At 46.4% G+C, this 55774-nt stretch overlaps 1 protein-coding gene and 1 long non-coding RNA gene across 5 annotated transcripts; both read right to left on the reverse strand.

The window, feature by feature from the left end:
* Positions 1-19767: 19767 nt before the first annotated feature.
* On the reverse strand, positions 19768-34887 carry LOC118222639 (sodium-dependent phosphate transport protein 2A-like). 3 transcript variants are annotated; one of them, XM_035408369.1, is made up of 14 exons: positions 34837-34887; positions 34029-34198; positions 33758-33838; positions 33176-33331; positions 32227-32370; positions 31460-31603; positions 29522-29633; positions 28535-28730; positions 28039-28134; positions 27629-27728; positions 25568-25735; positions 23804-23920; positions 22507-22631; positions 19768-21653 (listed from the first exon to the last, which is right to left on the reverse strand). In XM_035408369.1, the coding sequence occupies exons 3-14, from the start codon at positions 33816-33818 to the stop codon at positions 21075-21077; spliced, it is 1998 nt and encodes a 665-aa protein (XP_035264260.1). In that variant the 5' UTR covers positions 33819-33838; positions 34029-34198; positions 34837-34887; the 3' UTR covers positions 19768-21074. The 3 variants fall into 3 exon arrangements, with proteins under 3 accessions (XP_035264260.1, XP_035264261.1, XP_035264262.1); XM_035408370.1 differs by having other exon boundaries at positions 34029-34193; positions 34837-34877; XM_035408371.1 differs by lacking the exon at positions 34029-34198 and having other exon boundaries at positions 34837-34877.
* Positions 34888-41095: 6208 nt separating this feature from the next.
* Positions 41096-54333, reverse strand: LOC118222726. 2 transcript variants are annotated; one of them, XR_004764314.1, is made up of 5 exons: positions 54218-54333; positions 44130-44231; positions 43468-43548; positions 42020-42076; positions 41096-41638 (listed from the first exon to the last, which is right to left on the reverse strand). It is a non-coding gene; the product is annotated as an uncharacterized LOC118222726 (long non-coding RNA). The 2 variants fall into 2 exon arrangements; XR_004764313.1 differs by having other exon boundaries at positions 44139-44231; positions 54218-54332.
* Positions 54334-55774: the final 1441 nt, after the last annotated feature.

The raw sequence follows: 55774 nt of genomic DNA on the forward strand, positions 1-55774 counted from the left end.
GGATCCTGTTCAGCTGAGCTCTTCCTGTCGTTTTGCTTGTTACGCAACAGCAAAAAAAAAAAAAAAAAAAAAAAATTTAAATTTCCCAGAATTCTTTTCGCAATTCCTGGAAGCCAAAGAAAATTCCAGGACATTCCCGGCCAATCAGGAAGAGTATCCCCACCGCCATTCTCAGGGATACTAAGATACAAATAATATGTATTTTCGGCAGTCATGATGTCAACTTACTTACAGGAAGAAACACATAAGCACTCCACCAATCACAGTGGACATCGGTAATAACAAACAGAACCATGTCAAAGGTTATTGGTGGATAATATCTGGCTACTTCCTGGCATTTCCCATATAAATCTCTCATCCGAAAGTATGCACCAACAGCTGTTTGCCCGTAGTTGTTGAATTCAGTTCGCTCCTATAACTGCACTGGTTTGAATTAGGAGCTATAGAAACACAACTCCTTTATCACTCCGTAACCTGTAGAAGCGTAGGTTTGTTGTATTTTTTTTTTCCCTCAAATATTTTTCTTGAACATTGCTTTCAATTAGCAGTAGTGAGTGTTACAGCATTAGAACATTCACTTAAGAATATTATAATCACATAAATGTGTGATATTAGGGTAAAAAAAGACATGAGCTAGCATTCCTGATTCTGTTTTCTGTCAAAGGTCCAGGTTTTATGATAGAGAACTTCCAAGTTTTTGTCAGTGCATCCTTGTAATGAGAACTGATTGTGTATCATCACAGTGCAATTAGGTCTGCTTTTTCCTCCAGAATCACAAAACCTTGTCACTTCTGGAACAAAGCCACTTGTAGGAAAGGCGGTGGCTTACAGGGGTCGAAGGTCATTCAAGAATACCATTCATACTAAAATCAGAACACTTGGAGTAAAACATAAAAAAACAGCATCATTTTCTTTCCGCTATTATTATTATTAATCGCTAATTTTAGAGTTAAGCAGTAACTGTTACACTGTATTTTCGAAAGTGTGCTTATTTTTTTCCAAAGAATGCATCTTTTCAAACTCAGACATATTACATCAAGAAAGAATATGTCTGGAATGAAAAAGAACAGCGAAAAGTTGAAAAAAAAGAAAACACATTCTACTCCAGTTCAATATGAGTAATCTTGTTTTGACAGAATCATATTCAGGACGGTTTGATAATAATTCAACAGACAGGATGTGCTGATGTATTTAAATGTGCTTTTCCATCTAAACAAATCGCCTTTTCAGGGCATTGTTGCTCCGGTGTTTCCACACATTCTGCCACAGCGTTCATTCTGAAAACACACCGCCATCCGCAAGCCTCCATCTTAAGCAGGTCCTTGCGTGGACTTGCTGTTGTTGCCTTGGAAATGGCTTCCCCGTTTGAGCTGATAAGGAAAGAATTGGACCAACAACCTTTAGTAAAGGAGGTTTTATGGAAGGTTTTCCATAAATCATAACTGCCAACCAGCCAATCGCAACTGGTTTCTGGGCCGGTCGTAACTGGTTTCGGCCGGTCACAGTGGTTTCCCGCCGGTCGTAACTGGTTTCAGCCGGTCTCAGCGGGTTTAAGCCAGTCACACGGTAAAGATGTGGGCTTGAGGGGACCGCTGCTCATGAGAAAACATTTTCAGACATATTTCTGGTGCCAGTTTAAATGCACTTAAATTTGGGTCTGAAAGCTCAGGACGCGTTGCACTGTGGTTCAGCCGAATTTAGCTGAATGACTCCTCACAAGTGGTCCGAGACCAGGCCTCGGCTTGGACATTACTCCAGCACATTTCATCTGAATTGTGGACCCCAAGATAAATGCTTTCTCATTTCACGCAGCGTAGCGTACAGGTTCCCTCCGCACCCGTCCATGCACTTCACTGGAGCGCGAAGAAACCCAAAGAAACCTCTGTTTCGTGAATAAACCCTCTTCAGATGAACCGAGGCCTTCCCTTTGATGGCGTTTCTCCTCTGATTGTTTTTCGAGATTTTCGCCGTTCCTGCGCTGAGAGCTGAGAGGTGAGAGCTGAGAGCTAAGAGCTGAGAGCTGAGAGACTGAGAGCTGAGAGATGAGAGATGAGAGATGAGAGATGAGAGATGAGAGATGAGAGATGAGAGATGAGAGCTGAGAGATGAGAGATGAGAGATGAGAGATGAGAGATGAGAGATGAGAGATGAGAGATGAGAGATGAGAGATGAGAGATGAGAGATGAGAGATGAGAGATGAGAGATGAGAGATGAGAGATAAGAGATAAGAGATAAGAGATAAGAGATAAGAGATAAGAGATGAGAGATGAGAGATGAGAGATGAGAGATGAGAGATGAGAGATGAGAGATGAGAGATGAGAGATGAGAGTTGAGAGTTGAGAGTTGAGAGTTGAGAGTTGAGAGCTGAGAGCTGAGAGCTGAGGGCTGAGAGCTGAGCGCTGAGCGCTGAGAGATGATGACGCCAATCCACAGGAGCGGCGGAATCCTTCCTCTTTTTGAAATCAATGACGCAAAAATTGTCCTGTCGACGCGGCCGACTGCCTTGGCCCCCCCTCTACCCGCCCCCTTCCCCCCCGCCACACCCCCGCCCCCCACCCCCCTCGGAGCAGCCGAGAGGAGAGTTTATTGAGGTTGATAATTCAATCGCGTCTCTTGGCCGCGGGAATCCGTTACTATTCCGTCCCGCCGCGCCCCCCCCGGCCCGAGTCGCCGCCGTGACCCGCTTTGTCACGTCGCCACGCCGACCGAAGCCTGACAACGAACGTCGCCACGCCGACCGAAGCCTGACAACGAACGTTTCAGGAGCAGAGCGAGGCAGCTCGATCTCTCGATCTCTCGCCACCAGTTCATTTTTCTTCCGCTGCTTTTTTCATACATTCATGAATATAAAAAAAAAAGCCTTTTCTTAGAAACATCAAACATTTATACGAGAGGGCACATTATTGAAACCTATGAAAAGTAAACTCAAAAGAGCAATATGAAGCCAGACATACAGGGCAAGGAAGACTATCTGAATGAACATAATAAAGTCATGTTCAAAATGGCAATTATCAATGAAAAAAAGAGGCTCGCTTTGGTCTAGATGTTCCCATAATGCTGTTGGGTGACCTAAGAGCTCATACCCAAACAATAGCCATTGCTATGCTCCTGGCAAAAGTCATGTAAAAAAAAAAAATCTGTGGACTCTTCAGAACCAAGAGATTTAATATGCTTCTTAACTGTCATTGTCAAATGTCCAGAGATAATTCAACTCTCACAGTGGGGACCAAATGTTATCTGTGAGAGCTGAACTAACACTGTTAGTGTTGAATTAACACTGGACATTTTACTGTGTATAAACTGACAGAAGGCCAGCGTTAAACACATTACGACTTAAAGGAAACGCACAAATAGAACGAAAGTATTTAAAATCTTTAAACTGAAAGAAAAACAAATTTGTCCTCTAAAAAGAAGAGGTGAGGGTGGGAATTTAAAAAAACTAAAGATAAACTGAAATAAAGATAAATATTTAATAGCATGAACATAAATCAGTTGTAGAGACAGGTTTTTGGGGGCGGGACACAGGTACTCCTTTCTGGAATCTACACACAAACGGGGGGGGGGGGGGGGGGGGGGCTGAATTCGCCCGTTTCACAGAAGCGAAGCACGCAGCCTTCCATCACTCCTCATTCCAAGTAAAGGGTTTAAGCGAGCTTCGTTGTTTTGTTTTTCCCTTTTAATGCGTCGCACATTACGTCACATTCCCCCTTATCCAGAGAAACTGACACAAGCGGGAAGAAATGAGTGTCAGGAATACAACAGCAAGATCATCCAGATGGCACCGAAGGCCCATTTATAATAAATCAGGCAACTCCATTCAGAATAAATATCTGCCGACTGTAGCACCTGACAAACTCATATTTTTCATGTGAAAAGCTGTAAACAGTACCAACCTGATAATCATTGCGACTGAAATGAATGTACGCTTTCAGTCAACTAAAGAGTTTGCTTTCAGAAACTGTGTCCGGAATTTTCTTCTGTTGTTTTGCTGAAGTAGTACCTGATAACCAGCTGAGATAGCTGATAAGAACGTGACATTTCACCGCGATTTATTGTCTTTTTTCCCCCACACATTTCTAAAGCAAAGTGCAGTTAGCGTTCCATGAGAAAAAAAAGCAGCAGTGTGCTTCAAATAAAGGCAGCTGCTGCACCAGCGTCGCAAAGTGACTGACATCGACTCTAACGCACGGTAAAAAAAAAAAAAAATAAATTTTAAAAAAACTCAGATCGAACGTGGTACTCAAACTGTAATTGGAAAGATACCGAAGCGCTCTTTAGCAGAGCGATATAAGGATTCGCGTCTGGTTACTGCGACCTCACACACAGCGATCGTTTCGTTCTGCGGCGGGCGAAATTGGTACGTCGGCTCCCCGAGTTTTTTTATTTATTTATTTATTTATTTTTTATTTATTTTTCCGTGTTCCCGTCTCGGCGGTGCAATAGCGGCTTCACTTTCAAACCCAATTACTGGACGGAACGCCATGAGGAGCCCCTCGGGACCGTCGCCGCGCCGAAAACGTTTTCCGCCTTTCGGTAAGAGCGCACGCACGGCGAAAAAAATTCGAACTTCGCCCCTCGAAGGAGACGCGCTCCCGTTCAGCCATTTAAATTGGCACGAAGCGGGACCGTGACTCACCGCTCCAGCCAGCGAGACGAACGCTGCGAAGACGATGACACACGCAAACAAAAGCCGCTCACAGCCGAAAAAGCCAGATTCAATCTAACCTCAATGAGGCAAATTCTTGACACTTTTGAATTGCGAGTTAAGCTGTATCTCCTACACTGGACGACTTCACAGCTGACCAGTAAAATACTGGCATCTATAGTAAATACTACTACTACTGCTACTGCTACTACTACTACTACTGCTGATACTATTACTACTATGATTACTACTACTATTAATAATAATACTCCTTCTTCTTATTATTATTATCATTATTATATAATAGCCAGCTTGACATGTAGGCACCTTTCATATAAGGAAACAAAAAGATGAAAGCACTGCACATTGACACTTCAGTAAAATACAGAGATGAATAAAATACAGATTTATAAGAATGCATAGATGGCAGGGTGGGGGGGGGGGTTGGCGGTAAGGCGGATTTCTGCTGGCAGGCCTCCTGAGAGATCTGCAGAGCCACCGCCTTCCCGCCAGAATGTGAAGAAGGACAGACCTCCTGGTGTGTGTGTGTGTGCGCAGGTGGGTGAGTGTGTGTGCCTGTGTGTGTGAGTGTGTGTGCGTGTGTGTGTGTGTCTGTGGGTGTGTGGGTGTGTGTGCATGCTTGTGGGTGTGTGTGTGTGTCTGTGGGTGTGTGAGTGTGTGTGTGTGCGCGTGTATGTGGGTGTGTGAGTGAGTGTGTGCACGTATGTGTGCATGTTTGTGGGTGTGTGTATGACTGTGTGTGTGCGTATGTGTGCATGTTTGTGGGTGTGTGTGTGGGTGTGTGTTTGTGTGCATGTGTGTGCATGTTTGTGGGTGTGTGTTTGTGTGTGTGTGTGACACAAGGTTAATAAAAATGGCTGCTCACGCCGTGGGTCATTTGGGGGTGGCTCAGACATCCGGTAAGCCTCCCCCCCCCCCGGGGACCCCCCGGTGGAGAGGGACGTCTGGGCCGCTCTGCGTGCCCCGCCGCTGCCGCCGCCCTCACTTGGACCGAGTGGCACGAGGAAACAGATGGATGGAGAGATGGATGGATGGCTCTCGCAGCGAGAGAGGGAAACAGCATGCGGCTCGGAGCGGGAGATTTCTGAAAAAGGACCGATACAGGGTGGGCTAGCAGGAGCTCTCCAGACAAACGGAAGTCCGAGAAACCACCAGCAAACCAGAAACATTTATTCAACAGCACAGCAGCACAGTGAGATATATATGCATGCATATACGGTATGTATATATGTATGTATGTACGTATGAATGTATGTATGTATGTATGTATGCATGCATATACGGTATGTATATATGTATGAATGAACGTATGTATGCATATACGGTATGTATGTATGTATGTATGTATGCATATACGGTATGTATATATGTATGTATGTATGAATGCATGCATGTATGTATGCATGCATATACGGTATGTATGTATGGATGTATGCATGTACGTATGTATGCGTATACAGTATGTATGTATGGATGTATGTACAGATTATATCCATGGTGGCACATCTCTCATATGTAAAAACATTATGTGCGGTATCTAGAGTGCTCTCTGATTTCAGTAATGCCGGCTGTGTTGGGCTGTTTCAACGCAAAAAAAAAGAAAAAGAGACAGAACATTTTGCGCATAAAGGATAAGCTATCTGTGCAGAGATAGTAGGTCTGTGGCTTTGGGGAGAGGAGATGCATGCTAAAAACCAGGCCTGACCAACCTCAGCATTCTTAAGGGAGGGGGGGGGGGGCTTCTGTGGGGTGTCATGGTAACCAATGGAGACATGAAGAGGAGAGGGGGGGGGGCAGGTGATATGGTTTCTGATTTATTTTATTTTTTTCAAATAAAGCAGTTTGAACTGAAGTATTAACCACCTGTGGAAATCTGCCTTCCAGAAGCTTCTTTACATCTGATGCCTGTTAAGTTTTCGTTTTTACAGATATCAACCTTCGTTGTTGTCGTCATCGTCATACCCCCTAAGTTTGACTTAGCAGAACATTCTGACTTAGTCTGCCAACCCCCCAAAGCAACGGGACGTTGGCGGGTAAAGGCTCAATGGTGGCTCAGATCTGCACGCAGAGCCGAAATCCTCAGATGACGATGAAAGGAAACATTTGCTATCTCCGCCACTTCTTACCGCCTTGTGGAGCCGCTTCAAGGAACAAAAAATAAATAAATAAATAAAAGAAATAAATCGCTGCTGTCTGCAGATGGGCCCTTTCTCCACTGATGCCAGTTCCTCAGACAAAAAATCACACAGTAAAAAATGTTAGATCGGCTTTGTACCTCCTCGCGGATCCTTCAGCGAATCTGGGCTGAACCGAAAAATCCGGCGCCATCGACAAGAGAGAACAGCACTCTGCGCATTTCAAACAGAATAACGCGAGCCTCATTCAGACTGTACCTGAGGCCTTTGCTGCGTTGTAATAAAGTTCAGTTTCGTAAATGTATGGGTCCGGTGCCTGAAGTGGGCCGGAACTGACAGGTAAGTACATTTCGGTGTACCTGCACTTTTTCCAGAGTTCCGTTACACCTGTGTAGCGTTCTGCAGCTACTCATTCTCCAGGTTTGCCTGGTACACGATCTCAATATCCCTCCCCCTGGCCCCCCCCCCCCCCCACCAGTCCACAATCACTACCCCACCCCCTCTTCTCCTCTGTTAATCCTAGTCGCTGCACTTTTTCTAGAGTTCCGTTACACCTTTCTAGCATTCCACTGCTTCTCATTCTCCAGGTTTGCCTGGTACACGATGTCAATCCCCCCCCCCCCCCCCCCCCAAAAAAAAGCCCACGATCACTACTACCCACCCCCACCCCCCCTTCCTGTGTTCTTCCTAGTTCCTGCACATTTTCCCCACTCTTGGAGAACTGGTATGGTCATATTGTGCAATATTAAACACACTGACTCATATGAGAGGACAGCACGATTGGAGTCGGTAAAGAATTATGTCGCCTCACATGAGTTGTTTGCGCTATACGATGTATGTGTGACACTGCGCAGAGTTCAACACTCGTAAAGAGGAGCGGCTGCTGCTGTCAGTGGGACTACAGTTCCCAGGCTAATCTGCACGCAAAGGAGAGCTGCTTCGGTCGTACAAGTCACAGGGATCGCAAGAGCTGGCCTCGGTGAAGCAAAGAACAAAAGAACTTTACCAAAGGACTTTAAATAGACAAAGAACCAGATCTGCGGGGCATTCCATCTATCTATCCAACCAGCCAACCATCCATCCATCTATTTTCTACAATGAATTTTTTCGGTTCAGGGTCATGGAGCCTATCCCAGTATGCACTGGGCGAGATGCAAGAATACACCCTAGGCAGGTCATCAATCCATCGCAGGGCTCACACACCATCCACTCACACGCTCATACCCAATGGGCAATTTAGAATCTCCAATTAGCCTCCCTGTCTTTGGACTGTGGGAGAAACCTGGAGGGCAAAGAGGAAACCCACAAGGACATGGGGAGAACATGCAAACTGCACACAGGAAGGCACTCCGCTGGCACTCCACCCTGGCCAGGATCAGCAGGAAATGGATGGATGGACGGACGCAGTGGTCTGTGTGCATGCGTATGTGGCATGTGTGGTCCGTGAGCGGTCGTGCTTCCACAGCTGAACCGGTGGTAGCACGCATGTTTTGGAGTCATCTGGAGAGCTTCCGTGTTGCTAGGCAGGAATGCACGTCGTTAAGTGAGTCGGGCAGGAGAGAACATTGTGCAGAGCCCTCCGGAGCCTTGCTTCCCATCCTAAGTGTGAGCTGTTACAGCTGCTACTGTGCACCCGAGCCACTTAAAGGGGCTGAGAAATGTTCCAAAACCAGAGGCACCAGGCACCAGTGCTGCCGAACTGAGACAAACAAGAATGAATCATCTGGGATCCGTACGCGCTGCATCGAATCTGCGATTACCCTACACTTAACATGGTCACTGTGGTGGAGGTTAATGATGTTAATCCCCCCCCCCCACCTAGCCACACACACACACACCTATCGCCCACACGCACACACCTCCCACACGCACCAAAACACACGCAGCATACACACACGCATGCAAATAGTTTTCTGTGCTCCGTTGATCTTGCCTGGTGTGATTGAGCCTGCCAATATGTCCAGAAGGCAGGGTTTGCACTTTTTGAGAGTATTTCATTGGTTCCAAATACGCCAGACAAGATCAGTAAAGCGTAGAGAAGTATTCAAATCCAAAACGAATACATATTTGACCCAGGCCTGTCCTGGACAGGTATTCCTCGACATCTTAAACCATCCAAGTTCTCTCTGAGAAGCTGAAATTCACCCAGCTGTTCAAGACCAGGACAGTTTTCCCTCTGTGTTGAAACGAACCATCAGCAGACTTTCTTTAGAATGGAGGTGACCGTTCTTAAAAAGGCATCAGTGGTGGTTTGTGAGGCGTAAGAAAATAAAACCCAGGCAAAGTGTTTAATTAGAAGCACCGAGAATTTGCCGAGCATTCTCTGACCGACCGGTTTTTCTCCACACGTCCAAGCATAGACCTCAGGGCTCATTTCCAGAATGGCATTTCTCAGGTAATGATAAACGTAGAATTAGCTATTGATTACTTTTTGTGGTACAGAGCTTGGTTCCCTTTAGGCATTGTTTTAAAATCAATAAAGCTCTTACTGGGCTTGTAGTTCTTAGGCAAAATGGGGCTTTTTTTTTTAAATATGGAGATGAAATGTCTTCACTCGGGGGGGAAAAAAAAACAACCCAGAAACACAGTTAATTAAAATCGTGTTTGTGATAACGGAAGCCACGTAACAGTCATTTCTAATTGAAAAAAGGAAACTCTTGTACTTACTCATTTGAATAGAATTCTAATCTTTTGCATTAATAATAATCATTCTCCTGTTCTGATGACGTCTCTTTTTTTTGTTGCAGTGTTTTCTTAGATGTGGAAATGCACTGTGGTTTGGTGGGGGGGTGGGCGGGGGGGGGGGGGGATTTATGGGTGCTGATCATTAATCACAGCTGTTCCCCCTACGGTGGCAGATGTGCATACAGAAATGAAGGAAACGCCTTGTGGGGCCTCCGTTGTCCTCCTCCTCGCATCGTGGGGTTCGGAGGAGACGGCCGTAAATTAATCACGGGGGTGCGCAAAGCACAGCAGCCGCAAAGCACGAATCATTCCAACCCCCCCCCCCTTTTTCTGAAGGGGGGGGGGGGGGGGGGGGAATCCGTGAGCCCCCCCAAAAGATACGAGCTCTTCCAAAACTACAGCCCTCAGCAATGCTGCGGAAAAAATTGTGTTTCAGGTGCACAAATGTACGTTCTGGCTCATTACTGAGCAGGTATCCAGTACCTGTGGGTATGCGTACGTTAGCTGTTCCGTCCACAAGGGAAATATAAGCACCTGCTGGAAAAAAAATAAATAAAGAAAATGGAAGTGAATGCTTAAGAACAAAAAAGACAGGCATGAATGAAGACTGATTGCGTTTTTTTTCCGTACTGTGCAACGGTCAATATAAGCATACCGTAGACCGGAAACAGGTAAACATGAATTGCTTATGAACAAAAAAAGAGACAGAAATGAAGGTTGATCGCGTTGAGGACACCCAGATGTTGCCGTCCTGTCTTCGAGGCGTCTGGCTTGGGGGTGTCTGTAGTTCTTGGGGGTGTCTGTAGTTTTTGGGGGTGTAGTGGGAGACGGTGTAACGCAATGGCGAAAAGACTGAGCTTGTAAGGTTTTAGGTATGATTTGTCAGATGTCAATGCCCTTGAATCCTTGTATGCTTGTAAGGATCCTTGTATCCTTGTGAACATCCACTTGTACGAATGGACTGTAAAGAATGTACTGTAAGAGTACTGTACCTCATCTAAGCCGTGTTTTGCAGTTGTACCAGTGACCTTTTGAACATCGCTTTGGATAAAAGCATCTGCTGAACAGACGTAACGAAACGTAATGAATGTAATTTGTGCAATTCGCTCTGGACAGACTATTATATATAATCTGCCTATGCTAAATGCCTCAGATGTAAGGTGTCCTTAGCCAGCTCACCCCATCAGGACTCGCAGTGCGTCCATACGTTGCCGTGCGCCATGGTAACGGACAGGTGCGCTCACGAGCGACGCGGCGTGACCGTGCGGAAGGTGTAGCGGGTGACGCAGGTAAGAGAAGCGTGAGGACGACCTCCCGCTGGTCGAGCGGAGTCCGTACGCACGCGGCAGCTGCCTGTGCTGCGTGTGTGATGAGGTCTCCCCCCCCCTCCCCAGCGGTATCGCGGCCGGTTCAGAGACAGAACGCATGCGTGCAGCGCTTAACAAATGCGGCGAGCCCACAGCTGCGGCCGCCATCTTGGAGCCCCGCACGGTTAAAGTCACCCCCGCCGGGGGCCAGGTGACGAATCAGGCGCAGAGACTTAATCAGGAAGTCCGTCAGAAAGAGCGAAGGAAGGAAGGAAGGAAGACGTGCGGACAGAAAATTGCGCGCTCCCCTCCCTCGCCGCCTTTGTTTCCCGCGACGCACCGATTGGCTCGTTTCATTTTCCGAGGCGCCCTCAATTACCGCGGAGCGATTTGCGGCGGCCGAGGGTCTGCGTTCCGCAGGGGAGGATTCTGGGATAGCCAAACAATCATTCCTTCCAGTGGCGTAATTAGATTTTTGTTTGAGGTTAGGGTGGAGCGAGGGGGTGGTTGAAATTCTGAAGGAAACTCACAGACTTCACAAACACATAAACAGAGGAGTGTAGACAAATTTTTTTTTGGGGGGGGGGGGTGCTTAGGAATCAGCGTCTAACCCACACGGACACGGGGAGAACATGCAAATTCCACACAGGAAGGCCAAGGACCTTCTTGCTGTGAGGCGACAGTGCTACCCACTGCACCACCATGCCCCTGAGGTAACACATGCATGTGTAAAAAATAAAAAATGTCACGTGGGTACTGGACAGCTGAACACCCAGCATGTGTACTCTCCACATGTCGGCGAATTCAAATGTGGCTTTTGATCACGTGATACTTTTCACAAGGGTACGCAGTAACACTTTTTTTTTTTTCCCGTGGAAGTGAGGATAGAGTGAACACACAGAGCATCAGCCTGTTAGCCACCGATGTCAGTCTGAGCGAGCGAGAGTATTACCATGTGACTGCGTTCGAGACAGCACCGCAGGCGGCGAGAAACAAATACATCGGTTTACACCGCACCGCGAGGCACTGCGCTCTTCAAAACGGACACCGCAATTGTGTTTTTCTGTTGTTTCAAGAGGTCTAGACCTTTAAACTCCACGTTCTGTCACAGACAGATAACATTCTGTCTTTATATGAGCCTCTTCAGCCGGCCTTGAGTTTCGCACGCTGAATCAGAATCACATATTGTTTCTGTTTTGGTGGTAAGTTTCGCTGCAGTCCTGGCTCAGTTTTTGTACAGAAGAAATTCAATCAGAGACTGACCAGCCCCCACAACTCTTGTGAGTGATTTATCCTCCAAAGACCCAGCTATTCATTTTTGTCCCCAGCAGTCTCTGGTCTTAATATCAAGAACCAAATGTTCTGCTATGCTGAAACCCACGCTGCAATGGACATTCAATAAAAATAAAATTAATTATATTTCAGAAAACATTTTCAGTACAACTTGTTTTTTCATCATCAAAGACATTTGTATTACGTATTAAAAAATTTCAATGCTTACATTTTTTCTACAGTGAGGATATCACCCTACAGTTGGCAGCGTGGGTTTGAGCAGACAGGAATCTGACTGACAGGCAGACGCTCCAGGTGAAGCTCAACAGGTTGACCTGCGGGCACACATCTTTAACCCTTCTGAGGCGTGGGATCACAAACAATGCGATCGGAATGGTCTTAACGGAACACTCCGACGCCGATGATGTCACAATCGCTGCTGGTGACCGCTGACAGCGGTGGAGTTCTAGAACACTGGCTTTGAATTCTGAACAATGAAACGTTCTAAAAAACCTGCCCCTTCAAAGGGTTAACCAGGTAAACTGTGCACCATCGCACCGGAAGGCTGAGAAGCTGCGTGCGGTGGCACAGGGTGGTCATTCTTGGCGGGGATTAGCCAGGGCCATGCGGCGAGGGTTTCTTTTTGCAATTGAGATTCCACCTGAGATCACTCATTGGCTGAACCGGCGCCCGTGACACGGGCTTCCCACACAGATGAACCATCATGAGGACGGTCGGCTGGCATTTGTGACTTAATGGAGCAACAGCAGTGATTTTTGCACATGGATGAGAACCCAAAGGTCCACTAATACACACGCGCACACACACACACACACACACACACACACACACATTTACAAGCACACACACAGAATGGATGTAATCCTGATTAATGAAACACAAACTCACAAATTCAAACACATACTTAAACACGTGTACACACACACTTGCACACACACGAGTACACATGCACACACACTCACACTTATGAGCACACACATACACACACGAAGACACACACGCGAGCACACACACGCACACACATACAGTAACACACACACAGCTTGGCTTTTTGTAAAGACTTCTGTATGACCAGCCACTTAAGGTATGGCTCATCTAATGTGGAGCGTGTGCAGCTTAGTGCTTCTGCTTTTCAGAAGATATTAAAGTGGTGTTTTTGGACCGGAGAACTCCCACACCGGGGTTTTTCATAAAACCCATCATCATGACTCATGTGACATAACAACTGGCATGTGTCACCCAAGGGCCCCAAAATGGAATTAATGGGCTTGAAAGAGCCAACAGGAAGACCTTTTACAATGCATTCCACAATCCGTTCCATCCCTTTCACATTAACTCTTACCCAGAGCGACTTACAGTACAATGTAAGAGAAAAGGAGTTCACCCACACGTTATACGAGCAACAGATCCGGACCAGTGAGTGTAAATGTAACGGCACTAAGGCATTAAGAGAAAGTTCTCAGACCACAAACGACTCTGGGTCAGGTCTGGGCCGGGTCTGGGCCGGGTCCGGCCCGGCAGTGCGGACTTCGCTCCAGAATCAGAGCCCAGGTCGGGCCCGGGGGCGCTTGCAATCAGGGATATGCAAACCAAGAACCAAAATACACCTTATGAATACACAGAGACAACATTACATACAGTAACATAACAAAACACAACATAAACACAACGACAAGAACAGACCGTTCAGCTCAACAATGCTCTACATATCCTACCACTTATGGGGCAACATAGCTCAGGAGGTAAGAGCGGTTGTCTGGCAGTCGGAGGGTTGCCGGTTCAATCCCCGCCCTGGGCGTGTCGAAGTGTCCCTGAGCAAGACACCTAACCCCTAACTGCTCTGGCGAATGAGAGGCATCAATTGTAAAGCGCTTTGGATAAAAGCGCTATATAAATGCAGTCCATTTACCATTTACCACTGAAGGGTTCCTAGTGCTCACTGCTCACCTTCAAGCTAGATAGCATCCAGCGCCGTACCAAGCTTGGTCTAGAAAACCCCCAGAGTTCCTGCCTCTACTGCATGCCCTGGCGAGCTTTTCCACACAGCAACTGCAGCGACATCCATAAGAAGCCATTCGAAACGGGATAACCTGAAAAATGTAATTATTAGAATAATCTAAACATTACAAATATAATAACCTGAATTAATTACATCAGGTATGAGTGCTTGAAGAGGTGTGTTCGAGTAAGTTGTTCACATCATATCAGAATATGTCATGTCAGGAGGATTGCTTTTAACATTTAAACCTTCAGGCTTTTTTTTTTTGACAGAAGGCTATTATGCCCTAATCGGATTTGTTTTTCAAATCTGATTGTTTGGGGGGAACTACATTGTTTCTGTTATGAAATTATGATGTAATTCAATGCCGTGTTGTGTGGGAAGTGACGAATGACAAAAGCACGTGAGAGGGCACAAATCTGATTTGACTGTTCGGAAAAAATAAATCATATGGCCAGGTATCAGGTATGTATCCAATTTAGAACCGCATAAGAATGTGGTCCAAATCGGAATAGAAAATGTTTGATTCCATGCGATTGTTCGCTGTTTAGACAGTAAAATAATGATCACATATGTACTGGATATGTATAAAAAACAAAAAAAAAAATCCAAACTGGGTCACTTCAAACTGCCTGTCTCAAGAAAATTCCCAGATTTGGGAATGATGGGAAAGATGGTTAGGGGAGGGGGTTTGTGATTCCCAGGTTGTGGGATTGATCCCAGCTGGTATACAACTGTTTTATCTTTGAGTAAACTGCTTCAGAAGCTATTTATCCAGCTGCATAAAAGGGATATCATGTGAGGAATGTAACCTGTGTAATTCACTCTGGATAAAAGCATCTGCTGAATGTGTCAAATGGAAAATATCTTTTTCTGAATTGTGCATAAGATAAGTCTACTAACAACACTTGGTTTCATATGAATTCCATTCATTCATATCCACATTCACACTACTCACAAGCTGGAGCTGGAGCCTGGTAAATCTGACTGAGCTTGTTCAGCTCAGAACTGAACGCATTTAACCAGGATTCCAGCTAAACGTACCGCCTAAACAGAAATGTTACGCAAGTGATTCACCAAAATGTACAACTCATTCACCGAGTGAAATTCAAGGCAACTTAATACGTTTATATAAAGACAGATTTTTTTCTTTTACATCGTCGAGTTAAAGATCTACACCCTATAAAACAACAGCCAAATACACTTGTGGAGTCGGTGTTAAAGATCAGTATCGAGCAGTGCGGTATAAGGAGATGCATTTCTCACCGTCTGCGCGGTCATCCTCTCGCACGCTCAAACCGACGCAGGTGGAAAACGGGCAGGAGCCGTGTGCGCGCACGGCCAATCATCGCTTCCACGGAAAATAAGGATTACCGAGTACCACAGTCAACTCCAGAAAAGACAGAGAGGGAGTGACGTTATTGGAGTGTTTGGGAGAAATGAGCACATTATTCCTGCCATTTTAAGCAGCCCGTATTTTTTCTCAGTGGCGAAGCAGTGTTCAGCTCATGGAAACATTCTCGCTTCGGGCAGTCTCATTAGCGCAGCTAAGACACGCTAATGCTTTCCCCCACCATGAAACAAGCGAACGAGCACGAAGTGAACTGTCAGTGATGTGGCAGCAGAGGTTTGCAATACGCCCAGAAAAAAATCCTACTTTTTAATGTTTAGTTGGCCTATAAACTATAAGCCATAATATGTTCTGCTAATAGCCTTTGCTTAATCAAGAAGGAATTTTGCTTGTATGTTTTATAAACTTATGAATTTGACATAAGTTTTCAGTTTCTCAAAATATATCGAGAACAGGCAGGTGCACAGACAGACACCGAGATATGCTGAAGCATGTGACCCCAGCACCGAGAGAGATAAACGCAGACATCAGCGATTGATTTCAAATCGCAGGTGCCCATTGTGATTGCAATCAACAGCCCCCGCCCCCCTCCCAACAATCACCATCTCCCCCCCGCACCCCGATCTGAAATTGCAAATAGGTAGAGGTCGCAATTGGAGGCACGGGTTACAGAGCAATTTTCTAAGCACGCGCATAGCAGCGAGCGACCGTGAAACCGTTTTTCGCTGCGGTTCTACTTCAATATAGTGACGGCATCCAAATTAAATATCATTACTGCTATTCAAGGCTGTTCGAAGCCAGCAATACTAGACTAGCATGTAGCTGGTGTAGTGATGACACCCAAAGTAGCCTTTCATAACCATTTGGAGGATGATCATCGCCTCAATGCGAAAATGAAAATGCATTTAACGGCTGAAATCATCCCTGTCTGCATGATTAGCATATTTTTTTTAAAAAGCTGCCTTTTAAAAAATATGCTAACGGCTGAAATCAAGGTACTTTGGCACGGCATTTAAATATTTAAAAAAAACAGCTTGGACACGGAGCATATCAGTGCATGATGCATTAGACTGTTTTACCACCGTTGTTGGTGCACAGCGCTGTGATTGGAGCCCAGGTGTTTTGGCAGGGGGGTTGGGGGGGGGGGGGGGGGGTTTGATGTGCATTAAGGTGAACCCCAACTCAGAGTTCCGCCCGCTAAAAGCACCCGCACCCGGCGCGGATGTGGGCGCCACACCCACGGAGAGATTCGACAGTTCTCCACCCCCCCCCACCCCCCCCCCCCCCGTGGGTCATCATTTCGGTTGCGTGCGTCGTTCCTCGTGCGGGCAGGCCAAGGGGAGCGTGCCTGTCTCCCATCCGCACGTCCGGGCCGAGCTCGCTCACGCGCTGGGACGGTCTCCCTCCGAGCGTACTTGCAGCACGCCGCGTGACACACGCGTCCCACGTCCGTCTCCGAGGCGACCCTACTCAGGCACGGCCTTCTGACGCGGGAACATTCCGTCCGAAGGACACTCTGAACGCTCTGTTCCAGAACGTCCCCGTAGAACCTTCCCAGTTCCAGAGCAGAGCAGGCATCTTATCAGTGGGTAGTAGCTCTCCACTCGATGGGCTCATCCCCCAGAAAGTCCCAAAGAATTATGTTGGTGATCCGGGGCAAATTATTATCACCCGCTTACATGACTGGATCAGTGACCAGAGAAGCCAGTTTGGACATGAACTCCCCCCCCCCCCCCCATTGCCTTGTTTTTGATAGGCAGAGGTGCACAGAGATCACACTATTGATTTTCTGTGTCAGTTAAGTCTAGCAGGTTCATTACAGCGAAAGCCTCGTTAATTAGGTCCTGTGGGAGTTAGCGGGTGCTCAGAGCCTTAGACTCCAAATCCGCGATGGATCAAATAGACTACTTGTGTGTCACCTCCATGGCCCATGGAACAAAAATAAATAAATCCATGCGTCAGTTCTTCTGTTTTTCTCTCCGGCTACGTTTTCACGCTGTTCTACTTCAAGATGTCTGACCCCCAAAAACAAGTGATGAGACCCTCAAAATCACACGACCAAACAAACGTTTTCTGAATTATTTGACGAGCAGATTACGGCAGGGGAATGCGATTTCCAATTTGGATCGCTCGTCTTTCTTTAGTGACTATTTAAAAAAAGGAATCAGTCGCATTTTTACGTACGCTATGCATTTTACTGTTGACCAGGCCTTCATGAAAGATGAAGAGCTGTCAGGAATGACAGTCTGGCTGGTGCTGTTGAACGCGTGTTACCTGGACAGTGTTACCTTGACAGGATTGACAGTTTGCCACCGAATTTGATATGACAGGTATGTGTGTGTGTGTGTGTGTGACAGACATCCCAGGGAGACAGAATGTCCAACCAAACCTACCGCTGGTGCCTCGCAGCTACCCCTGTCAGTCTGAGCTCCAGCCCCACGTCACCTCACGATTTTCAGTTTAACGCTCTGCTGACAGCTTTAGTTTACAGCGCCATTGTGCTTCTGTGCGTAAATATATGGCACGGTTTTAAACCTCGTTCATTTATCCGGGTATTTGCTGAATGCGTGCCACTTAAGAACCTCTATCTGCTGACACCGAGGTGGTGTTTAACCAGCGAATATAGGATTCTTTAATCATTCTACTAACACGTCTGCTGCACAATTTATGCCCAGCGATGGCCTTCTGCAGGCTGAATTATTGTGTGCTTGCGTGCCATTACTCTACAGATGTACGGTATTTATGGAAATAACTTATGGAATTAGTACATTTATCTGTGACACAGCATTAGTGCTGTAAGTGGCAAATCTGTTGCTTTAACCACGGTGACACAGTTCTGTTACACCTGCCCAGAGACAACAGCTGTACACCTGTGCTGGCGCGCACACACACACACACGTACGCGCACTCATACGAACATATAGACACACACATGCACACACACAGATACACAGACTCACACACACAGGCACACACACGCAAAATGTCTTAATTCTTTTATGTCTCAGTGGATTTTCTTCTCCCTAGAACTCTCCTAATTTACCTGAGGAAACCAACGCTGCGACTAACAGCTTCTAATTATTCCCGAAATTAAACCACTGACTCACTCCAATCAATAAATAATTGAAGAGAGAATTACAGGCAATAGCGGTGTCATGTTGCGGTTAATGATGATTGGATCATTGCCAATGCGGTGGTGGTATTCTGGCATCTTTTTGATTGGTAGTTCACAGTTAATGAGAGGAAATGCAGTCTGTTCAATATTAGAGAACGCGATCTTATTGCTGATTTGGTCTGTGATCTATTAATTAGACTTGTTAGCATTTCTCATAATCTCTTGATGAGAATGTTTAAGTGCTTTAAATACAACATTGACAGCAGGCTTCACACAGCCAAACTTAGCACCTCCTTCATTCAACGTGCTGATGACCTTACAGCATGTACTGTATCTCAAAAGTTCTTTCCATACTTGAATGAACACTTGCATAATAGACCCCCTTGGGAATCTGGTTAAATATGCAGCTTGCCAGGGTGAGAGAGAGAGAGAGAGAGAGAAACCAAACTGGCGGGGGTCTAAATGCTAATGACCTCCTGGCTTCATCTTGGCCCATGTTACACAAAACTTCCTTTTTTTTTTCTTTGCTCAAACTTGAAGTTCACTCTCTTCACCCCCCGAGGGGATTCATATTTCATGAGCTATCCCAGATAGCGGACGATTCCAGGTCAAATATGGCAAGAGTTTAGGGCGCTGAAGGGCCGCAGTTATACTAACGGGAATTGTACCGCGAGCCAGACGCGAACCAAACACAACCCAACCCACATATCGGGCTTGTGTGGCGTCTCAATTTTGGGCCGAAAGCGGTCCAGCTGTAACCGGCCACATTTACCACGCCACGCCAAATGGCGGTTTATCACAGCTTCTGGCCTTCACGCCAGAGACAGGGGCTCATTGAGGTTGAGTTCTGGCTGTGTTCTGGCAGCCAGGCTTGGACGGGTTCATTGCCCTCGTCCCATGGCGGCGTGGGGGCCAAATGAGGCGGCGTGGGGGCCAAATGAGGCGGTAAGTGTGGGCCAGCACGGGACTCTTCTTCACGTTTAAAGAAAAGATAAAATATAAAAAGAAAAAATAATTTTTTCCTTGGACTGCCGCCTCCACCTTCTTATCTTTGGATCAGGTAAAGCTGTTTACTGTGGCAGTTCAGGTAAAGGTGTTTGGTACGGCAGTTCAGGTAAAGGTATTTACTACAGTATTTCAGGTAAAGGTATTTACCACAGTATTTCAGGTAAAGGTATTTACTACAGTATTTCAGGTGAAGGTATTTACTACAGAATTTCAGGTGAAGGTGTTTAATATAGTAATTCAGGTAAATGTTTTTACTGTGGTATTTCAGGTAAATGTGTTTCCTGCAGCTGTTCAGGTAAAGGTGTTTACTACCGTAATTCAGGTGAAGGATGTGATCCGAGGTTCAGGAGTTTGGTCCTGCTATTTGTATAATATGACTGTACATACATTTTACTCAAAAGGGCCTTTGAGTGGTGGATCTGAACTCGAGTTGGCTGTGTGGAAATAGCAGACCTTGAGTAGCACTGATTGGCTCATACTGGAGCAGCATTTAATAATATTATATTTGGTGTGAGCATTTTTTCTTCTTGATTTGTGCGCTTTAAAAGCGCATCATGACCGTGGATAATGCAGGGCTTTGTAACTGTACGTACCGCAGGGTCAACAGGATTATTATCCACATGACAGGCGCTCATGATATACATTTTCTTTGAATTTAAATGTTCTCTGTGCTAGCCGCACACTGCTGTGAATTCAGAAGCCCGAGGTCACACGAGGCCACCACGGTTTGTGAGGCCATCGCTGGAATATTACCGTGACCTTGTCAGAAAAGGTCAAGCGAGAGTGCTTGTTAACATAACAGCATGCAAAAAAAAAATTTTTTTAATAAAGTGTACAAATGAAAATAAAATGAAAAAAATCATCAGGCCAGGAGAAAATAAAGCACTCATGTACTGATGGGTCCACTCTAGCCAACAAATGCACCACACAAGCTCCTCAAACTGTGTCATGTGACTCGTGTACCTACGTAACCGCGGTAACCACGGAAAAGCGGTTACCACAACTCAAGCCCCCAGATCTCCATTCTCACCTGTGGCCAGGTGACTGACCTCAGCCGGAACAGTGAGTGTCACCAAAACAGGACGCCGTTCATAGTCTTCACTGTGTGGGCTGTGTTCTGATGTTTGTTTATAAAAAAGACATGAAATGAAATTATGAGAGGGCATCTTCAGGCATTGTCCCTCTGCCGAATTTGCCCAACACGCCTCTTCAGGAAGAACATTTACACACGGCGATCCTGTTTCTCCTCTCCCAGGGATTATGAACATTTCATAACACCAGTTTTGTGAGCAAAAATTAAAAAATGGGTGATTCAAAGGCATCCTAAGGTAAAGTATCCCACCTCTGCGTAAAACACTGATAATATTCTTTTACATATTACATTTCAAAGGGTAAACCTGTTCTTCTCCTTTATCAATAACCATTTTAAAAATATATTTTAAAAATACATGTACAAAACGCTTCTCCCCATCCCTATAGTGTCCCCCCCCCCCCTCCTCCCTTACTGTTCTGTTATTAAAGGGGGGTGCTGTGACACCTCTCCAGCCCCCGCAGTTTGAAGACGGGCACGTGCGGGGGGGGGCTCTCGTCCACGTAGGTGAGGGCGGGGTTGTCGTGCGCCATCTGGGCCTTCCTCTCGGCCTCGGCGAACTTGGCGGCGGCGAAAGGGGGCGGGGCCGGCGGCGGGGGGGCGGAGGCAGAGGCGGGGCCGCAGCACAGCGTCGCCTTGGTGACCAGCCGGTCCATGGGCTTGAGGGAGTGCATCCAGGCGGGCAGGAAGTCCCAGGAGCGCAGCAGGCGGGGCAGGAGCCCGGGGCTGCGGGCCTGCAGCGCGTTGACGAAGACGATGAAGACCATGATGCCCGCGAAGGGCGCGCCCACGCCCACCATCACCCGCCATCCCGCCATGGACAGGCCGAAGACCAGCGAGGGCAGCAGCAGGAAGCACACCACCAGGTACAGCACGGCGAACCAGCGGTACTTGGCGGTGCACTCGCCAAGCTTTTCCGCCATTCGGATGGGCAGCCGGGTGGCGGGCACGGGGTACCACAGCAGGATCCCCAAAATGTTGAAGAAGAAGTGGCACAGGGCAATCTAGGGGAAGGGGGAGTGGGGGGTAAAAAATGTATTTAAAAAAACAAAACAAAAAAAACACACGTATATATGCAATGGGCCTGACTACTGTTAGTAGTAGAGTTGTTATTATACATCAGGGGTCCTCAATCTTATCTATAAACGGCTGGAGTGGGTGCAGGCTTTTGTTCCAACCAAGCAGTAACACACATGATTCTACTCATCAAGGTGCTTAGCAAAGACTCTGGTGGTTGATTAGTAGAACCAGGGGTGTTACTGCTTGTTTGGAATGAGAACCTGTACCCACGCCAGTGCTTTCTGAATAACAGTGTGGACCTATGTTATACACGGAAGAAGCAAAGGCCTCTTTGAGTCATGCCAACAAGGGGGCTTCTCATCCAATCAGCAGGCTGTAATCCGCACATGTGACCAGGAGGCTGCATCATCCATTCAGTCAGTTGGACTGTGGATTTAGTGAGGTCTGAACTGGCTCCATCGGGCAGTTTTATGTTTGTGACATGGCTGCTTACCAACGCAATTATGATTTAGCCTGACAGCCCTGCCAGGGTTGCAATTACACCAGCATATGTTTCCCAGCATGCACTGCAAACTGCATGCATACATCCAATTAGCGCTTTATGACTAATGTCGCACCCCAGGGAGAGGGAGAAAAAGAAAGAGAGAGAGCGAAAGAGAGAGGCAGGGAGCAAGAGAGGGATAGGGAGAGAGAGAAGGAGAAAGAAAGAGGGAAAGAAAAGGAGGGAGGAAAATACGTATAAATAAGTATGAAGAAAAAAATCGAAAAAGGAAGGAAAGAGGGAAAGAGAGAGGGAGAAAGAGACAGAGGGAGAGATCGCCGCGGGGCTGTGCGCACCTGGAAGGCCGCGGCCAGCCTGTCTCCAGGACTGGCCAGGGCAGCGAGGATGGCGGTGGTGGTTGTGCCGATGTTCGAGCCCAGGGTCAGAGGGTAGGCCCGCTGGAGGCTGATCATGCCTAACCCTGCAAGCACAGCGGGATGGGCGAGGGTCAGCGAGGGGCTTTTTGGCTCTTAGGGGGCACCGTAGAATCACTTAAGGTTAAAAATGAGGGGTAAAATCCCTAGTTCTGTGCAGACCCAACTGTATGAATACTTCTGGCTGCGCTGCTGAGCCACATTTTGGGCACGATACCGGGCTGCACCAGCTGAGCGGAACCAGCATCCAGGTGCCCGGGTGAATAAACTCGGCTCAATTAACCGGTTAATGAGCGATTAACGATGCAGATGCCCGGGGGAACGGACAGGTCGCCTTAATTTATTAATAAAATTTTTTAAAAAGACTCCACAAAGGGGGGCGGGGGGGACGGGAATACGAGCCATGATGGCGAATGCGATGGCGGGAATTAAGGCTCTGCTGCGGAGGAATGAGCTCTCCATTCCCGCCACCCCCCCCCCACCCCCCCACCCCCCCACCCACCCTGGTTTTGACACAATTACGGGACTGGAGCGGAGGCCCCACCACCACCACCTCTGTCCGCTAATTATCCCACCAGGCTCCGGGGGGGGCTCATTAGCGAGGCCCGTGGGCCAGGGGGTTCTGCTGATTCGGCCCCGTCTGTGAGGGGGGGGGGGGGGGGGGGGGAGCGTTATGAGAGGAGGGGAGCCCCACCCCGTCTCCTCGGTCTCCATTCCCCCCCCCCCCCACCCCCTCACCGTACTGCGACCCCAAAAACAGCGGCCCTCCCGCCTCCGTGCCAGAGAGGGGAGGAGGGAGAGCCGTGACAGAAAAAGAAAAGCCCGGTAAACTCTTCTTCTTCTGTTAACTCGTCAGTTTCGTACAAAAAAAAAATGCCGAAACCGTTTTGAGGATGAAATGAAATGCGCACTGGTTCTATCAGCAGCGTAACAAATCACTTCACAGTGAAAAATCAGCTCGTCTGACTTTTTAAAAATAAACTATTTTTACACTGTTCACTCATCGGTGAGCATGGCTTCCGTCCGCGGTTCCCCTCCCAGTGAAACGCGCACAGTCCCGCCCCAGAAGCTCGGACCTCGATGGGAAGGTCAAACATCGCTCCACTTTCTCTGGAAATGGTTGACAAAAAAAGGGCAGGTGGTTGTTTGATGTTGCTGAACTCTGGGGTGGGTGGGGGGTGGGGGTGGGAGGGGGGGGTAGGGGGTGGGGGGAACTCACCAATCAGTGGCGTGATGGCGGAGGTGAAAACGGAACTGCTCTGAACCACGAAGGTCATCGCCGCGCCAACGAACATGGCCAGGTAACCCGCCAGCCAGCCAAAAGGGTAAGGGAAATCTGAGAGAGAGAGAGAGAGAGAGAGAGAGAGAGAGAGAGACATGGGGGGGGGGGGGAGAAAGAGAGGGGGTAAGACAGAGAGGGAGAGAGAGAGGGGGGAGGGAGAACAAGAGGGGGTAAGACAGAGAGGGAGAGAGAGAGAGAGAGAGAAACTGTGTGAGTCTGCACTTTTCTAGACCTTTCTGGTGAGCAGAGATGGAAAGTCCAGGGGTCAGAAAGTAGCACCACCTTTGGGATCAATTGGAAAGCCGACTGCGAGCCAGGCCTAATCACCCAGTCAGCGCCCGACCTCACTAACGCTCTTCTGGCTGAATGGAAGCAAATCCCTGCAGCAATGCTCCAATAACTCGTATAAAGCCAGAAGAGAGGTTGTTATAGCAGCAAAGGGCGGACCAGCTCCATATTAATGCCCATCATTATGGATGAGATGTTGGATGTTCAGTGTCCACAAATTTTTGGACATGTAAAGTACGTTGCTAGGGGGGCAGAAATAATTTAGGGAAACCTTCCTAAAGATTATTTTCAGTAACCAAGCAACCCTACTGTCTTATCTGTCCATAAATTAATCAAGCATATGTAACCTTTCAAAAGGATTAATTTGCCGTTGCAGAAACAAACACATTTTCTGTCAGAGGACCGACCGATGGTTGGAGAGCACTTACACAAATATTGAATATTCATTCTTAATGGCAAGCGTGTCCTGTGGCTACATCTGATTGATTAATGGGGGACAAGTCATTGTAAATGTCTAATTCAGTCTCAAAATGACAATGGCATTTGCATGTGTTTAAGAGAAAAACTATTGCATAAACAATTTAACACAGAAATACGCACATGAATAAATCTTGAGCAATCAAAACAAAGCATACTCTGATGAAGGACCCTGTGTCTGAAACATGTCAATCTCTATTTTTCCCTTGATTTAATAAATAATAAATATAAGAAGAGAGCTGTCCTCTAGTTTATTCAGCAGCTTTATGTTCACTTCCATTGACTAGGCACCTTCTTTCTATGTTATAATAGTTGTAAAGTCCTGGAAGAAGTATGGACCACCTTTTTGGGCTTTTACAAATATTTATATCAAAGCACATTCCCAGAATGACTGACGTGAAATAATTGTGTCAAAGGCCATGTCTATATTGAGGGTGATCGCACACATTTCTAGCCAAAATCTCTGATTGAAAGCTGCCAAACGTAAAAGTAAAAGTACTCTAACAGCAAGTGCAAGTACATAGCCAATTAGGATAGGGAAACACAGCTGAGAATGGAGTAGAAGCCAGGTGCATTCTGGGATGTGATTTTCGATATCCCGACCGTTTATGCTGCATTTACATGAGAAATTCCGGTCAAGCACCGTGCTGTATGATGGTGGTGAGCCACCTGAGAATCAAACCAGCAACCCCCTCCAGTTGCAGGTCCTTTTCTCTAACCATTACACCACTGGTCCTTAAACCTTTCAATATCGGGACCCAAATTAGAAATTCATAACCTTTCAGGGACCTGTTAAGTAAACATACAAGCACGGCCTAGTGGACTTGTTCCAGAACCTACCTCACACACTCCCATGACACGTTTGGTGTCCTGGCCCACAGCTTAAGAAACTCTGCGGTACACGGCAGTGACGGAAAGGCCACAGGTGGTGCCCACCTGTGTTGATGACCTTCTGGATGGCTTTGGCCACCTGGCCCTTGAGCAGAGAGTTGAGGATCTTGACCAGGAGCACCAGGCAGGAGCAGAGGACGACCAGGGAGCAGGCCAGCAGGAGGAGACCCACGGCCAGGTCTGACATGGAGGTGTCCACGAACAGGTGCCTACCTGGGGGGGGGGGGGGGGGGGGGGGGGACACGGGACAGTCAGTCTCAGCCCTACCTGCTTACTCTCACACACAACCACTCTGGATACAATATTCATCTACCTGTTCACCAACAACCACCCTGACTACAGTATTCATCTACCTGCACACAAACACCCACCCTGACTACAGTATTCATCTACCTGCACACAAACACCCACCCTGACTACAGTATTCATCTACCTGCACATACACACACAAACAGCCACCCTGGATAAAGTATTCCAAAACCACATTTGAACACCCAACGTCTGAACAGTACACATGTATAAACTATAAAAATTATCCCACTCGTAAGATGAGAGCAGGAGAAGGAAACTTATGCCATTTCAAGTTATAATGTTTTGTTTTCAAACTGTGCCAACTGTGAGTGACATGTGAAAATGTGAAGACACAAATGGACAATGTGACCTATTTTTTTTTTTTTCACACATGAAAAAAATCCAATCACAGGTGAAAATGTTAAACTCACATGCGATTCGTAAGGATGGCCTTTCTGTGACCAGTATTTTACTGCTCAATATCAAGCAGGATAACAAGAAGATATGAACGGATTCACTGTTTTTTTAAATAAATAGAGCAACCTTAATTATCTTTAGGACCAAATACATCAGGAACATCACACTACACTTCATAGCTTGCATTTTCAAAAGTTACCAAAAAATGGGTGAAAAAAATGTTTGGGTGCCAACTTGGAAATAATATTACTGGAATAGCTGTGTCAATAGAGGTTAACTGTGTAGTGGTATTTACTTGTGATTTTTACTTTTGTTTACAATATTACTTGTTGATTTGTTCAGCATAGCTTTATGCTTACTGATTATATATGAGTCTCCTGTACCTTCTTGGCAAATAACACGCTCCTGTATTCCAGAGACTAACACCATTGTTCTCCACTTCTGTAAGTCCCTCTGGATAAAGTGATTATAACGTAATGTAATACATACATGGGAGACACAGATTAAGAGCTTATATATATATTCACTGAACACAGACAGATGTGGAGCCAGCACAGCTTCAGTAAAACACTAATAAAACGCCAATTATATCAGTAAAAAAAGGAAAGGAAAACCACCGCGATTAAAAATGTAATGTTTTTAACGGCCGTCCTTCATTAAACTAATAGCATGATAGATCATAAAATGATTGCAGCAGAGCTGAATTCGTACATCCAACTGTAGCCATAAACGCTGCTCCAAAAATTGTTTTGGAGTTTTGTCATGGCCTCTGTTTTTAAGAGGCCTAATCATTTTTTTTCCCATACTGGCTATATTTCATTTACTTGTCATACCCTCCCTTCCTCTCTCATCACCTCTTGCGTTTTAAATCCTCGCGTTTGTCTCTGTCTCCGGTTTTATTGTATTGCCGCTCTGGCCTCTCGGCCAGGCTGTTATTGCAAATGAGAACTCGTTCTCAATTAGCTCGCCTGGTTTGATAATTGCCAGATAAATACAATTAAATCGGGAAGGCGAAGTATCAAAACTGATTTTGAGCACTACCCCTGGGCCCCGTGGCTGCATTTCGAGGTTCTCCTGAAGGAAAGGAGAAAACAAAGAATGATTTCATTGGCTCAATAACTCTCTCTCTCCCTCGCTCCACCTAGGCGCTAACGTGTAACGAGCATTCTGGTGTAAAAATGGGCGCCGTACATCATCCAGGTAGCGGTTACAAATATGAAGTGTGTTTCCCCCGTTCGCTGTAAAGCGATTTGAGACCATGATGAATATGGGCGCGACTGCGACATAAATCCATCAGTATAAATACATGCATAGCACTGCACAGTCAAGGGCAGGTGTATCTGGGGAGAGGACTTTTGTTTTGCAGCCAGTTTTTAAAATGGCCGGAGCAGGACCTACATTTTTGGACGTTGACTTGCGACGTGACGTTCTGCAGGGCCCAGACGGTGGTCCTGTTGCGTGCGGACGCAGTGGCAGAGTCACTCACGTTGACAAGGGTCTGGAAGGGAATTAGGAGAGAAGCACAGACTGTGAAACAGGGCCCAGTTTGCAAATCATTGTACTACACCAGGGATAGTCAAATGTGGCCCTAATTCAAAACCTGACATGCCAGGTGAATGTAATCTCAGGCCAACCTGTAATATTATAGGACTATGGACTATCAGGCAGAAGAGAAGACCAGCAGTACTGTTGACCTTGAGGGCCAGATTTGAGTACCCTTGTACTATGGCCTAGCTAGCTCCCACCACAGACAGCATCTCCCAGTCAGGTGACAGGAGAAATGACAGGCACACCAGGGCCAGCCTTACCACAACCGGACGGGTCCTACACCAGACTTTCACCAGGCTCCTGTTCCTCAGGACCTCGTCTCCTACGGCGATGCCGGTAATGACAGACTTATCCAGCTGGGGAGGGGGGGGGGGGGGGTGAGAACACCGTGAAACTAGGTCACATGATCAGGATGATAGCGGAATGAGGTTTTGAGGTGTGGGGTTGTGAGGAAGGCGTGAGATAAAAGAGGACACAGCGAATGGAAACAGACAATTGTCAGTGTGGAGCAAGGAAACATTTGGTGATCCGATAGCGAGGGGTGTCAGGTTGAAGAATGAAGGGCGCCACCTAGAGGACAACATGGAGGCCTTACATATCAGTAGGATGTTGAATGAAAGCCTCAGAGTCAAAGGGGAAACACATCTCTACCCACTGGTAAAACAGTAATAACAGAGTGGTAATAAAACAGTAATACAGTGTAAATACAGCAGTTATAAACGGTAATACAGTGTTAATAGTACGGTAATAAAGCACCTGTATGATGAGCTTGGTGAAGGGTTCCGTGATGACCTTCAGGAGCTCCGGAGCGTCCTCCCCGCTGCGGACGCTGAAGCACTGAATGACAGCTCGGGCCATGTGACCCATCAGCCCAGTAGCCACCTCCAAGGGGAGCAGGACCAGCACCGACAGCCAATTGAAGCAGTCGTGGATGGTAGCTCCCGCGAAGGCCCTACAGGAAGTGATGTGTTTATGACAGGAAGTGCCACAGTCAATTGATATTACATTTAAGTCTATGTCTTTCTCAAAGTGCATCCTAAATCAATATCAATTATTGCTCTAGTTTTACCCTGTTTTTACCACAGTTACTTCCCTGTGAAGCACTTTGCGCTACTGCATAAAGCAGCTCTAAACATAAAGATCATTATGATTATGATGATTATTATGATTATGATTATGATGTTGATCATGATGATGATGATTATTATTATTATTATTAATGTTGTTGTTGTTGTTCTTGTTGCTTTGGCTCTGAAGGCCTAACAGCAGGATGATTCATACTACTCTACCAAATATAACAGCTCTAGTTTCTAATTTCAGATTCTTTCGGAAACTTAAGCAATAAAAGAATAGCTCAAGGGTAAGAATAGAATAGAACAGAACTCCCACGGTTCCAGACCCAGGTCAAAGTGCAAACACAAAGCACTCCGCAAATACAACTCAGAAAAGTAACCCAAGCAGAATTTAAAACAGATTCCGCTGAATATTTTATCATGAATATATTTAATGACCATTCATTGGCCATTCATATTGTACTTGGGGTTATCTTGCAGATACCATATTCATGAACCTGAGATTTATTTTACTAGTTCAAATAAGTGATATCTTCATTTTCTTAGGTGAAGAAGTTCTAAAGAAAATGATTCCTGAACAGTGCCAGTTCTCCTTTGCAACAAGGCAATAAAATCACGTAATCATAAAATATGTTGTTTTGGGGAAAGCCTGTGGGTCCCTGCCCTGTACCTCTGGAACTGCGTCCTCTCTCCTGCCTGCATGAGGGCCACGATGGTGTTGGTGACAGACGTCCCGATATTGGATCCCATGATTATGGGAATGGCTGACTTCACGTCCAGAACTGTTGAGAGAATAACAACAGCCCCGTTCAACCTTCAGTGGATTACATTTTGATGGCTGTAGGACGGAGGACTGAGGACATTTACACCTGCAGGCAAAACCAGTGTGGCTGGTTAACATAACTGTGTTCAGGGGGGTGACTGAAATCTGTTCTCCCAAAAATGCTTACAGGATGGTGGATCTCCAGAAACAGTGTTTGGGCAGCCCTGTTATAAGCTATTCTGTTCATCCATTACTCCATTTGTACAACTACCTAATATCAGTGCAAAACGTGCCCTTAATTTATTTCCACCTGGGTCCTCTCGTCCTGCTGAAAGAACTCAAATTGAAATATAGCCCTTATCTTATACTTTAGTAATCCCTTCTTAAATTTTAAGAAAACCCTTGATAATTTCCCTCGAACGTTGCCCTTTTCTTCTCAGCTAATATGCCTAATTTGCTGTACTTGTGGACGTTCTCTGCATGATAAAATTATTGTTTAGTGTCAGATAAAGGTTTATGCAGTTTTTCCACATTCTACTCAGACAGTGTACAGTATGTGTGTAAATGTCCTTAATGTATAATTCTGTATGCCTTCAAAATCGTTCTGAAAATGAATAGACTGGGTGGTTTTTGGATATGAATATGCTGGGTAGTTTTTGGATTTAAATAAGCTGGGTAGTTTTTGGATATGAATAAGTTGGGTAGTTTTTTGGAGATTAATATTTAGGGTATTTACGTTGTCCTCGTACCCATCACTGATGTCAGAGACATTATGCTAAAGGAGAATAATTACGTGTAGGGAGGCAAAAACAAATCTGGTAACAGCTGTGTTTTTCCCTCTCTCTCTCTCTCGCTCTCTCTCTCTCTCTCTCTTTTTGTTGTTTATTGTCAGACGGGTCAAAGTTTTATTGTTTTTAATTACGCTCCTCGCGAGCCATCCGCGGAAGTGCACGGGGGGTCTAGGGGGGGGTCTGGGGGGGGGGGGGTGGTCTGGCCAAACTACGGCTGCTGGTAATTGCGCCTAATTGCATCTTTGTCCTGCGGTAATGAGTTGTTGAGAGAGAGAAAATGGCAGGCTGGGAGATGCGGAGCGTGGGCCGCGGGCTACACGCGTGTAATTAGCCGCGCGTCCGCGCCGCCGTCCCAGAGCTCCTGACGCACGAGGCCGCCGTGCATGGGAGGAATGACTCGCGCGCGGGTTTTTTTTGCGTCTATGCTCTCCCGAAATAGCGGGACTCCGTCAGGCTCCTAACATTTTTCCCGAATTAGTCAGGCTCCTACCATTTCCTGAAACCCTCCTTTCGTTGTATTAAATCTGAACTGAGTTCACGGGTGGCTTTTATTCATTTTCATTTTTTTTCCTCCCACTTTGACCTTTTATACTTTCACCTTTGACTTCCAGGTTTTTTCCTGTGCATGCAAACTCCAGTTTTTATACCCAGGAACCAATACTCTGGCTTGTATGAGAGTCAAATGGGATTTTGTCCAAACGTGTTTAAGTGAACTATTTTGCTCACAAATTGAAGAAGTCATAGTTTTTGGAATGGCTGATCAAGAAACAATTTTGTTGGAAATGAAAAAGTTCTAATCATTTTTTGTAGAATTATTTCCTCAATACAATAATTTATCTTGAATATTTATGAAATAGTGGTTTCATAGGTAACAATCACTGCTGGTAACTGAGAGCAAAGGAGTTCTAGAACACTGACTTTTAGAATTTTCAGTGCATTCCGAAACACCTACCCTTCAAAGGGTTAAATTAACTGTGAATAACCAGCAAGGAATTAGCCGTTGGTGAGGAGCCCAGTGTACAGCTGGGACTGCGAGCTTCGGAGTGCGACTTACGTCCTGAGGACACCAGGCTGACGATGATGGAGGTGGAGGTGCTGGAGCTTTGCACCAGCACAGTCACCAGTATTCCCACCACCAGTCCGGCTACGGGGTTGGAGAGGATGGCGTTGTCCTTGAAGATGTCCCCCGCCACCTTTCCTGCTCACGGGAGAAAGAAAGCAGGAAGTGGCAACAATGGCCTCCAAAGAGCAAACAAAAAATAAACAACCTCAAAATTACAGAGTCAATTTCAATGTATTTAGCTGGAGTTTAAACCTCTGGTTTAACTCCTAAGATCTGCATTACAACTGGAACAGCTATCCAAAACTATGAAATAAGGATTAGCTTTTACAGTCGTAATGCAGCTCTGTGGCCTTGGGATTTAAAACTGAGGTTTAAACCACTGCTGATGTAAGGACATTGCAATCAACCAAGAAAGATAAAATGGATGGATCATGGAGAGAAAGATAAAAAAAACGCAAAGCCTCAGGACAGATCCCCTGTCATTAAGAACGTCTAAATGGAAATATTGTGAAACTGGAGGATTTGGTGGACATCATTAATAAACAGAAGGTAATAACAACGAAACAGGTCTCACACAGTACAGCAGTCAGAGAGAAGAATGGGAACATTTACCTCAGTTTCATACAAGAATAAAACAGCTACCTCGTATCAGAACACTTAAAGACAGCACTGGAATAGTTCTGAGAATGTCACTGGCAATGACAGAAGATGATTTGCCCCAAAGTAGGGGTAATAAGAGATACTAGTGTCATAGTTACCCCCGGCCAGTTGGAAGGAGGAACTCAGGACGTCCAGGGAGCAGACGAACATGAAGAGGAGGAAGAGGAGCGAGGGTATCTTGGCGAAGTTGACGAAGAGAGATTTCATTTCGGCCATCTTCTCCCTCCTTGGCTCTGCGGGGACTGGACATACACCGCCACAGATTAAAAAGTGAACGCTTCCCCCAGAATGCATTGTTTTATCGCAGGAGCGCATTCCGGAATGTTGACTGGAGTGTGCAACAGTGTTGCGTTTGACCGCATGCCGGCCAATGTCACGACGCACAATCGCACAACCACGAAGAACAACAGCTTCGTAAGCCAAACGAAAACGAGTCACACGTTCGGGAACGGGAGAGTGCAATCGGCCAATAGCATCAGAGCTCAAAACCCCACAACATTGCTGTCACCGTAAGTAAACCTTACTGTTTGATTGCAGTTTCCCTTGATCCAGGTTCCAGATTCTGCAAGCTTTTTTTTAAATGCCCTAGAAAGCCATCCTAGATTACAAGGGGCATAATTTTAGTTTAAATTTTTGGGGGATTGAAATGCATGAACTCCAAGGAGTGCAACTGTCTAGGGGTGTCGGGGGGCATGCCCCCCCCCAGAATAATTTTTTTAAAAGAACACCAATGATCCAAGAACATCAAATAATCATGTCTGGTGAATTAAATTACATTACATCCATAAATTACACTGTTGCTAGCTAGGTTACAAAGCAATGATTTTGTTATAATGAACCTTAAGTGACTCTATATAGACTCTATAAAGTAATTGGTGCTAGGAATGGAAACCGACACAAACACATGCAACACACAAACTCCACGCAGACCGGATCTGGCCGGCCAGGACCGGAACCTGGAACCTCCATCTTGCAAAACAGCAGCGCGAACCACCGCACCGCCATGCCGCCGACCGTCCGACGCGTTCGCGTTGGTACCCCGCTCACCTTTCACTTTGGGCAGCCTCTGCTCCTCCCACGGTTTGGGGGGGTGGCACTCCGCCTCGTTCCTCTCGCAGTTGCCGATGAGATCCAGGGTGGACCCGGAAGCCACCATCTCGGGTTCGGGGAACGGACGGGGCGTGGCGCCCCTGAACCCCGCCCCTGAAACACAGGTGACGCTCATCTGTGTGCAGTTAAACACGTCCCTCTCCGGCTGCAGAGCAGCCCCCCCAGGGCCTCAACAGCTCTCATGGAGTGCATAATGGCTACTGTTTAATCCGAAACATTAATAAAATATGGACAGATGGATAATAATATTATTATTATTATTATTATTATTATTTTATACTTATAACAATACTTATTATTAATAGTAGTAGTAGTAGTGGCAGTATTGGAAGACAAAGAAGAAGAAAAAGAAGAACAAGAGTATGCAGTAGAAAAAGAAATTCTACATTTCTTTTTTTCTTCATAAAAAAGTACTAAGTCATCACAGTACAGGGTCATCATACTTCACAGGAAGTGACCCGTGTCTCCCAGACTGCGGTCGAACGGCCCACCCAAATGTAGATGAAAATAACTGATCACCTTGGCGGTCGACTGTCCGTGCCCCGAGGGTTGGGCTTATCTTGACGGGATGGGAGGACATGGCGACTCCCAAACGGTACGCTGCAAAGACATGGGGGAGTTCTCAAACAGGAGCACTCTCTGCGGCTAACTTTCATGATTTCTGTGTCAGTGGATAAAACAGGAATCGGAAAAAGAACGGGTTGAGAGCCCATGCACTGTGAATCACTAAACTATATGAAGCAGTTAGCCTCTTTCTCTCTCACACACACACATACGCACACACACACACCTTCCTTTGATCTCTGATGAGAGCTATATTATCTTCGCGTGTGAATCTCCGCCTGTTATTTGGAACTGTTGTGAGGACAGGAAGCACGTGCGCATCAATCAGCTGCAACGATGTATAGCAGCGGCGGTGGAGCAGTTAGGAAAAAGCTGCTTCATTAGCAGGCATCTGTGCTGGGGGGGAGGAGTGTTTGTTACTGGTGGTCTGCATTACATTTGCAAAGATCAAACCATTCGTTCAACGCGAAAAACAGCTGGTGGTTAAGCGCTCAGTCACGCCGCGTAGGCTATCGCACGAACATTCTCTCCGGGCCATTTACAAGATAAGGACCGCCAGGGAAGTTCATTTTTTAGCGAACACGCGACGACTTCCATGTAAGGAAAACACCTCACCTAATATGCAGAAATCCATTCGGTTCAAATAAACATTTCAACAGATGCTAGATTTAATTTAGTCTAACTAGATTCGGCCATGAAATTTAGGCTACATTCAGTGACGCCTAACGCCTGGATTCAATAACCTTTTTTATTTGCAACTGAATTCACAAACACAGTTTGGCGAGTTCATCAATCATGAAAATTAACTCGGCCAACTGAGTTTGCGAATAAAAAAAGTGTAGGGCTAACGCTTGCATTTAAGTGTCAAAGTTACAAGTAGTTAAACACGAAAGATAATTGAATGCCGGTATCTAAATATCCGTATGATATAAGGCACCCTCTAAATGTTCACCAATCTAACCACTATTTGAGTTATTTATACTTTAGACCTGTTGTCAGCTGACCTGATGCGTCAATTAATATGCTTGTCTTACCTTGTCTTACGGTTACACTGTGACTCTAATCAGCATCGTTCCTACTCGTAATTATTAGGAGTTACGGGTGTGACCGGGTTTGTTTTATACCACCAAACCGTGGGTCTAAAGTCTAAAGAGCTATAGGCCGTCCCTCACTAATTAACTCACGCTCTTCATAATATTTTCCAGTTAATAATTATAAATGAAGGTTCGTTTCGTAATATATATATATATATATATATATATATATATATATATATATATATATATATATCTTTTCTATCGAGGCGAGTCTACACGTGTGATACCCTATGTGTGATAGCGTACATGTTTTATTTATTTGTGTGTGTGTGTGTGTGTGCGTGCGTGCGTGCGTGCGTGGGTGTGTGAGCTTGTGTGTATGGACAAGATGTCACCTGGGATCATTGAGAATTATGTTGTCAATGAGACAGCCTACACTCCCTCGATATTCTTACCTTTTTTTCTAATTTGATATAATTGCGGTAATCTGTCAGGATTTTTCTTTTGATCTGGTGGCTTCTCGAACAATGGAAAATACGACACCTTGTGGTGAGAATGTGGAAAATCTACTTCTGTCCCTCAGTTGGCCATAATATGACGTATATGAGAATTATTGCATAGATTTTTTTTTGTTTTGTTTTTCAGTCAAACTTCAGTTGCGATTACAGCAGCTCCCCAGCTCAGACAGAAAGGCTATTTATATATGTCATCATTGACACAGAAAAGTTATCGCTGACAGTAGCAAATTCCATTCTTTCACCTCCTGTTCCTTTCGGCCTCGCAACCGGAAAAAAGCGGGAGTGCTTCCCGTTTATCAGGCAAACATTTACATTGGTTATCTTTTCCCCCGTCCAAATATTCCCATTATACTGCGGTTATATGATGGGAATATCTAAATAAACGCATTTGTAAAAAAAAAAAAAAAACAAAAAAAAAGAATTTCCACTGACTATCGTGACAATATCATAAATAAATAAATCCGCTTAACTATGTTTATTTAAATGGTATTGTAAAATGGAACATGACATTTGCATTTAATTTCATATACGTTTGTACATCATTTGTGACTTTAACATTCAAATTCAAAAATCCAATTTGCATTTTCATTTGGAGTATGTCTGCCAAATTGATTGAAAAATGAAAAGGGCAAGTCCAATTTATATCAAATTTTCCCTGTCTTGCTAGATAGAGCCCTGTCATATTGAAAATGTAAGGATACATAATAAATCAATGTGCATACTTGAAGGCTAATTGTATTTCTTTGTTGTTGTCACATAATTTGTGACAAAAAATGAACAGCCAATTCAATGCGCAACGTGACGTGCCTTTTTCCTAATAGAAAATGCCAGCTCCAGCAAAATTCAAAATGCAAATTCCAAACGAGTGAACCACTGGCAAGTGGCAATGCCCTCGTCGTCACACGTTTTATTGTAAACGCAACCGAAACGACACCGCAATTAAATGTGACTGAACGTGTCAGACCATTCACTGTGGGCGGGACTTTCGTGGAAGCTCGTGCAGATTGCCCTCTGTTATCACGAGGATGTTTGTGTACATCATGCAAAATATGCACTGAGCAGTGCAGCCAACTCTTTTCCCAGAAAAAATGTGGCTACAAAGCTTCAGACTAGCGGCTACACAGTACAATATCCAGTGTTAAATCAACTCTTACAGAGTACATATTGCCCCTGTTGGACCCCTATGTACTCTGTCAGAGTTGAATTAACACTGGGTATAAGGAGCGAGTGAAATCCATTAGCTGATACGAAAGACACAAAAAAAAACAGTGCATTTGTCACAAGCCTGTGCAGCTTGGCGATCCGCTAAGAATCTAGAGTTCAGAGGAAGGGTTGAAAGGGCATCTTACCATTATTCTCTGTGCAATTCCTGGTAAAAAAAAAAAAAAAGTATCATGAAGTGCGACAGAGCTGGACTTTGTGGAATTTTCTGCTGCTGCTGATGTGCTTAAAGCGGCAGGCTACACATTTACCGTTCGGATTTCGCCGCCTTTTAATGATTTGCTCGACGTGAACTCGGTAGCATCTTCCCGTCGGGCATGTGTAATCAGCGTGCCATTGTGGAACTTCGTGACCACGGGGGAGCGGCGTTTGGGTGCAGGGTTCGACCGGGGTGGCACCACCCTGGGAGTTCCCGTGAGGTCGTCCAGCCCTTTTGGTTTGGTTTTGCGTGCCTCGCAGGATTCTCCGCTTGAGCTGAGCTCCCGTCCCGTGAGAGCGTGGAGCCCGCCAAGAAAGCCGACGGCGCCCGTGAGAACGCTCGCGCAAGAGTGCGCACCAGCACGCACGCTAGCGCACACAAAAATAAACTGCAAGGAATATAAAAAGAACAAGAAAAAATTGTTTTGGTTTAACTTGGGGAAAGTAGAAAATTTTGCGTGCATAGGGGGGTGAGGTGCAGGGGAAGGATGGGGGTCACATGCACCGATAAACACCAACATATGTTGAAACTTATGCCCCCCTGCCCTGTGACAACAACAAGGCATCTCATTGCTATGTCACCAATGTACAGTGTAGTATCTGTAAAAATGTGAAAATTTAGAACATTTTCAATAGGTAAGAGTGTTTCTTTGACCCCTGTTGTTGTAATGCTTCACCTAAACTGTACCTAATAAAGCTGACATAACATTACCAGCCATGACTGGGTATAACAGCTTCTGATAAATGTGAAAACACATTTGAAGAAAATGTGCAGGCACTGCACATTGGTGCACTGGCCAAGTGTGAAAAGTGGGATATGTGTTGTCATCCAGGTCACAGGCTGTCGGTCACACACCGTATGTAACAGCGATTGTACTCCCCTGCATTAGAGTACGGGTTAAGAAAAGCCATTATTAAATGATGAAGCAACATCTGTCAGTCATTAGCCAGGGCCTTGTGCTGATCGTCAGCATTGCCCCCGTTCACCTCAGCGCATGTGCTGCCCGTGGGGTTTAAACTTTGACTGCGGCGATGTGATTAATCAGCAGCCTAATACCCTTTCGCCGTAAAATGAATTTTCCATTAGCGATGTAGGCAAAGAAATTGGGGAGGCAGCTGCGGGTGACAGCGTGTGGATGGGCCCCACGGTCGGGTATCTGTTCCAGTGTGTGGATGGGCCCCATGGTCTGGTATCTGTTCCAGTGTGTGGATGGGCCCCATGGCCTGGTGTCTGATAAGGCTCTGTTCCAGTGTGTGGATGGGCCTCACGGTCTGGTATCTGTTAAGGATCTGTTCCAGTGTGTGGTGGGCCCCATGGTCTGGTATCTGTTAAGGCTCTGTTCCAGTGTGTGGATGGGCCCCATGGTCTGGTATCTGTTAAGGCTCTGTTCCAGAGTGTGGATGGGCCTCACGGTCTGGTATCTGTTAAGGCTCTGTTCCAGTGTGTGGATGGGCCCCACGGTCTGGTGTCTGATAAGGCTCTGTTCCAGTGTGTGGATGGGCCTCACGGTCTGGTATCTGTTCCAGTGTGTGGATGGGCCCCATGGTCTGGTGTCTGATAAGGCTCTGTTCCAGTGTATGGATGGGCCCCATGGTCTGGTATCTGTTCCAGTGTGTGGATGGGCCCCATGGTCTGGTGTCTGATAAGGCTCTGTTCCAGTGTGTGGATGGGCCCCATGGTCTGGTATCTGTTCCAGTGTGTGGATGGGCCCCATGGCCTGGTGTCTGATAAGGATATGTTCCAGTGTGTGGATGGGCCCCATGGTCTGGTGTCTGATAAGGATATGTTCCAGTGTGTGGATGGGCCCCATGGTCTGGTGTCTGATAAGGCTCTGCTCCAGTGTGTGGATGGAACTCACGGTCGGGTATCTGTTAAGGCTCTGTTACAGTGTGTGGATGGGCCCCATGGTCTGGTATCTGTTCCAGTGTGTGGATGGGCCCCATGGCCTGGTGTCTGATAAGACTCTGTTCCAGAGTGTGGATGGAACTCACAGCCTGGTATCTGATAAGGCTCTGTTCCAGTGTGTGGATGGGCCCCATGGTCTGGTGTCTGATAAGGCTCTGTTCCAGTGTATGGATGGGCCCCATGGTCTGGTATCTGTTCCAGTGTGTGGATGGGCCCCATGGTCTGGTGTCTGATAAGGCTCTGTTCCAGTGTGTGGATGGGCCCCATGGTCTGGTATCTGTTCCAGTGTGTGGATGGGCCCCATGGCCTGGTGTCTGATAAGGATATGTTCCAGTGTGTGGATGGGCCCCATGGTCTGGTGTCTGATAAGGATATGTTCCAGTGTGTGGATGGGCCCCATGGTCTGGTGTCTGATAAGGCTCTGCTCCAGTGTGTGGATGGAACTCACGGTCGGGTATCTGTTAAGGCTCTGTTACAGTGTGTGGATGGGCCCCATGGTCTGGTATCTGTTCCAGTGTGTGGATGGGCCCCATGGCCTGGTGTCTGATAAGACTCTGTTCCAGAGTGTGGATGGAACTCACAGCCTGGTATCTGATAAGGCTCTGTTCCAGTGTGTGGATGGGCCCCATGGTCTGGTGTCTGATAAGGCTCTGTTCCAGTGTGTGGGTGGAACTCACAGCCTAGTAACCACGTAGAGATGGAGCCCTTCATCTCCCATCATGCCCGAGGAGCAGAAAAACTTTTGTTTGAACAGGAAGGTGCATCCAGCGGTCAGCCCGCGGTGGAAGACGTGAGCGAAGCTGTCAGGTTTTTGGTTTTTGAGGGAAAGGGACGCCCGGCGGATGTCAGAGCCAGAGGAGACATTTACACTCTTTCGCGGCGGGCTGCCTTGACGGGAGACGTTTGAAATTTATGACAGGGCGCGGCGGTAAAGCGCGGCTCAGACACGCTGAAAATAACTAACCTCCGCCCGCTGAGCGCGATGTACGGGTGCAGGGCGCGGGTGGGGGGGGCGCGGGTGGGGGGGGGGGGGTTTGGATCAGGAGGGGTCACGGCACCACCACCAGGGGGGTCAAACGCTCGCACCGCTAACGAGCTAAAGGTCAAGGGTCGCGATAAAAGCCGCGCCCCGGGGCCAGGACGGAGCAGGGACTTCTGGGATAGCGAGATGACTCACTCTCCACCACGTTTTTTTTTTTTCTTCTTTTTTTTTTTGTGTGCGCCGTGAATCACGTTGAGTCGTTACTTCAGGCCCTCGGCTGCAGTTCGTTAAACATTAACGGAACATCTCCGCGGCGCGAATGGATCGCGTTCACCTTCACGTTCACCTTGCGTTTCTCTCCTCTCTTTTTTTTAAAGGAAGAGCAGACAGGTCACCTTCGTTTTATGCATTTTTTAACTTTAATAAGATGGCGGTGAAAGTAGAGAGGGATACAGGCAGAGATGTGATCACAATGCAGGACAGCAATGGAGGGAAGCCAAGCCCCCAACCGCACGGCATGGGGGTCGGGGGGGTGGGTGAGATTTGTGCATGGATTGACAGTCGGCCACCCTGTGGACTGTGCCAAAATTTCAATTCCTCATTTTCAAAAACAGAATACCAAGAGGATCAGCTCTTTTCGCATCGCATTTAAAACAGAATCGCACGGTACAAGCAACCTGTGATACTCGTGAATCCTACATATGAGCTAGCACCTCCACAGATTGACACCAACGCATTCTGAAGCGTATGCCCCCAGCCCCGAGTCAGCAAAATTGCCCTTTCTTCAAAGGTTCCCTTTTTTATTTGAGCATATGAACCCCATCCCCCCCCCCCCCCCCCACCAAAAAAAAAGTAAGCGCGTGGCCGTGATCTTCAAATGGACTAACTGGAATCTAGATTACAATCTCTGCTGCCATTGTTTTCTGAACATAACAGAAGAGACCACTTGAACATAAGACCACAGTCTGCGAGTTTATTATATTTTAACATTTTACCCACAATTACCCAGGGTACCCTTCACTGCTAATTGCCTTATATGCTCCCATTGTTCTGTGACGATGAATCATTTCCTGCTTGCATCAGACGCTTAACTGTTTCTGTGCACTGTTTTGAGCTGAATAACAAAACTACCATACGGACTTCAGTTAAAAAGATGCGTCTTCTTGTGCTGGCTCCATGAAGAGGAGTGTGGGGGGGGGGGGATGTCAGCATTAACATCTAAGACCAAAAGACCACTTTATGCAAGAAGCCCACAGTGTCAAAGTCCTGAAACAGAAGATTCATTTTCTAACTGCAGTTTCACGACTGTAAATGGATATGAAATCACTGTATTGCTCAAAGCTAGACTGCTCTCTAGTATGACTGAGAGAAATCTAGAGGAGACTGAGCGAAATCTAGAGGAGATTGCCATGGAAGAAGAAGAGGAAGATGGAAGATCACTCAAGCACATTGCTTTATTGATAACTCACATTCAGTTGACAAATACAGCAGAATGACATTATAATGCTTTATCTCTGAGTGGACGCAGAGGGAGGGAAAGTGTGTGTGTGTGTGTGTGTGTGTGTGTGCGATTATACGTGTGTGCATGTGTGTGTGTGTGTGTGTGTGTGTGTGAGGGAGAGAGATGAGATGGGAGCTTACATCACTGTTTATATGTCATCTCTCCTATTGGTCCCAAGTACTGTCCATCAGAGTAGACATAGAGAGGAAATCTGTGTGTGTATATGTGCACGTGTGCATGTGTGTGTTTCCATATGTGTATGTGTGTGTGTGTGTGTGTGTGTGTGTGTGTGTGCGTACATGCATATGTGTGCACAAGTGTGTGTGTGTGGGTATGTTAGTGGGTATGGTCACTGGATAACAAATGACCATCATTGACCTCTTGAACCAAGAAGGCTGACTTGTCACTTCACAGGATCATTTCAGCTCCTCAGACGAAGCTGAGGGTGTGTCTGAACCCTCTGGGGTCTCCTCCTAGACACAAAAAACAACAGAAATAACAGTATCGTGTCATCATTACACTCTGTTATAATCCTAAGTGTTATCCCCCAGTACATTTTCATTTTGAAATCTAGAGAGATTTTCAGAGAGTTGAGTATGCAAAGATCGGTTTCTGGGGCACAGAAGAGATGAGGTGGTAGTGGAAGAAAGGAAGATACATTTTTTTTTTAGTATTGGAATGCGCCCAGGGACAATATCAAGACAGCATCTGCCAATCACTGCCGGTTTTGTTCGTTATGCTGTTACCAACGTGCCCTGTGATTGGTGGGGAACATATGAGAAAAGAGATGATGCCAACGTTCCTGTCCTGTGGTCATGTGACCAGTGTGAAGGACACATCAGCCATTTTCTCACCTTCAGCTTCTCCAGGTCTGACCGTCCAGGCAGAGACTTCTGGGGAGTGTGGAAGGCCTGGAGTGGAGTGGAGTGAAAGAGTTTATCGAACAAAATCTGTCTGAACGAGATTCATACCACTTTAAAGGATATCCATTACAGTGGTAAGAGCTGGATTAAGCTCCATACAAATTTAAGCCAATTCAGGACACAAAATTACATTTCCGTTCAACAAATGGACCAAAAATAATCTCCCTGGAACATCATACGCATTTGTTGTGGGTCTGACCCAGAATACCCTGCGAGCTATTATACTTTATTTAAACCTAATAGCGCACAGATAAATTTATACTGAGTTTTTTTTCTTCTGGGAGTTGGTCGATCAGATACCGACGTAAACAGTCTTATCTCTGCTCAGCCCTGACAGGCATTTTACAATTCATGAATTGCATTTCAATTTGTTTCCTGAATTGAATGAATTGATATGGAATTCATCCCAGCCTTTACTGTAGTGACAGACATTCAACGTGTTTGTAAATGTGCCAAATAAGCTCCCGTCTTTGTCTTCGGATAATTTAATTTGCTTTTACTATCTTATTATTTCATCTTATTTATATAGACGCAATGAAAAGCAAGTCAAAAAGTCACTGTGTTAAAACATTTTAAAGATAAACCTTACAGTTACACATAATGGAAAAATACTTATTTCGAGAGGATGAGAACTCATTTTAAACAAGACCAGGTTAAAACCTAGCATATGGCTGGACCTAACACACGTGATCCGGCCGACCAATGGTGTAACTTCATAACTGGGCCGACCAATGGTGTGGTGTAACTTCATCACTCAGTCAGTCAGTCAGTCAGTCAGTCACAGATCTGGGGGTGATCTCAGAAAATGCTTTTGTGAGTTAATGAACAGAGCAGAGCAGAGCAGAAAGATAAACTGTGATTCTCAATGACCAGAGAAAACAGAGGGAACCTGCCTAGTGTTTTTATAATCAATCAAAGGCACAAAGAAACTTGAGCTGTAACTGCTGTGAAAATTCCACAGTGTTATCTGCGGTTACCAGCCGCAAAGGAAACAAACTGCCACAAATTAAATCAAACTCACAGAGAAAAAAATACAGAAAAAAGTTAGGGTAGAAGAAGGGGAAGGGGAAGACAATCTCACTCTGTCTGCATGTCCTGGAGTTTGGCTAAACATTGTATGCTCTGAACATTACATGAACTGTAACAGCAAATTATATTAATTAAAATATTGTCATTAATATATGAAATATACAGTTAATGTTCCAAGAAAGCAGATATTTCCAATGTATTTTCCAAAAACATACAATGTAATTTCAAAAAACTTACAATGTATTAAATATATATATATATATATATATATATATATATATATATATATATATATATACATTCTTTTAAAAACATGCATGTGACTTGGAAAGAGAAAGAGGGAAGTTCACCTTCTTGGCTTGCTGGACCTCCTCCGTGGACTTGGATCTGTTGCTTTTCATGATCTGTTTCTGTGGGGAGGTGGAGGAACACTGAGGAGAAACAGGAAACAGGAAACAGGAAACAGCAGGTGGAAATAGGAAACAACAGGTGAAAACAGGAAATAGCAGGTGGAAACAGGAAAAAAAACAGGTGAAAACAGGAAACAGCAGATGGAAATAGGAAACAGCAGGTGGAAACAGGAAACAGTAGGTCTGCATGTGTGTGATGTTGACAGATGGCACTTTACCATGAAAGGTGAGCACAGGTGAGCTTAGGAGGAACACCTATGACCAGGTGTGCTTAACAATTGCATCAACCTCCTGGCAGGTCTTCATTGAATATCAGATATTTTCTCATATTTCCCTCAGAAAATAATAATGCAGCTATAATAAACTTAAACTCAACGAACAACATTCTTCATCTCATAGCTTTCATCTACAATGTGTCTATGTTGACCATTGTATGAAAATTAAGACATGGAAGTGGGTTCCTCAACATTTCCTTTCCTAGGGCTGCTTTTCCTAGATAGGTTTGCCGAAAGGAGAAGCAATAGCTCTGCATTCCAGGAGGAAAAATCTTTTGTGCCCCCCCTTTTTTCATGATCCACCTGAAAGCACTAACTGACACTCACTTCATTTACCTTCGGATCCATGGTTGTACTCTCAGATGGTTGCCTTGGAGACGCTGGTTCGGGACGAGCCGGGAATTGGAATCGTACTTCAGTTGAAACTGCCTGTGGAAGACAGATCATGTTTTTTTTTTTTTTTTTTGGTTACTGCTTCAGAAGCTGTCAGTGCTCATTGATTTGTATCAGTGAGTGCATGCAGTTGCGCTCAGTCTCCTCTAGATGGTGCTCTTGCCTCAGCTGAATCTTCCAAGGCTGCGGGCGCTACAAATCTTCCTGCATCCTGCTCGCCTGTGAAGCATCTTCACGACAGAAGCCTGCATACAATCAGCATTCGTCCTTGAATTTGACTTGTAAATGAGAACATTTTCACACTTTTTCTACACAAGCTCAATTTGGTGAGTTTGTTTTTAGTGACAGTTAGTCCTCGGATTCTATTCAGTGTGCTATGAGTATGCTATCCAGGTAAAATGGAGTTGAGTTTAACTGAATTCTGGTCCATACTGCTTAACTGGGGGGGGGGGTGGGGGGGGGGTCATTTCATAGTCATTGCCCCATGCTCTTCTGAAGCCTCCACTTCCCAATGTTCCACTGGGATCATCCAATCGGAAATAATCATAGCTCTTCCAGTCCTCCAGGCTGCTCAGTGCCAGCCTCAGAGGAGAGCACATCAGCAGAATGGCAATGCTCCGTCGCCTCGGAGACAATCGCCGTGGCAATGGTGCCTTCTGATCCAGGGAGCTCCCCACACCCAGGTTTAAAGGCATCCAGGGGCCCCATCATTATTTTTTTATATATATACCTTTTTTTTTTTAAAAGGTTTTGTATTTTGAAGTAGTTTCTATATATATACAAACTAATGGTCCAGGACAGTGGTGCCCAATCATGTGCCCTGGAGGAGCATGCAGGTTTTAATTCCAGCCAATCACTTCACCTCCTGATTTCACTGATTAGTTCCCTCCTCTCTGGTTCAAGGCGTGTTAATGAGCGAAATCAGCAGGTACAGTGATTGGCTGGAATCAAAACCTTCATACTCGCCACCTTGGCACACGAGTGCACACACATTATGAAGACAAACACACGGGTTAAGCAGGCCTAACCGAGCTATACAGAAGCCGTTTTGGCATTACCCAACGCTACAGGGGTGTCGGCGGGGGGTCCCGAGCCCCCCCCCCGGCCTGATCTTTTTTTGGGGAGCCTCCGGGGCGTGGAGGAGAACGGCGTCCCAGAAAGAGCAGCTTCCTGTGCACGACGGGGGCGCGGCGGGGGTGCGGGGCGACTTTTTAGCCACCGCCTCGGGAATAATGCATGAGGGGCACGCGGGAGGGCCCTGTCCCATCGAGCAGAGACAGCCGGGGGGGGGGCGGAACATTCTACACCCCCCCGCAGCGAAGTGACGCTGCCAGGAAGTGAGCTGGTGCCACTGCTGTCCTCTGTGTCTCTTCCACCGCACAGAGCACGGCCAGCCACAGTACATTACTAAATTACTCTGCATTACACTATAGCACAGTACATTACACTGCAGTATATTACACTAGATTACATTACACTACAAGACACTACACTACATTACACCGCACGACACCACTACATTACATTGTACTGCAGTACACAACATTACACTACATTACACTACAGTACACTACATTACACGACAGTATACAACATTACACTACAGTACACCACATTATACTACAGTACACTACATTACACCACAGTACACTACATTACATGACAGTACACAACATTACACTACAGTACACTACACTAGATTACATTACACAACACTACACGACTACACTACATTATACTACAACACATTATGCTACAGTACATTACATCACTACATTCTGTTTCATTAAAAATTTTGAAATCCATTTAAATTTTATTTAATTTCACTTTATTTTCGACTCAATTATCTGTCGTGAAAAATTCTGTCGGTGAGGTTCAACATACCAAAAAAAAAAAAAAAACGTTTAATGACACCACAAAACGTGTTAAGTGATACGCTGCTCAGCGTGCAGAAGGAGAAATAAGAACGGAGAGGCCTAATAGGGTGAATCAGCAGCAGGAGCTGAACCGCTGCACACTCATTAAATCAAGCGCAGGACTCGAGAACCTGCACATGAAAGGAAGTGGCGGGAGGCTGGCGGAGAGGAGTTTCGAGACTGCGTGGGATTGGGCGCGTGATTCACACAGGGTTTGTTAGAACCTGCCTGCTCTCTCTCTCTCTCTCTCTCTCTCTCTCTCTCTCTCTCTCTCTCTCTCTCTCTCTCTCTCTCTCTCTCTCTCTCTCTCTCTCTCTCTCTCTCTCTCTCTCTCTCTCTCTCTCTCTCTCCCTCCCTCCCTCTCTCTCTCTCTCTCTCTCTCTCTCTCTCTCTGGGGAGGTTGCAGGTTCGATCTCTGGCTGTGGCATTGCAGTTGCACCCTTAACCCTTTGAAGAGCAGGATTTTTTTGTCTTCTAAATTCTAAACCAGCGTTCTAGAACTCCACTGTTTTCAGTCACCAGCACTGATTGTGACATCAGCATTAGAGTGTTCAGCACTTAACCTGGAATGGCTTCAGTAAACATATCCAGCTGTGGATTGCATTTAGAAGTGTAATCTGTGTATTGTAATTTGGAAATACAATATCAATCTTAGAAATGCATTCTGTAGATTTTGCATCTCGTTGGTCAGCGAAAGAGTGGTTTTCTCCACTACGTATCACAGATACGCTGTCTTCATTGCACGATCATTTATCTTTCCGGTTATCTCTTGAGGAAACCAGCGACGGCAACTTGATCGCCGACTCGGGGGGGTCGAACTCCCGTCGTGGACTCACAACGGACTGGATGAAGCGGTGTCACGTGGTACAAAGAACCAGACCGAGAATAAAAAGGAAAAGTTCTGTCCCGTGGATCTGCCGGGACGAGCGCTTGCGGAATAGAAGGCATTCCATTTATAGACGGCGTCATGCGAGCGGAGCCGCAGTCGGTTCCGATAAAAGATGCGGAGACGAGATGCCGGAGACGTTGGCTAAACGCCAATAAATGACTGTGCCGGACGGACGGTTCCGTGCGTTTCAGCAGTCTAAATTTAAAAGGCGCGCAGACTCTGGAGGCTTGTGCCTGTTCGCCTTTCCCAGGCAATTATGCCCCGAATATTAGACCAAAATGTCTTTATGGACTCCAGCTAATATTAAATTAAATCAACTAAAATAATATGCGTCGGTTTTGGGGGGAGAGAGGGAGGCATGTCACGCACAATATTTTCATCAGAGACTAGCTTGCGTACTTGTGAGACTTGACGTTCGACTACGCGAGACCATGTGGCCCAGCAGTGTATCTCCCCCCAAATTTTAAATGAAACCTACGTCTATAACTGAAATGCATTATTTGATATGTGGTGCAGAGATCTGGTTGGGGTGGGGGTTTGGACTCAAGCATGCGGTGCATGGACCTGGTTTGGGTGGGGGTTTGGGTCCACTGATTAAGGCAGGGGGGTCCTCAATCTTATCCAGAAAGGGCCGGTGTGGGTCCAGGCTTTTGTATTAACCAAGCAGAAGGCCTGATACCTGATTCTACTAATCAACCACTACAGTCTTTGCTAAGGACCTTGATTAGTCGAGTGTGGTGCGTAACTGCTTGGCTGAAACCGGCCTTTTCTGGCTAGGACTGAGGACCCCTGGGTGAAGGAGCTGGACTGTATTAGCTAATCAGACCAAGGTTTAAAAGGGTGCTTCTCCTCACAGTGGGCGTCTGAGACCAGAATCCACAAGAGCGAGAGAGAGAGAGAGAGAAGAACAACAAAAGAACTGAGCTGAAAATCTTCTGAGCTGTTTGGTTTATTTTGTCTCTGTTATTTTATTTTAGTTATTTAATTGGTTTCCCATAGCCCATGAGGGTGAAAGGAGAAGACTTTCTGTTGCTTGTTTATTTAAAAAACATTTTCTCAGTTTGGACTGCCAGATTTAGAACTTGTCCAAACCAGACACCACCACCATGCACATATAGACGACATAGGGAAAAATTAAAGTTTGATCATAACATGGGGGGAGAGGGGGAGGCAACCCTACTCTGAAAAAATTAAATTTTCATCCCTCCATGTGACCAGTTATTCTGTCCCTCCCAGGGGAGTCACGCCGTATGTGACAGTCTGGATGAGAGCAGAATTCCTTATAAGGCGGATGGGTCTGGAGAACGGAATTTTAAATGGAATATTAAATTAATGGGAATATTAATGGGAATTTTACTGTGAGGGAATTTTGTTCTGCAGGGAAAAAGCGCTGCCAGATCTTCAGTGACTCACACCTCCCCTGCCCCAGCCTCATATAGCGCCCAGCACACACACAGCAGGCACTGCAGTGCAGCGTTATGAGATTGCAGGTTTAAATCCAACTGCTTTGGCACACACGAGCAACGGTGCTTAAGCCAAATCATTTCAGTAAATACCTGGCTGTTAAATGGATTGCATGCTAAAGTGTGACCTGTGTACAAGTTACTCTGGATACGATTGTCTGCTAAATGCTAAAAAAAAACCCAGGTATGCACATATCTTCTTGAGTAGCCCGAGCCTGGCTAAAATCTCCCAAATACATACATTATTGTTTTTATTTATTGCACTGTACCCTCCCACCTTCTACTGCAGCAGTGTCCCACCTGGGATTCAAACCTGTGACCTCCAGGCCCACAATGCACTAGCATTCGAAAGTTGCACCGCGTGTGGCTGAGATCAGATCCCATGGAGGAGACGTGAAATGGGATCAGAGAACGAGTTTCAGGGAGACTGACGAGCAGCCCTCCGGGTGACGCACGCGCTCACTGGGCACCTCTGAAAGTGGGGGGGGGGGGGGATCACTGCCCCTGCTCCCCAGCCACTTCTCGCCTCACTTGCCTTACGGGGGCCGCGCCAGAGCGAGCCACCGTCGCCATGACAACGCAGAGGCACCTGGGGAAGTGAGAGGAAGGTGATGTTTGGGGTCCCACTGGGGGGTGGGGGTTGGGGGCGGGGGGTGGGATTTCCCCAAGGGGGACTCTGTGCTGTAGGAAAGATTGACTTCCGCTAACCCTCCCACTAGATGCTGTGAAGCTGAGCCAATCAGACGGACCGTAATACCCCATGTGACTTCCTTCCATTTAAAACACAAGCTGCTGCGTTGGCACCCTTGAGCAAACGTACTTAACTGGAATTGCTTCAGTAAATATCCAGCTGTACTGTATAAATGGATTGCATGGACAAAGAATTTACCATAAGCCAGTGGCAACCAACCCGGTTCCTGGAGATCTAGCATCCTGAAGGTTTTAAATTCAGCCTTAATTTGGCACACCTGACGCTACTATTTAGCAGCTCAACAAAGATCTTCAGCTGCTGAAGGAGGGGTGCTTCGTCAGGCTTGGAGTCAAAACCTACAGGACGACAGATCTTGCTGCGTAAGCTGCCACTAAAGTACGAAATGTAGACCGATTCAGTCTCAAATCTCTAAGAGGGAGCGCTGGAAACCGACAATGAGCATCGATAATGAGCATGACCCCCCCCCCCCACACACAATCATGAGGGGTCTCTAAAGACAAGGCGTCTCAGAGGACAAGTCTGACTGCGCACGTGAGAGTGAGAATCCATCAGCTTCCGCGCAGACAGGCTGTCAAAACCCGCAGTTTATCTCCACCGCGGGAAGCTGTATTTCAGCCCCAATTGAGCACGCTCCTTAAATTTATTTATTTTTTTTCTGTCTGCTGGTTATGAGGGAGGTATTGGAAATCCATTTCTCAGACATTCCCCTGGGGCTCCCACCACTGACACCGCATTCTTCTGGGGGGGGGGGCACATCCCTTCAATCTCTCCGCCTGACTGAGCCAACGACAGCCAAGGTGACACGGCGGTGAGGAAGTGGGGGGGCGGGGGGGGGGGCATCCACACAGAGAGGAAGACACGGCTGTGCAATTATGCCAAGGAAAAGACTTCTGCCCAGAGTGCTTACTAACTCCAGATCCCAGCCCCGCGCCCCCCCCCCTGCCGCCCCCCGCCCCCACACACATATGGCTAAGTGGCAAAAAGTATAACGATTAGAGAACTGGGCTTCTAACTCAAAGGTTGCAAGGTTGCAGGTTTGATTCCCAGCTGAGGTGCTGCTGTGGTGCTTAACCTGATTTGCTTCTGCACAATATCTCACAGTATAAATGGGCTGCCTGTAAAAAGATTAAGGTGTGTGGCTCCCAATATTTGCAGTTTTGTTTTGGCAACAAGAAATGTTTTACACAAACCTTCCCTTGGTTGTCTTTCTGCATCCACCTACCCCCCATTATAAGTCACTCTGGATAAGTGTGTCTGCTAAATGCCTAAAATGTTAAATAAAGCAGTCAAGCAGAGCATCAGTTTGTCCAAGATATATTAACCGATTTATCTAGTGCATATTTCAGTGCAGCGAAGCGAAGTCATCCAGGGCAAGTTCCTCTTGTACAGGAGGTTCCAAACACTGCTTCATTGGTGTAATTCACTTCATGGCCATGACCCACAGGAGACAAGCCGCATCAATCCTCCAATGCAGTAAAACTAAAACCAGTCCATAACCATAAAAAATAGTATTTATGCCTCATAATAAACACCGACCTTTCCCAGCTCACAGTGGACCCATAACCCAAACCACGTTCAGTTTCCCTGACATGTGCATTACAACACTACTTTATATTACATTTATTTGCCAGACACTTTTATCCAAAGCAACGTACAATAACTACATACCAAAGGTCATTGGAAGAAAAACAAACCACAGGTCCAATAAGATACAATACTAATTATGTACCAGTTCACATTCATAGCCATGAACACAGTAAGCCCAGTTCACACAGTAAGCACAGGCTAGGTCAGAAAGTTACCCTAATTCAAACTAGGAGACATGACCATGAGCTTGAACACCAAGATAACGATACAAGTGCAATATAAATGCTGGATGTGCTACTACAGTAGATCATTTTTTTAAAATGTTTTATTCTTTATTGCCCATTACATATTAGATCAGTAAGTACCTGGGGCATAACAGGTGTCCTCAATACAGGTAAATATTACAAAAAGGCCACGCCCACAACGCAACTATGGAGGCCAGGATGCATGACCACGCCCCTTCTTTTCCGCTAATAATACAGCCTACGTTTCTTCACTCTGACTTCCTATTTTACCAGCCAGTTTAATACCGCAGATTACAGCCTGCCCAACCACTTTTGTATATTTACTCAGATATATTCCCCATTTCCTGTCTACTACACAGAGCTTATATTTAACTGCTATTTAACCACTAATACCAGCCTGGTCATGGGAGGACAGGCTTACTCTCTATAGCATCCCAAGATGTCTTCCCACTGGAGAGTTATTTCTCGCTGTTGTTTTGAGAGGTTTTTTTTTTTTGAAGCCCAGCCCAAATTTTTCTTATATCCAGTTTTTTTTTCTGCAAAGCAGTTTTTGTGATAGCATCTCAGTAAAAAAGCACTACTCGGGTAAAACTGAATTGAATGCAGACTTGTTCGATAGCTCATACCGCTCACATCACAGCTAATTGCATCATGATTAATCGTTATTAACCGTATCATGTCATTATAAATTAAGAGGAATCGTACTGCATCTTATCACTGTTTGAAGTATCACTTCTGTATCGTATTGCGATCAATTTGTATTGTTAAACCCCTACTTATCACACCTCAGTCAGCCAGTCAGGCTCACACAGACCTGAGTCAGAGGAAGGCACTTTATGTGCAGCTCAGCAGGCGGACTTGCAGCCCCTGATCGGGGAGAGGGGGGGGGGGGGGTGAAGGGGGGGTCACCGCTGGTGTGAAATGAGACTGTCATCCTGATGGACTGAATCCCCCGCCATCTCTGGGATATATCCGCACAAATTCAATCACATCGCCGGAGTTCAAGACGATGCATTAATAAAGCAGCCGTTTATTTTAAATTGCTTTTTAGTGGTCTTTAGCTCTCCTAGTCGCCATCAAGTACGAGGTGGAGGAGGCCAATAAAGGAATAAAAGAATCGTCTTTTCTCTGCTGATGCCAAGGATTTGAGTAGCAGCAGCGTGCACACACACACACACACACACATTTTAAGAGCGAAGCTCTTTTTAACTGCTGTCAAACGAAGTGCAAACAGAAATATGGCCGCAGCGTACACTAGACTTACGGCTGTAATTCTTGACAATTTTTTTTTTCCCCAGCGCCTTCGGACCAGAAAATTCATTACCACCTGTGAACGGAGATCTGTTTCTCAACGCCCTGCTGTTGCTGCTGTACCGTTCAGTGGCTCAGAGGCGATTGTGCGTTTAACGAGCTTGCGCGTGTTTACTTTATTTCCAAGCAAACACGTTCAAGTGTAACGAGACCGCATTTTTATTTCGACAGTTAATTTTATCGCAGATATAAACACGTGTGAACAGCCTTTGTAAATGCTTCTTTTTCGCTCGCTGGCATTGGGGCCCATCATCACCATCATCATCATCGTTATTACTGGAACAATCTGTTATTAATTACATGGATACGCGCAGTACAATGCAGAATGTGGCTATTCACAGGTGCGTAAAGCTAGCACTGTGTGCTACCTGTCAAGTCTCAGGAACCCCTCCCTCTCTTTCTCCCTCAGATCATTCCTCCATCCTTCCCTTCTCTTCCACCCAAACTCATCCCCCCCCCCCCCATTCCCCCTCCCATTCTCTTGTACTCCACCTCATCCCTTCATCCCTCTCTCCCTCCTGTACCACCCCACCCCATTCCTCCATCTCTCTCCTCCTTTTCTTCCACCCCATCCCTCCATACCCCATCTCTTCCATCCCACTCCATCCTCCCACCCTCCCCCTTCTCTTCTACCCCACCCCATCGCTCCATCCCCCCCTCTCTTCTACCCCACCCCATCGCTCCATCCCCTTCCCCCTTCTCTTCAACCCCACTCCATCCTTCCCCCTTCCCCTTCCCTTCTCCTCCACCTCATCCCTCCATCCCTCCCCTCTCTCTTCCACGGCGTGCGGACGCGCTCGTCGCTACGGCGAGGGACAGCAGTGACGGACAGCCGAGCGCGTTCCGCAGAAACGTCGCACGCGGCACGCCGGCGAGGAGCCCGGGGGAAACCACGCCCGCTTTCAAAACGCTTTTTATCCCTGACCGAGCGAGCGGCGATCTGAGGAAATATTAATCCACAAGAGGCACGCGACGTCCCTTCCTTAATTCTAAAATCTGAGCACGTGACTGGACTGGCTGTGCGCCACCTGCTGGTTGTGTTTGACGAGTACATCATTGTGGGGGATTGATGGCGGGACACGGGTTTAGCCAGAGGAGCTTTTCAACACCTGTGGAACGCATTTCGTTTTAAAAAATGACACATTCGTGAGTAAAAATACTCACAGAAATCAGTCTCCTCTGAAGGCATACCTGGCAGGTGCCCAGGATGTACGTTGTGTGTGTGTGTGTGTGTGTGTGAAAATGTACGTGTGTACGTGTGTGTGTGTGTGTGTGTGTGTGTGTGAAAATGTATGTGTGTGTGTGTGTGTGTCAGTGTGAGTGTGTGTGTGCGTGTGTGTGTGTGTGCTGTGCGTGTGTGTGGGAGGGGGGCTTGATGTGACAGGAAAGGATTTATGATTAAAGAGGCATCGACAAAATTAACCCTTAACAGCTATTACAAGTCAAAAGCTTACTTCACATGTACACACACACTCACAAATGCGCGCACACACACACACACACACACACAGCTCATTTTATCAATGTGGAAAGCCCAAGGACATCCTTCGTGTTATGGTTTAATACCTGCTTCACACCACAGTCATTTAGCCCTTCCCAGCAACACACTGCTCTTACAAGCTCATCTGTCTGCACACACGATAACGCTACTGTCTATGGTCACAGTACATGTATTTTTTTTTTTTTTTTTTTAAACAAATTTTGAGGAGGCACTACTTGACAAGATAAAAGTTTCAAATACGATCAGAGTAAGAGCGCAAGAGATGGAAGGTGATCTCAATTTTCTTAGGTGAATGTATCAGTGAAAATTATAATTATATCATTATAAATAAAATCACAACCACCATCATCATCATCATCATCACAGCCCTCACGTGAAGCAGCGGACAGTCGCCTTACCTTTCCAGTTTCTCTGAGCTCGTGGCGCTGGAACACCTGGGCGTGCGGTACCTGAACGCTGCGTGCGTGAGTGCGTGCGTGCGTGAGCGCGTGCGTGTGTGAGCTTCACGGCGGGAATGGCGGGAATGGCGGGAACGTTTCTCTCTCCGCTCCGTGCGCCGATGGCGGTGGTCACACGCAGACGGCTGGGCGGCGGCAACGACAGCGGCAGCGGCAACGACCACCGGAGAAGGAAGCAAGCCTGTCGAATGCACGCGGAGCGGGGAAAAAAAACCAAGCCTCACCTTCTTTCCCTCTCTCTCTCTCTCTCTCTGTACCCCTCCCTCCCGTTTTTCTCCCTCTCCCTCCCTCCCGTCTCTCTCTCTCTCTGGATGCACTGCTGGGCGGTTTAGTGTTCTAAATTCCACAGGCGCAGCCCTCTCGCTCTCTCTCACTCTCTCTCTCTCTCTCGATTCTTGCAGCCCATTCATAATTTTACAGGCACGGCAAGAGGTCCTCCTCCACCACCACCAACTCCCCCCCCCACCCCACCCATCACCAACCCTCCACCCGTCCCCCATTTCTTCTCTCTGAATACAGGTGAAAATGGATGTTTTTTTCCCCACTGGTGTATAAAGGACTGAATCAGGCATATGCATGCATGTATGTATGTATGTATGTATGGGTCTTTGTGTGTGTTTGTGTGTACTGTATGTGAGTCTGTGTTTGTGGAGGGTGGGTGTTGTGTACTGGTGTATGGTGTGGTGTGTGCGTGTGTGTGTGTGTGTGTCGGGAGGCCCAGCATTTAGCACTGTTGGTGGCTGGATCCTCTCTGTGTAGAGCTTGCATGTGTTTGGATGGGTTTACTCCGGTTTCCAGATTAAATATAGGTTAAATAATTTATTACTTTTTTTATCTGTTAAGGTCCTGTTCCAGTGTGTGGATGGGCCCCATGGTCTGGGATTCAGTTGGCCGGGACGACCACGTCTCACTGCTCACCAGCGACCCACACTGGTCAATCGAGGGATCGCGGTCTGCTTGCTCCGCTTTCGAAGTAGCACAAGCTCAGAGCACTGAACCTTCCCACGATCCTCGGCAACAGAATGCCATGCCACCCCTGATGGAGTCACGAGAGATAATGGGAAGCGCCGGTTCGGCTTGGCAGGGCAGGACAATCACATCTCTCGCTGTGAAGAACAGATGCCTGCCCCCCCCATTCCCCCCCCCCCCCCCCCCCCACTGCAGTGGCAACCCAATGTACCGCACTTCCGCAGAAACTCAACCTGATTGCGCCGAATTAATCAGACGGGTCGCCCGTGCGCTTTCGCTGAGATCAGACGTGACCGCGACGCATGTTTTCTGAGCATAAGGAGACGGACAAGAGCGCCAAAATCGTTACTGCCGGTCAGAAGAGCAACAGCGTGTGGGGCTCCGTTTCGGGCACCAGCTTAGCGTGGAACATTCTGCTACCGTACGCGGGGAATCGGCCGTCCCCCTCCCCTGTCACCGGACGGGCTCGCCGTCCCGCCGAGATCTGCCGGGAAAGCGTTGCCTTGGAAACAGCGGAGAACACACACA

Source organism: Anguilla anguilla, chromosome 3 (genome assembly GCF_013347855.1).
Source record: "Anguilla anguilla isolate fAngAng1 chromosome 3, fAngAng1.pri, whole genome shotgun sequence".
Classification (NCBI taxonomy): domain Eukaryota; kingdom Metazoa; phylum Chordata; class Actinopteri; order Anguilliformes; family Anguillidae; genus Anguilla; species Anguilla anguilla.

Coding starts and splice junctions, on each gene's coding strand:
- LOC118222639 (XM_035408369.1), bottom strand. CDS start 33,818: ATGTCCTCCCATCCCGTCAAGATAAGCCCAACCCTCGGGGCACGGACA. Junction 28,731..29,521: donor GAGAGGACGCAGTTCCAGAG/GTACAGGGCAGG, acceptor CACTTCCTGTAG/GGCCTTCGCGGGAGCTACCA. Junction 21,654..22,506: donor GGCTGGCCGCGGCCTTCCAG/GTGCGCACAGCC, acceptor CCCTTCCCCTAG/ATTGCCCTGTGCCACTTCTT.